Source organism: Ranitomeya variabilis, chromosome 2 (genome assembly GCF_051348905.1).
Source record: "Ranitomeya variabilis isolate aRanVar5 chromosome 2, aRanVar5.hap1, whole genome shotgun sequence".
In the NCBI taxonomy this organism is placed as follows: domain Eukaryota; kingdom Metazoa; phylum Chordata; class Amphibia; order Anura; family Dendrobatidae; genus Ranitomeya; species Ranitomeya variabilis.
The window spans coordinates 611,417,016-611,489,104 of record NC_135233.1 but is presented as its reverse complement, the minus strand read 5'-3'; the positions used below and the strand labels follow the sequence as shown (position 1 = coordinate 611,489,104).

The 72,089-nt window shown below is 45.5% G+C and overlaps 4 long non-coding RNA genes across 4 annotated transcripts; 2 read left to right on the top strand and 2 right to left on the bottom strand.

The window, feature by feature from the left end:
- Nucleotides 1–33,787: 33,787 nt before the first annotated feature.
- On the bottom strand, nucleotides 33,788–35,435 carry LOC143809771 (uncharacterized). The gene is made up of 3 exons (XR_013222447.1): nucleotides 35,134–35,435; nucleotides 34,861–34,976; nucleotides 33,788–34,260 (listed from the first exon to the last, which is right to left on the bottom strand). It is a non-coding gene; the product is annotated as an uncharacterized LOC143809771 (long non-coding RNA).
- Nucleotides 35,436–38,886: 3,451 nt separating this feature from the next.
- Nucleotides 38,887–39,902, bottom strand: LOC143809770 (uncharacterized). Its single transcript, XR_013222446.1, has 3 exons — nucleotides 39,826–39,902; nucleotides 39,553–39,668; nucleotides 38,887–38,923 (listed from the first exon to the last, which is right to left on the bottom strand). It is a non-coding gene; the product is annotated as an uncharacterized LOC143809770 (long non-coding RNA).
- Nucleotides 39,903–41,494: 1,592 nt separating this feature from the next.
- LOC143809769 (uncharacterized) lies at nucleotides 41,495–43,142 on the top strand. Its single transcript, XR_013222445.1, has 3 exons — nucleotides 41,495–41,796; nucleotides 41,954–42,069; nucleotides 42,670–43,142. It is a non-coding gene; the product is annotated as an uncharacterized LOC143809769 (long non-coding RNA).
- A 3,159-nt stretch (nucleotides 43,143–46,301) lies between these two features.
- Nucleotides 46,302–47,833, top strand: LOC143809768 (uncharacterized). Its single transcript, XR_013222444.1, has 3 exons — nucleotides 46,302–46,487; nucleotides 46,645–46,760; nucleotides 47,361–47,833. It is a non-coding gene; the product is annotated as an uncharacterized LOC143809768 (long non-coding RNA).
- The last annotated feature ends 24,256 nt before the right edge of the window (nucleotides 47,834–72,089 follow it).

The window sequence follows — 72,089 nt, the reverse complement described above, 5'->3', positions numbered from 1 at the left end:
TTATTCAGTCTCGGGACAGATTTAATGTCCACTTTCAGCCTGCAGTAAAACAGATCATGATCTATAATATAAACTTTAACGAAGGAAAGATATTTTGGTTGGAATTAGATAAACTGGATTTCTTCTTTGTACACTGGTTAATAAATTGGAGCCTCTTCTGCTATTCACATCTGAATAGAAGAAGAAAAAAGCTGAAGCAAAATACTGCTAAGAACACCTTAGGCTACGTTCACATTTGCGGTGTGCGCCGCAGCGTCGCCGCCGCAACGCACAGCGCAAATGTGAACACATGCACAACGCTGCTTTTTGCGCCGCATGCGTCCTTTTTTCCATTGAATTTGGACGCAGCAAAAATGCAACTTGCTGCGTCCTCCGCGCCCCGACGCGGGCGCCGCAGGGACGCATGCGGCGCAAAAAGCAAGTGCACCGCATGTCCATGCGCCCCCATGTTAAATATAGGGGCGCATGATGCATGCGGCGCCGCTGCGGCGCCCGACGCTGCGGCGCTAGCCGCAAATGTGAACGTAGCCTTAGATGCTCTGTGCTGCTGGGACCCTCTTTCTTTCACTTCTCTGCAATCCCTCTTCTTATTATATGCAGATCTGTGTTCACTATCATCATCCAATGTGAGGACAGACCCCATATCATTTCCTCTTCTGAAACACTCTGTGCTGCTGGGAAACTCCTACTACTGCATGTAGTTTTTGGTATGTGATCTATCACTTGCCTCCTTTCTCCTCTTCTCATTGTATGCAGCTCTGTCCTCACTAGTATTATCTATTACTATTCGCAAGATTGTCTCTTCTCCTTTAATAGTCTTTGATGCTGGAACTCCGGAGGTCTTACAGCAAAATTAAGCATTCAAAGCCTCAAGGGTAGAGGATAGACCTATCCATTTGTAAATTGAAAAGGATTTGTTGCAGGTCAGATGCAATTGATACTAGTACATGTATTATATGCAGGGGTAGACATACCTCATGCACAGGGGCCCAGAAGGTAAGACGGGCCAACTATCCACTTCATACCAGATCCCCACTATTAGGGACTAAGCTATTGCATTTCATAGCTCCCATTCACAATGGATTCTTAGTAGTGTTGAGCGATACCTTCCGATATGCAAAGGTATCGGTATCGGATTGGATCGGCCCATATCCAAAAAATATCGGATATCGCCGATACCGATACCCGATACCGATACCCGATACCAATGCATATCAATGGGACACAAAATATCGGAATGGTTCCCAGGGTCTGAAGGAGAGGAAACTCTCCTTCAGGCCCTGGGATCCATATTCATGTATAAAATAAAGAATAAAAATAAAAAATATTGATATACTCACCCCTCCGACGGCCCTGGTTCTCACCGGTCCAAGCGTCTGCCTCCGTTCCTAAGAATGCAGAGTGAAGGACCTTCGATGACGTCGCGGCTTGTGATTGGTCGCGTGACCGCTCATGTGACCGCTCACGCGACCAATCACAAGCCGCGACGTCATCGAAGGTCCTTCACTCCCTGCATTCTTAGGAACGGAGGCACCGCTAAGAGCCAGGGTCCGCCGGAGGGGTGAGTATATCAATATTTTTTATTTTTATTATTTATTTTTTACATGAATATGGATCCCAGGGCCTGAAGGAGAGTCTCCTCTTCTCCAGACCCTGGGAACCATACGCACCGCACGCTTCCGATTTCTGATATCGCAAAAATATCGGAACTCGGTATCAGAATTCCGATACAGCAAATATCGGCCGATACCCGATATTTGCAGTATCGGAATGCTCAACACTAATTCTTAGTCACACATGAGAGGGATGGCTTACTACTGAGATATTGCAGAGCATAGGGCTGTTCTTGCACCATGGCCTCTGTGCTAAATTGAATGCCATTCTTAAACAATACCCTGTGGGTGCATTCAAAGTCCTCAGCATGCCTCTCTTGATTAATTGGGTGAAATAATGTATCTAGCATTCTGTCACAAAGGAGGTTCGGAGGCAGTTCCGTAGATGCTTTGTGATCTGCAAGTAGTGTTCAACAATTAAATCTTTAAAAAAGGATTTAGACCTCCAAATCACCACCAACATGTTACCCAGTATAATGACCTATGAACAGTTATGGGATTGAAGCTGCTCCTCTGAAGAGTCACTCGGGCTGGTCATCCACCTGCCTTGATTGAGTTCTCACAGAATGGTGGACGATGGTTGAGACAGATAATCTACGTCCGGTAGCATCCAATGAGTGCATATTTAAGTATAGTGTACAATTATGATTCACCAGAGCAGTGTGCATACACCTTTGCACTGCGCATGCACCTGTACTGCACAAGTGTTGGATATTGCTAAGGTAGCCTGTGATGACAGACTTGGCCTATAGGACATTAATCATGGCCAGTGTGACTCTTCAGAGTTTCATCTTCACCTCCATGACTCCTTTCAAGTCCTTAGATTTATAACATTTCTCATAAAAGTTGTAATTCACTTAACACCTCAGATATGCATTTCATTTGTGACACTAGTCACTACTCATAGACAAGCCGTGAGGCAGGGAAGTCAAATGTTCCGGGATCACTCAGATACCAAGAGAGCACATAGTAAACTAAAGGGGAAAGACAAAGGGGAAGTCAGGTCACGGTTCGAGGTCAGAGTACCAGGAATGTTGTGAATTTGGATTCTGGGCTCCCCCGGTGGCTACTGGTGGAATTGAACTTGTGACATCATCTTCCCTGTTCACCTGTTCTGATTAGATCTGGGTGTCGCTATATAACCTGGCTTCTCTGTTAGATGCTTGCCGGTCAACAATGTTATCAGAAGCCTCTCTGTGCTTGTTCCTGCTCCCAGACATCTACTAGATAAGTTGGACATTCGTCCATGTTTTGTTTTTGTATTTTGGTTCCAGTTCACAGCTGCAGTTTCGTTACTGTGTCTGGAAAGCTCTTGTTGATCAGGAATTGCCACTCTGGTATTATGAGTTAATGCCAGAGTCCTAAAGTAATTTCTGGATGTGTTTTGTTAGGGTTTTCTACTGACCATGAAAGTATGCTTTCTGTCTTCTGCTATCTAGAAAGCGGACCTCAAATTTGCTAAAACTATTTTCCTGCTGCGTTTGTTGTTTCATCTCATATCACCGCCAATATATGTGGGGGGCCTCTGTCTCCTTTTTGGGCATTTCTCTAGAGGTGAGTCAGGTCTTATATTTCCCTCTGCTAGCATTATTTAGTTCTCCGGCCGGCGCTGGGCATATAGGGATAAAAAGTAGGACATGCTACCTGGCTACTTCTAGATGATGCGGTAGGTTTAGTTCATGGTCAGTATAGTTACATCTTCCAAGAGCTTGTTCCTATTGAGGCTTATGCTAGTTCTCTGGCCATGGAGATCATGACAGTTTGACCGGCCCCCTAAAGGGTTAAAATCCTTGGCTGAGAAAGGAGAGAAATAAGAAGTCTGCTGAAAATTTGTTTTTTTTTTTTTTTTTTTCTCTAGTAGTTAGTGTGCTCTTAATTGGATCACTTGCCAGTCTGTCTATGCTGCAGTCTTTCTTTTTTTTCTCTCTCCTTCTAATCTTTGAATGGCTCTATGTTCACCTGTCTATAATGGATCTACAGAGTGTAACTGCAGGTTTGAATAATCTCGCCACGAAAGTGCAAAGTTTGCAGGATTTTGTTGTTCATGCTCCGGTATCAGAGCCGAGAATTCCTTTGCCGGAATTCTTCTCAGGGAATAGATCTAGCTTTCAGAATTTTAGAAATAATTGTAAGTTATTTTTGTCCCTGAAATCTCGTTCTGCTGGAGACCCTGCACAGCAGGTTGGGATTGTGATTTCCTTGCTCCGCGGCGACCCTCAAGATTGGGCTTTTGCATTGGCACCAGGGGATCCTGCGTTGCGCAATGTGGATGCGTTTTTTCTGGCCTTGGGCTTGCTGTATGAGGAACCTCATTTGGAACTTCAGGCAGAAAAAACTTTGATGTCCCTATCGCAGGGGCAAGATGAAGCTGAAATTTACTGCCAAAAATTCCATAAATGGTCTGTGCTTACTCAGTGGAATGAGTGTGCCTTGGCGGCTACTTTCAGAGAGGGTCTTTCTGATGCCATTAAGGATGTTATGGTGGGGTTCCCTGTGCCTGCAAGTCTGAATGAGTCCATGACAATGGCCATTCAGATCGATAGGCGTCTGCGGGAGCGCAAACCAGTGCACCATCTGGCGGTGTCCACTGAGAAGACGCCAGAAAACATGCAGTGTGATAGAATTCTGTCCAGAAGCGAGCGGCAGAATTTTAGACGGAAAAATGGGTTGTGTTTCTATTGTGGGGATTCTACTCATGTTATATCAGCATGCTTTAAGCGTACTAAAAAGCTTGATAAATCCGTTCCCATTGGCACTTTACAGTCTAAATTTATTTTGTCTGTGACCCTGATTTGCTCTTTGTCATCTATTACTACGGACGCCTATATCGACTCTGGCGCCGCTTTGAGTCTTATGGATTGGTCCTTTGCCAATCGTTGTGGGTATGATTTAGAGACCTTGGAGACTCTTATTCCTCTGAAGGGGATTGACTCCACCCCATTGGCTAATAATAAACCACAATACTGGACACAAGTGACTATGTGTATTAATCCGGATCACCAGGAGACTATTCGTTTTCTGGTGCTGTATAATCTACATGATGATTTGGTGCTGGGATTGCCATGGCTGCAGTCTCACAACCCAGTCCTTGACTGGAGAGCTATGTCTGTGTTGAGCTGGGGATGTAAGGGGACTCATGGGGACGTACCTTTGGTGTCCATTTCATCATCTATTCCCTCTGAAATCCCTGAGTTCCTGTCTGATTATCGTGACGTCTTTGAAGAACCCAAGCTGGGTTCACTACCTCCGCACCGTGAGTGCGATTGTGCTATAGATTTAATTCCGGGTAGTAAATACCCAAAGGGTCGTTTATTTAATCTGTCTGTGCCTGAACATACTGCTATGCGAGAATATATAAAGGAGTCCTTGGAAAAGGGACATATTCGTCCATCGTCATCTCCCTTAGGAGCCGGTTTTTTCTTTGTGTCAAAAAAAGACGGCTCTTTGAGACCATGTATTGATTATCGGCTTTTGAATAAAATCACGGTTAAATATCAATACCCATTGCCGTTGCTGACTGATTTGTTTGCTCGCATAAAGGGGGCCAAGTGGTTCTCTAAGATTGATCTCCGTGGGGCGTATAATTTGGTGCGGATCAGGCAGGGGGATGAGTGGAAAACCGCATTTAATACGCCCGAGGGCCACTTTGAGTATTTGGTGATGCCTTTTGGTCTTTCTAATGCCCCTTCAGTCTTCCAGTCCTTTATGCATGATATTTTCCGCGATTTTTTGGATAAATTTATGATAGTGTATCTGGATGATATTCTGATTTTTTCGGATGATTGGGACTCTCATGTCTGGCAAGTTAAGAGGGTTTTTCAGGTTTTGCGGTCTAATTCTCTGTGTGTCAAGGGTTCTAAGTGCGTTTTTGGGGTTCAGAGAATTTCCTTTTTGGGATATATTTTTTCTCCCTCTTCCATTGAGATGGATCCTGTCAAGGTTCAAGCTATTTGTGATTGGACGCAGCCCTCTTCTCTTAAAAGTCTTCAGAAATTTTTGGGCTTTGCCAACTTTTATCGTCGATTTATTTCTGGTTTTTCGGATGTCGTTAAGCCATTGACCGATTTGACTAGACAGGGTGCTGATGTTGCTAATTGGTCCCCTGATGCTGTGGAGGCCTTTCAGGAGCTTAAGCGCCGTTTTTCTTCTGCCCCTGTGTTGCGTCAGCCTGATGTGACTCTTCCTTTTCAGGTTGAGGTCGACGCTTCTGAGATCGGGGCTGGGGCAGTGTTGTCGCAGAAAAGTTCTGACTGCGCCGTGATGAGGCCTTGTGCCTTCTTTTCCCGTAAATTTTCGCCCGCTGAGCGGAATTATGATGTTGGGAATCGGGAGCTTTTGGCCATGAAGTGGGCGTTTGAGGAGTGGCGCCATTGGCTCGAGGGGGCCAGACATCAGGTAGTGGTATTGACTGACCACAAAAATTTGATCTATCTTGAGACCGCCAGGCGCCTGAATCCTAGACAGGCGCGCTGGTCATTATTTTTCTCTCGGTTTAATTTTGTGGTATCGTACCTACCGGGTTCTAAGAATGTTAAGGCGGATGCCCTTTCTAGGAGTTTTGAGCCTGATTCACCCGGCAACTCTGACCCCACAGGTATTCTTAAGGAGGGAGTTATCTTGTCAGCCGTTTCTCCAGACCTGCGGCGGGCCTTGCAGGAGTTTCAGGCGGATAGACCGGATCGTTGTCCGCCTGATAGGTTGTTTGTTCCTGATGATTGGACTAGTAGAGTCATCTCTGAGGTACATTCTTCTGCATTGGCAGGTCATCCTGGAATTTTTGGTACCAGGGATTTGGTGGCAAGATCCTTCTGGTGGCCTTCCCTGTCACGAGATGTGCGAGGCTTTGTGCAGTCTTGTGACGTTTGTGCTCGGGCCAAGCCTTGTTGTTCTCGGGCTAGTGGATTATTGTTGCCCTTGCCTATTCCTAAGAGGCCTTGGACACACATCTCGATGGATTTTATTTCAGATCTGCCTGTTTCTCAGAAGATGTCTGTCATCTGGGTGGTGTGTGACCGTTTTTCTAAGATGGTCCATTTGGTTCCCCTGCCCAAATTGCCTTCTTCTTCCGAGTTGGTGCCCCTGTTTTTTCAAAATGTTGTTCGTTTGCATGGTATTCCTGAGAATATCGTTTCTGACAGAGGAACCCAATTTGTGTCTAGATTTTGGCGGGCATTCTGTGCTAGGATGGGCATAGATTTGTCTTTTTCGTCTGCTTTTCACCCTCAGACTAATGGCCAGACCGAGCGGACTAATCAGACCCTGGAGACATATCTGAGGTGTTTTGTGTCTGCTGACCAGGATGATTGGGTTGCTTTTTTGCCATTGGCGGAGTTCGCCCTCAATAATCGGGCCAGCTCTGCCACTTTGGTGTCCCCGTTTTTCTGTAATTCGGGGTTCCACCCTCGATTTTCCTCCGGTCAGATGGAATCCTCGGATTGTCCTGGAGTGGATGCGGTGGTGGAGAGATTGCATCATATCTGGGGGCAGGTGATGGACAATTTAAAGTTGTCCCAGGAGAAGACTCAGCTTTTTGCCAACCGTCACCGTCGTGTTGGTCCTCGGCTTTGTGTTGGAGATTTGGTGTGGTTGTCTTCTCGTTTTGTCCCTATGAGGGTCTCATCTCCTAAGTTTAAGCCTCGGTTCATCGGTCCGTATAAAATATTGGAGATTCTTAACCCTGTTTCCTTCCGTTTGGACCTCCCTGCATCCTTTTCTATTCATAACGTTTTTCATCGGTCGTTATTGCGCAGGTATGAGGCACCGGTTGTGCCTTCCGTTGAGCCTCCTGCTCCGGTGTTGGTTGAGGGTGAGTTGGAGTACGTTGTGGAAAAAATCCTAGACTCCCGTGTTTCCAGACGGAGACTCCAGTATCTGGTCAAGTGGAAGGGATACGGCCAGGAGGATAATTCTTGGGTCACTGCATCTGATGTTCATGCCTCTGATCTGGTTCGTGCCTTTCATAGGGCCCATCCTGATCGCCCTGGTGGTTCTGGTGAGGGTTCGGTGCCCCCTCCTTGAGGGGGGGGTACTGTTGTGAATTTGGATTCTGGGCTCCCCCGGTGGCTACTGGTGGAATTGAACTTGTGACATCATCTTCCCTGTTCACCTGTTCTGATTAGATCTGGGTGTCGCTATATAACCTGGCTTCTCTGTTAGATGCTTGCCGGTCAACAATGTTATCAGAAGCCTCTCTGTGCTTGTTCCTGCTCCCAGACATCTACTAGATAAGTTGGACATTCGTCCATGTTTTGTTTTTGTATTTTGGTTCCAGTTCACAGCTGCAGTTTCGTTACTGTGTCTGGAAAGCTCTTGTTGATCAGGAATTGCCACTCTGGTATTATGAGTTAATGCCAGAGTCCTAAAGTAATTTCTGGATGTGTTTTGTTAGGGTTTTCTACTGACCATGAAAGTATGCTTTCTGTCTTCTGCTATCTAGAAAGCGGACCTCAAATTTGCTAAAACTATTTTCCTGCTGCGTTTGTTGTTTCATCTCATATCACCGCCAATATATGTGGGGGGCCTCTGTCTCCTTTTTGGGCATTTCTCTAGAGGTGAGTCAGGTCTTATATTTCCCTCTGCTAGCATTATTTAGTTCTCCGGCCGGCGCTGGGCATATAGGGATAAAAAGTAGGACATGCTACCTGGCTACTTCTAGATGATGCGGTAGGTTTAGTTCATGGTCAGTATAGTTACATCTTCCAAGAGCTTGTTCCTATTGAGGCTTATGCTAGTTCTCTGGCCATGGAGATCATGACACAGGAAGATAGCAGATCAGAGCAAAAGGGCTAGGCAAATGAATGTCAGGACAAGGTTCAAGGTCAGGCAGCAATAGATCAATAAACAAAGCACAGAAATACTAGGCAAACCACAGAGCAAATTCTACTTCTGGCAGAGATCTGGGACTGACAGCTCAGCTAAATAGTTTATTAATCACCTAGAACAGGGAACACCTGAAGGAAGCTCAGCACCTCCCAGTCTCAGATTGAACGGCTGAGCTGCCAATCAAAATCCCAACAACTCAGCAAGCCCCTGCACTAGATTGGACCACTGAACTGTTAGTCACTGAGCGGAAGAATTGTGACACCCTTGTACCGTACCTCAGATATCATATTTTTGGATAAAGAAAATCTCTCTGCGAGAATGCACACTTTTTATCAATTTGCATTTCAGAGCAGGAATCACGTTTTCAATAGGCTCACAGCCATTGTCTCCATCTTTTCACACTTAACATGCCAGGTTCTAAATAGAATTTCTCTATGCAAATCCGTTAAAACAATATAAAATGCCCTCAGTTCTACAAGACAAGAAAAAAAAAGAATCCCATTATCTTCATTCATCTGCATATAGCTTCTGCTAAATTTCTATTTTTCCTATTTTGTCGACTTGGCATCGTTCAACAATTTTTTTTCAACGGAATTCACCCTACTTAAAGGCGCTAATAAATTATGCCCCATTAGATCAAACAGAACTACAGTCAATGGCCCTGCCTCACTTTAGGGAACTGGTTGCGGTCTATTTTATTCTAATACTGTAATGCTGTTTTGATCTCACTTCACAGAGGCCCCACAAATCATGCACAAGCCGCGTTCTCACTAACTTGTCTGTACTATGTTCATTTTCTGGGGTGGCAGTAAATAGTGGAATGAATTAAACTGCAGGCCGCTTGCTGGGGTTCTGCTGGAAATCTTTACGATTTTCTCGGCAGCTGAATGACATCTCGGGCTGGAAGCAGTCGGTTCCCCCCTTTTTTTTTTTCGCCAAGTAAATTTAGCCTTGGGAAGGATGAACATCATCTAACTCTTGAGCTGTGGTGTTTGCTGCCAGTCAGTAAATCAGTCAGATTTTAATTATCGGACACATGACAAGGAGCAGTGACAGGCTGCAGTCTGCTGGAGAGCCCTTCTTTCAAAGTAGCTTAAAAAAAAAGCAGACTAGCATTTGAGAAAGAGACAGCAAGAACACAATACAGTCACAGTTGAACTGACCGGATTTAATGGTATGATCGAATTTCCAGTGTAATACATGTTAACCCCTTTGTTGCATAGCAATGTCCTTATTCTGTGCACAGATTAAAATAGCCAATTATAGAGACAATAAACCTATAATCTATATAATTGAATCCTATCTAAAGTTGCATGTTTCTGCCATTTTTAGTAGGCAAGTAACTAAATTATAGTTAATTAATTTAATTTTTATTTATTTTACTCACTTATATAGCACTTAGTTCCGCAGCGCTTTACAGACATTATAATCACTGTCCCGATTGGGGCTCACAATATAAATTTCCTACCAGTCTTTGGAGTGTGGTAGGAAACCGGGGAACCCAGAGGAAACCCACGCAAACACGGGGAGAACATACCAACTCCTTGCAGATGTTGTCCTTGGTTGGATTTTAACTCAGGATCCCAATGCTGCAAAACTGCAGTGCTTATCCACTGAGCCACCGTACATATGTCTCTGTATGCCTGCACAGCGGCATATGTCTGAGGTATATGTCGGGCAATAACATAGATAAAGAATAAAATAAATATCTATCTGAATGAATGCTATGTAAAAACATTTAGAATATGCACTGAAGAAGCTGCCAATGCATATGCCTAACGTAGCCATAGTAGCCTATTTACCAGAAAAGGCCGTAAAGAGTACAATGTACCTAAGAACTAACAGACAGTTGCTGACTATCTGCCTGCCGCCAATCTCTGCTGACACAGACCGCTTCTATTGATGTCACATTGACAGAGCTGCAGCTTCTCTTCCACTCTGCTCTGTTGATGGGGTGTGACTGCTGATTGACAACCAGCTTCCCACTGACTAACTGCAGGAAGGCAGCTGTCAATCAGGAAGACTTCAGAAGTCACACCCCATCGGCAGAGCAGAGCGGAAGAGAAGCTGCTCCTCTGTTGACATTGAGCAGCTGAATGGTTAGCAGGAGTGGTCGGTGACTGCTCTGAGCCAGTGCCGTGTACAACAGGCAGGTAGTTAGCAACTGCCTGCCTGTGTTCTTTTTTTACTATGGTCCTAAAAACTAAGTCATGAACAAGCTCTGCAAAAATGTCCAAAGTACTGCAACACATTGTTGCCAAAAGATGTGACTGTGACGAGAGTGTTTGTTGAACTGCATGAAAAATGATAAAGATTTAAGGGTATGAACATGCTGCTCTAGTTCCCCCTCTGAAGAAGACACATTTTATTGTTGTAATTTCATTAGAATTGTGCCCTGTGTCTTTTGTAAGTACTATGTAATGTGTTATGTGGTGTAGGATTAGTCAGAGTTAACAGTTGGGACTAGCCTACAGTGGGAAGGGCTAGTGTTAGAGAAAGGGACTTCTTCCTGCTAGTTAGTTAGATAGGGTTTAAAGTGAGAAGTAGTAGTGCTGCAACAAAAGGGTGACCCTGAGTGAGAGGAGACCGAAGAAGGAGGGATAGCGAAATCCTAAGGAAAAGTGACCAATGAGACAGTGTGGGCTAGGAGAGAATGCCTAGGCACAAGACCTAGAGCTTGTAATAAGAAGGTAATAGGTCTTAGCAGGACTGAGAGATGGGAACTAGTGAAGGATCCCAAGTGGATCCCAGGGTGCCTGTAGTGGAAGAAATAGGATTCAGAACCACAGAGCAAGTAAATGAGACTTGTTAATCAGGACTGTAGTGTTAGAGCTGGGTTGTGGCGACATAGGGAGAAACTGTGTGCCCTGAAAGGCCTGAAGTATACTACAGTAGTAGGATACTGTGTGGAAAAATGCTTCCTTCTGTGAAAGAAATGTCCTTAAGACTTTGTACCCACTATCCCTTGTATACAACCTTTACCAAGTTACTGTTCAGTAAAGAGTTTACTTTAGAATAGTGGTCTCCATCACTGAACTGTGAAACATCAAGTCTTGGCCAGCCCACAACATTGGCTACATGCAGACTCCACATGTCCACATACCCAGCAAGGACGTCCACTTTCTTATAACATGCCAAGGTGCTGAAGACAAGTGCCTCGCCCATGGCTATCACCCTGTACCACGTTACACAGAGACTCTGCTTTGGTTAGGGAAGCATGCTGAAGAGATCGCCACCGGGCTACAAGTGTTAGTAAAGTGCTGTCACCATTGCGCATATCAATTGTATACCTCTTTCCAAGCACAACTATTGACTTTTGTGAGATTGTTGGAACCATCAAGCTTGTTGCCTCTCCATGAGTAAATATAACATTTATGGAGTTCGGCCTTTCCTTCACCATTCCTGAATGAGGAACCACTCTTTTATCCAGGGACACCTCATCCTAGGCTATATTTAATATGACATATAACCACTATCAACATCCTGACATACAGACCATTGCCTGCACAATGGGGCATTTTGTGAGAAGACAAGACCATCTACAGCCTAAAATCTTTATCTTGGAGCAAGCATAACTTAAAATGTTTTGGCTGTGAGTGTGACCAGAGAGACCAACTGAGACAACCTGCTAAGCTCTGTTATCGTAACTGTAAGTTACACTGTGGACCTTCTTAGGAGACTGTCCCTTTTCACATTAGTAACTACAAAGCCCTGTGCCTTATTGTGGTGTGTAACCACCAAGCTTTGGACTATCATTTTGACAAATAATTGACCAACTCCATGCCACAATTCTGTGTGTTCACAAAGCAAGTATCCGCACTAACAGACTGTATATGCAACGCTAGTTTGCACTTATTAAATACGGGAATGGTAGGGGCTTTTACAAAGCCCAGTGCTTTATATAGAGCTATACAAATATAGATTTTGATTTCAGCAGTTTTTTTTTTGTAAGCCGTTCTTCAATTAGCTTGATACAAGTTTGGTACAGTCTGCCAGTGAAATATACCAGCATGGGGTGATGATTTTTAGGATGGTGAAGGTCAGTAATATATGAGTGGCGTCATTGTTGCAATTAAGGATTTTCTTTTCCTTTTAAGTTCCAACTGATGATACTTGTCTTCCCAAGGGAATAATTTAGGTTTAATTATAAGAACCAGCAATGAAGCCTGAATAAAAGGCATTAAGCCTTGTTTAATAAAAGGTGCAGAATTGCAGTTGAGGAGCCTTTTTTGGTGACAATTTCCAATTATTTTTGTATAAATTTACCTGGTTCTTTAGGGAAGGATAGATTTTCATGTCCATTTTCGTGTAAGTTGTTGAGGGGGGAGGGACAATCGTGCTCGGTAAAGATTAGTTCAAAGCACTGTATGCGTATTATATGGAAACATAACTATACCTAACATAAAGGTAGATTGAAATCAATGAATATTAATTCTTTTTCATTGTCCATTCTATTAGATACCAGAGTGGACCTCTCTTTTGTAACCTTCATCAATTAAGTAGATTGGAAAGTGACGACAAAGAGCATTTCTCTCCTTGGAGGGCGGTATGTCTGTGTATTACATGTATATAATATTCAACATCACATAATACTTCACTTCCTCTACAGGTTTCTCTGCAAGTTACAGGTGAACAATCGGGGATCTAGGAATGGAGCAATATGTAAATAGCTTAGTGATGAAGAACCGTTCTTCCAAAAAAATAGTTGTCCATAGCGAATAGACTACTCAAGACATTGGACGTCATATGCACTAAAATGTTCACATTTTTCGCACCCCTTAAAGAGTTTGTCTAGTCTTAGAAGAAAAGTCTGCAGTCAATATGTGACTGCCATTTTGTGACTGTATGCGATGTGCACAATGTCACCATTCCCCTGTTTTCGCACTTCTATCAATTCTTTTCTATTGAGAAAAGCCAGGTAAGACTAGTCGGCACATGATTCAAAGTATGTAAATTGCATACATGCTGTCATGTACCTGCTCACCCACATGGAGAATGCAGAAGAATTGTGATGGTTTCAAAGACATAAGTTCATGTCAGGAGACCTGTGGACGTTCCGTGAAGCTGGGATGTGTGAATGTGCCGTAACCCAAATAACAATTCTGCTTGTTAAATATTTGAGTCTGGGTACAATCAGTTGTCATTCCTGTCCATAAGACCTATAGCCAACTCTGGGCATTTTCAAGTCTTCCAATGTCAACCGAAAGCAGAATGAAGTGGAGTCTTTAGGGTTAATGAAATCTTCTTTTTCGTTCTTCGCACTTGTGTAAACTTCCTCTTCTCTCTATGCATACATACATTTGAATATTCTTAGTACCTAAATGCAATCTGTATTGAAATGACGGAATTCATTTAGTGCACCATGCCGAAGCAGTACACAATTTTCTTTAATCAAAAGTATCTTACTGCATGAACTTTGCACAAATCTATTCCTCTTCCAATCTTCCCTCATCTGTAGACATTAAAAGTCTTTTTAGGTCTTTTTTTCAGCAAAAAAGAAACACCTGGACAAATGACTATCAGCATGAAGGGTACTGGATGATTACCAAGGAGGTCTGAACTCCGTCCCTGTTTCTGACATCTACTATATAGTTGAACAGCGGACATGTGCTTAACAATGGTCTATATTTCTTGCATATTTCTTTGACATTTTTGTATCGCTTGAGCATTTAATGTCAGGAGAACGTCAGTGGCTTTTATCAGTTTAATCCACCCAAATCTCCTTTTATTTATTCTAGGTTCTTCACAACATTCGTATATTTCTCTGACCATTTTTGGCAATTTTAAGATGTTGTAAAGATGTATTGCAAAAGATCTTCAGCAATGACCTCTTTCTCGTAGAATGTTCCATATTGGGGAAGATTGAAGGGTTGTAGAGGTGGTTTAATTGGATGAGAAATCTTTTGTGTTGTTGGTAGAGGTAGAGTGAAACTCTGGTAATATCTGCAGTAAATGATCCCACGTTATATTATATGATTGCATTTTTTCTTGCATCATAGTCAGTGGTGGAGGAACGGTGGGGTAACTGGATTCCACAAAATTCGATGAGCTTGATGTCAACTTCTCCCATAACATGGTTCAGAATAGCTTCAGTTTGTTTAGTTCAGGTCCGTGTAGAAAGTGACAAATTCCAAAATGCTTGACAGTCCAGCACCTGTTATGAGTATTCAGTTTATAGGTTGCAACAAGTCAACAGTGCACATGCCATGTGTACAACCTGTGTAGTTGCACAGGGGCTCTGTCGGTAGGACCCACTGTTACCCTAAAAGAAGCTCCAAAAAGCAAAAAGTATCCCAGCTCACTGAGTATAGATTGGCTTAATCCAAGGCATGGACCATGCTCCTGTGTAGCATTCCAATGTGAATCCAAGCATGTATCTTTAGTCCAGCCACATGAACAAAGCATACAATGTTCTTTATTGAATGTTGAGAAAAAACATGTAGCGGAGTAACATCATAAAATAAGGTACAGCTCCTACGCGTTTTGAGCCAAGCCATGATGAAGAGCGACTTAACCACTAGAAACGCTTAGGCTCTGTACCTAATTTTATTATGTTACTCTGTTACAACAAGTTTCTACTTAAGATTCAATTAAGAAGATTTTATGCTTTATCCATATGGCTGGACTAAAGATGCATTTTTGGATCCTAAAATAAATTCTCTACTGTCTGCAAGGATTGTACACACTACATTGGAGCACTGCATTTGGACAATACACTGGGAAAAGATGCCAGTGTTTATGTTAAATATATACCTAGGTCTCCATTTACCCCAAGATGGATCCAAAAGAGGCTCATTTTAGCCTCTATTGGGCCAGTACACATTATACTTTCTTTATATAGAAAAGCAGAGAGCGACAGTAGAAAAATGTATTAAGATTTTTTTTTACATTTGGGCAAATGGGCCATTTATGCTCTTCTATGACCATACAGTGTATTTTTTCCTGAAGCGACAGTGGTCGCATTCCCACTGCACTACTGACCTTAGTTTAAAATGGCGGTCTTGAGCCTCTAGTGTTTGTTTGATAAAGGTCATGTCGATCAAAGCGTCCATTTCACCTTCATTCATATTTTGGAGTGTCAGACTTTCTTTATATTTCATTACAATGGCGTCGGACTCTATCCGAGCACCTGGAAGCCTAGGCGTGACGTATTTCTTTTCTATACCATCCAGTGACAGATGCCAGGTCCTTTGTGTAAATGGCGGGAAACTGTTCTGAAATATACCTTCGATAAAAAACTTGACTTAGACTTACTGAATTCCATAGCTCACTATTGTGGCGATACAAATGTGGGTACTCTATGACGAGCTATCAGGGAATAAAGGTGTATTTATGTACTGCTCTTGCACAGGGGCCCTCCACTGTCTGTGCTCTCAGCATGGCAGGTGTGAGAATGAACATGTTGAAGATGTAGATATAATCTACACTTATGTAAGATTAGTAATGAAATCCAAGATCTCTTCCTATCTAAGCAATATGAATGGTAATTAAATGAGTTGTCCATTAGTCAGATAATCAAGTTCAGATAACTGGAGTTTCAATACCTGGCATTGACCAGCTGATTGTAGATCCTGTAGTGGCCAGATGTTTGCCAGGTTATAGTGGCCATTTTTGAGTACTAAAGCTCAGCTGTTATTGATGTACATGCTATCTAAGGTGCAGTATATGGGAATTGCCACTACACAGTATACAGAGCTGTGCTGTCCTGGCTTTGTATACTGTACACGTCTAGACATTGCGAGAGATGGAAACAGGTGGTCATCCCTGGTATTGGACCTTAGTCAATCTGATACTGATGATTTAAGTCTAAGAAAAGGCCAATACTGAAGTACTGGACCACATCTTTAACACAGAATCGAAATATTAACATGCCCTTCAAAATCATACATGCACATGCTCATAGCTTTTATTGCCATATCTATGTAGAGTGCCAATCAGTAGTCAAGAAATTAATGATGGATGCACATGAACCCAGCATCCTTTCAGGCAAAAAATTGAAAAAAAACAAACACATCTAAGAGTCGCTGCCAAACTTTGATGAAAGCATCCAAAGATTCCTATTTGCAGCATTATACAAGAAATAACACTGTAGGTTCCCTTTAAATATGCCGGATCTCAGTCCTTTGAGGGCGAGGCTTCCGACATTGGTAGAATAATTTCCTGATTGCGAATGCAGCGTGTCGCCTCTAATACATGCAGATTATATCACTTACACGTGTTTACACTCCGTCCTGATTTTTAGCAGAATGCGACGATGAAACATTACACTGTCCTTATGCCGTAAGAGTTAATGAACTGAGCTCTTCGGTAAACATCGGCAAAGTAAATGAAGAGACAGGTTTACTAAATGTAAAGGGACAAGGGAGGGAAAAAACGCTAATTTTATACAATTGACTTCCTAACCTTTTTGGATCAGTGAAATCAGAAGCTAATTAATAATCTGCAATTAGCATTTCTTGAGGCGTGTGAACAGGCGTAGATTATTGTCTGCTCTCCCTCAAGATTTGCCTTCCTCCTCCTATTTTTTTTTTAACTTCTCCAGTTAACGGTATAATACACATTTAGAATCTCGGCCCATCAGTGTGACAGGGTCATATCTCTCCTTTATGGTCCTTTAAAATTAATACCAGACAGTTTTTATTTTGACATTCCCTCGCCTCGGCTGCAGGATGTGCCTGTTTAATTGTAGGGGTGGCCTCTGGTGGCCAAGTGTTCCTAATATTTAGCAAGGTCTGGAAATATGGATGTTAAGAGAAAAACTGGCAGATGGCTGACAATGCAGTTTTACTCATAACACACCAGTAAAACTTAAACCGAAAAGATTTAGTGTGAGGACGTTGCAGTCAGCAAGCTGCAGTCGTATGCAGGTTCCATTTCTTCAAACTTCTAAACTGATGGTTTTGCAAAGTATGCATAAGCAGCCCTTATTGATTATGATGTTAAAAATTTAAATTTAAAGTGTCAGTATCATTTCGCTTCAGACAGTATCAGAGGGGAAAAAAAACCCATTCATTTTCATTATAGACGGCTAAAAGGGCCATTCAGCGAAGCACACCATACCCCTGTATTTGGAACGTGCACTCGAGGTTTCCATTTTGTTGCGCAAGTGGTTAAAATCTCCACGTCATAGCGACTTTGTTGCAGTTAATGTAAGGCTTTCATCTGTGCGCAATAGTTAAGTAAGTACCCAATTATAAGATCATAATGCAAGTGGATTTTAAACCATAATATTCCTGAATGTAATACTTGGGCAAATTCATAGATGTATTATTACTCCTTATATTGTTATTGTCGATTGTTTCTAGTTAAATATCCAATGGAAAATTGAAATTCGCCTTGGATCGGTTCAGCACTGAATGCCTGGTAATTCTGAAGGCAGGTAGTAGGTTACAAAAGAGAAAAACTATGTTATCCCTTCTAGTGCTGTACTGAACATGTATCACGGCATTTTTACAGCTACGCATGCTCTATTCATCCAGCCTAAAAGGTGGCCAAACAGTTTATATAGTATGTTGGGCCAATTTGGGATCTCCAAGTCCCACCCTGCAGTTTCTCCTCAGAAAACCCCCTAATTGTGTGAGATAGACTACATAGTAGGCTAAAACCTGCAATCTTTTGGGTCCAAAACATCCCGTAATTTGCAGGGATTATTTCCCAAAAATCTGGAAAATACAGATCCGTTGGCAACTATAAGAAAGATGATGCCAAAATGATTTTTTATGACCCCCTCATACGCATGATTGCTCAACTTGGCAGAAAGGAGGAAGGGAATAAGCCAGATGTGGGTTTTCCACAACAGAGAGGGGCCAGAAGACCACAGAGTCTGATTTCACGTACTCCTGCACTGATTAGAAGCATGTCTTCTTCATATTAAGTGGTGTACGTTTCTATTAACAGTGCAGGGGTTATACTGTTCAGCTTAGAGTCTCTGACGCCTCCCTGCTTATATGATCTCAGCTTCAATATTGGCCACTCCTCTCTGCTATATATACTCGCATCTGGCATTCTGGATTTTCAGTTTTAAGTCTTGTACAGCCTGGTGTGGAATGGATGGATTATTGTTCTATGACTGTTGCTTGTATTTTTTGGCTGTTTGCAAATCCTCTTCCTCTCCTATTTGGTTTCCTACCTTTTCACCTTTTCTACCCAGTGTTTCCCTCTTTTGTCTGTGAATGCATATTTGTATGATTGATACTTTTTCCTTTATCCCTGTACATCCTTCCTTGTTTGTCTGGTTTGTGTCTATTCATACACTATTACTACCCTGGTTGGGTGAGGGGGACAGATATAGGGCAGACTCATGAGTTCTGCAAGGTACGTGGCCTCAGCATCTTCATCATCAGAAGTGATGCGGGGAGCAGGAATAGCTAGGGTGCCCCTAGCGTTGGAGACAGGGAATGAGTTCCTGGCCCCGGGTAATCTCACAACAGTCATGACAATGAATTCACCTGACAACCCTGTCTGTCATGATTCCCCAATGGCATGGGAACATCAGAAACACAAAAATAACAGACTAGCTCTCGGGTGATGGAAACTCAAGCTGACCGTGACCTAAATCTACCACACAACTAACAGTAGCCAGGAAGCATTCCTACGGCTGCCTAGATGCCAAGCGCCAGCCGGAGAACTAACTACGCCCGGAAGAGGAAGGAACAGACCTGGCTTATGCCAATTACTTTAACAGTGGCCGGTCATACTGTCATGATTCCGCGCATGTTATATCAGCATGCTCTAAACGTACTAGGAAGTGTTGTGAATTTGGATTCTGGGCTCCCCCGGTGGCTACTGGTGGAATTGAACTGGTGTCTTCATCTTCTCTGTTCACCTGTTCCCATCAAGATGTGGGAGTCGCTATATAACCTTGCTGCTCTGTTAGTTGCTTGCCGGTCAACAATGTTATCAGAAGCCTCTCTGTGCTTGTTCCTGCTCCTAGACAACTACTAGATAAGTTGGACTTTTGTCCATGTTTGTTTTTGCATTTTGGTTCCAGTTCACAGCTGTAGTTTCGTTACTGTGTCTGGAAAGCTCTTGTGAACAGGAATTGCCACTCTGGTGTTATGAGTTAATGACAGAGTTTTAAAGTAATTTCTGGATGGTGTTTTTGATTAGGGTTTTCAGCTGACCATGAAAGTGTCCTTTCTGTCTTCTGCTATGTAGTAAGTGGACCTCAAATTTGCTAAACCTATTTTCATCCTACGTTTGTTATTTCATCTTAATTCACCGCCAATACATGTGGGGGGCCTCTGTCTCCTTTTGGGGTATTTCTCTAGAGGTGAGCTAGGACTAATATTTTCCTCTGCTAGCATTATTTAGTCCTCCGGCTGGTGATGGGCATCTAGAATCATCGTAGGCATGCTACCCGGCCACTGCTAGTTGTGTGTTAGGTTTAGTTCATGGTCAGCTCAGTTCCCATCTTCCAAGAGCTAGTTCCTATATATGCTTATGCTATGATCTCTTGCCATTGAGATCATGACAGTTTGACCGGCCCACTAAAGGGTTAAAATCCTTGGCTGAGAAAGGAGAGAAATAAGTAGTCTGCTGATATTTTTTTTTTTTTTTTTTTTTTTTTCTCTCCTTTGAATGGCTCTGTGTCCACCTGTTTGTAATGGATCTTCAGAGTGTAACTGCAGGTTTGAATAATCTCGCCACGAAGGTACAAAATTTGCAAGATTTTGTTTGTCATGCACCTGTATCTGAGCCGAGAATTCCTTTGCCGGAATTTTTCTCGGGGAATAGATCTGGGTTTCAGAATTTTCGAAATAATTGCAAATTATTTTTGTCCCTGAAATCTCGCTCTGCCGGAGACCCTGCACAGCAGGTCAGGATTGTGATTTCCTTGCTCCGGGGCGACCCTCAAGACTGGGCTTTTTCATTGACACCAGGGGATCCTGCGTTGCTCAATGTGGATGCGTTTTTTCTGGCCTTGGGGTTGCTTTATGACGAACCTCATTTGGAGCTTCAGGCAGAAAAAACTTTGATGTCCCTATCTCAGGGGCAAGATGAAGCGGAAATTTACTGCCAAAGATTCCGTAAATGGTCTGTGCTTACTCAGTGGAATGAGTGCGCCCTGGCGGCGACTTTCAGAGAGGGTCTCTCTGATGCCATTAAGGATGTTCTGGTGGGGTTCCCTGTGCCTGCGGGTCTGAATGAGTCCATGACAATGGCTATTCAGATCGATAGGCGTTTGCGGGAGCGCAAACCAGTGCACCATCTGGCGGTGTCCACTGAGAAATCGCCAGAGAGTATGCAGTGTGATAGAATTCTGTCCCGAAGCGAGCGGCAGAATTTTAGACGGAAAAATGGGTTGTGTTTCTATTGTGGTGATTCTACTCATGTTATATCAGCATGCTCTAAGCGCACTAAAAAACTTGGTAAATCTGTTTCCATTTGCACCTTACCGTCTAAGTTTATTCTATCTGTGACCCTGATTTGCTCTTTGTCATCTATTACCACGGACGCCTATGTCGACTCTGGCGCCGCTTTGAGTCTTATGGATTGGTCCTTTGCCAATCGCTGTGGGTATGATTTAGAGCCTTTGGAGACTCCTATTCCTCTGAAGGGGATTGACTCCACCCCATTGGCTAATAATAAACCACAATACTGGACACAAGTAACTATGCGTATTAATCCGGGTCACCAGGAGATTATTCGCTTTCTGGTGCTGTATAATCTACATGATGATTTGGTGCTAGGATTGCCTTGGCTGCAATCTCACAACCCAGTCCTCGACTGGAGAGCTATGTCTGTGTTGAGCTGGGGATGTAAGGGGGCTCATGGGGATGTACCTGTGGTTTCCATTTCATCATCTATTCCCTCTGAAATTCCTGAGTTCCTGTCTGACTATCGTGACGTCTTTGAAGAATCCAAGCTTGGTTCGTTACCTCCGCACCGAGAGTGCGATTGTGCCATAGATTTAATCCCGGGTAGTAAATACCCAAAGGGTCGTTTATTTAATCTGTCTGTGCCTGAACATGCTGCTATGCGAGAATATATAAAGGAGTCCTTGGAAAAGGGACATATTCGTCCATCGTCATCTCCCTTAGGAGCCGGTTTTTTCTTTGTGTCAAAAAAAGACGGCTCTTTGAGACCATGTATTGATTATCGGCTTTTGAATAAAATCACTGTTAAATATCAATACCCATTGCCGTTGCTGACTGATTTGTTTGCTCGCATAAAGGGGGCCAAGTGGTTCTCTAAGATTGACCTTCGTGGGGCGTATAATTTGGTGCGAATCAGGCAGGGGGATGAGTGGAAAACCGCATTTAATACGCCCGAGGGCCACTTTGAGTATTTAGTGATGCCTTTTGGTCTTTCTAATGCTCCGTCAGTTTTCCAGTCCTTTATGCATGATATTTTTCGCGATTATTTGGATAAATTTATGATTGTGTATCTGGATGATATTCTGATTTTTTCGGATGACTGGGACTCTCATATCCAGCAAGTCAGGAGGGTTTTTCAGGTTTTGCGGTCTAATTCTTTGTGTGTGAAGGGTTCTAAGTGTGTTTTTGGGGTACAGAGGATTTCCTTTTTGGGATATATTTTTTCCCCCTCTTCCATTGAAATGGATCCTGTCAAGGTTCAAGCTATTTGTGATTGGACGCAGCCCTCTTCTCTTAAGAGTCTTCAGAAATTTTTGGGCTTTGCTAACTTTTATCGTCGATTTATTGCTGGTTTTTCGGATATTGCTAAACCATTGACCGATTTGACTAGGAAGGGTGCTGATGTTGCTGATTGGTCCCCTGATGCTGTGGAGGCCTTTCGGGAGCTTAAGCGCCGTTTTTCCTCTGCCCCTGTGTTGCGTCAGCCTGATGTTGCTCTACCTTTTCAGGTTGAGGTCGACGCTTCTGAGATCGGAGCTGGGGCAGTGTTGTCGCAGAAAAGTTCTGACTGCTCCGTGATGAGGCCTTGTGCCTTCTTTTCCCGTAAATTTTCGCCCGCTGAGCGGAATTATGATGTTGGGAATCGGGAGCTTTTGGCCATGAAGTGGCCTTCCCTGTCACGAGATGTGCGAGGCTTTGTGCAGTCTTGTGACGTTTGTGCTCGGGCCAAGCCTTGTTGTTCTCGGGCTAGTGGATTGTTGTTGCCCTTGCCTATTCCTAAGAGGCCTTGGACGCACATCTCGATGGATTTTATTTCAGATCTGCCTGTTTCTCAGAAGATGTCTGTCATCTGGGTGGTGTGTGACCGTTTCTCTAAGATGGTCCATTTGGTTCCTCTGCCCAAGTTGCCTTCTTCTTCCGAGTTGGTTCCTCTGTTTTTTCAAAATGTTGTTCGTTTGCATGGTATTCCTGAGAATATCGTTTCTGACAGAGGGACCCAATTCGTGTCTAGATTTTGGCGGGCATTCTGTGCTAGGATGGGCATAGATTTATCTTTTTCGTCCGCTTTCCATCCTCAGACGAATGGCCAGACCGAGCGGATTAATCAGACCCTGGAGACATATCTGAGGTGTTTTGTGTCTGCTGACCAGGATGATTGGGTTGCTTTTTTGCCATTGGCGGAGTTCGCTCTCAATAATCGGGCCAGCTCTGCCACTTTGGTGTCCCCGTTTTTCTGTAATTCGGGGTTTCATCCTCGATTTTCCTCTGGTCAGGTGGAATCTTCGGATTGTCCTGGAGTGGATGCTGTGGTGGAGAGATTGCATCAGATCTGGGGGCAGGTGGTGGACAATTTGAGGTTGTCCCAGGAGAAGACTCAGCTTTTTGCCAACCGCCACCGTCGTGTTGGTCCTCGGCTTTGTGTTGGGGATTTGGTGTGGTTGTCTTCTCGTTTTGTCCCTATGAGGGTCTCTTCTCCTAAGTTTAAGCCTCGGTTCATTGGCCCGTATAAGATATTGGAGATTCTTAACCCTGTTTCCTTCCGTTTGGACCTCCCTGCATCCTTTTCTATTCATAACGTTTTTCATCGGTCATTGTTGCGCAGGTATGAGGTACCGGTTGTGCCTTCCGTTGAGCCTCCTGCTCCGGTGTTGGTTGAGGGTGAGTTGGAGTACGTTGTGGAGAAAATCTTAGACTCTCGTGTTTCCAGACGGAGACTCCAGTATCTGGTCAAGTGGAAGGGATACGGCCAGGAGGATAATTCTTGGGTGAATGCATCTGATGTTCATGCCTCTGATCTGGTTCGTGCCTTTCATAGGGCCCATCCTGATCGCCCTGGTGGTTCTGGTGAGGGTTCGGTGCCCCCTCCTTGAGGGGGGGGTACTGTTGTGAATTTGGATTCTGGGCTCCCCCGGTGGCTACTGGTGGAATTGAACTGGTGTCTTCATCTTCTCTGTTCACCTGTTCCCATCAAGATGTGGGAGTCGCTATATAACCTTGCTGCTCTGTTAGTTGCTTGCCGGTCAACAATGTTATCAGAAGCCTCTCTGTGCTTGTTCCTGCTCCTAGACAACTACTAGATAAGTTGGACTTTTGTCCATGTTTGTTTTTGCATTTTGGTTCCAGTTCACAGCTGTAGTTTCGTTACTGTGTCTGGAAAGCTCTTGTGAACAGGAATTGCCACTCTGGTGTTATGAGTTAATGACAGAGTTTTAAAGTAATTTCTGGATGGTGTTTTTGATTAGGGTTTTCAGCTGACCATGAAAGTGTCCTTTCTGTCTTCTGCTATGTAGTAAGTGGACCTCAAATTTGCTAAACCTATTTTCATCCTACGTTTGTTATTTCATCTTAATTCACCGCCAATACATGTGGGGGGCCTCTGTCTCCTTTTGGGGTATTTCTCTAGAGGTGAGCTAGGACTAATATTTTCCTCTGCTAGCATTATTTAGTCCTCCGGCTGGTGATGGGCATCTAGAATCATCGTAGGCATGCTACCCGGCCACTGCTAGTTGTGTGTTAGGTTTAGTTCATGGTCAGCTCAGTTCCCATCTTCCAAGAGCTAGTTCCTATATATGCTTATGCTATGATCTCTTGCCATTGAGATCATGACAAGGAAGGTTGACAAATCTGTTTCTATTGGCACTTTACAGTCTAAATTTCTTCTGTCTGTAACTCTGATTTGTTCATTATCAGTTATTACCGTGGATGCCTATGTGGACTCTGGCGCCGCTCTGAGTCTCATGGATTGGTCCTTCGCCAGGCGCTGTGGGTTTGATTTGGAGCCTCTGGAAGTTCCTATACCTCTGAAGGGTATTGATTCTACACCTCTGGCTTGTAATAGACCACAGTTCTGGACGCAAGTGACTATGCGTATGACTCCAGACCATCAGGAGATGATTCGCTTCCTCGTGTTGTATAATTTACATGATGTTTTAGTGCTTGGATTACCATGGTTACAATCTCATAACCCAGTACTGGACTGGAAAACTATGTCTGTGTTAAGCTGGGGATGTCGGGGGGCTCATGGGGACATACCTTTGGTTCCTATCTCGTCATCTATTCCCTCTGAGATTCCTGCATTTTTGTCGGATTTTGGGGATATTTTTGAAGAGCCTAAAATTGGTTCTCTCCCTCCCCACAGAGAGTGTGATTGCGCCATAGATCTGATTCCAGGCAGTAAATTTCCAAAGGGTCGTTTGTTTAACCTATCTGTACCTGAGCATGCTGCCAAGCGCCAACGGCAAAAAGGCAACCCAATCATCCTGATCCGCAGACACAAAACAATAAGGACAAGAGTCCACTTAGCTGATCAGCAGACTAGTAGCAGGAACATGCAACTGAAAGACTCAGGTTACAATGATGACCGGCAAGGAAGTGACTGGAGAGCAAGGCTAAATAGGGAACTCCCAAAACTGATGGAAGCAGGTGAGCTGAGGCAGAAAAGCACACACAAGTCTCCAGTACCACCAGCCACCACCAGGGGAGCCAAAAAGCGGATCACAACAGTAATCCCTGGTACCAAAAATTCCAGGATGACCCGCCAGCGTAGAAGAATGAACCTCCGAGATGACTCTACTGGTCCAATCATCAGGAACAAACAGTCTACCAGGTGGACAGCGATCAGGTCTATCCGCCTGAAACTCTTGCAAAGCACGTCGCAGATCTGGGGAAATAGCGGATAATATCACCCCATCCTTAAGGATACCTGTAGGTTCCGAATCACCAGGGGAATCAGGCTCAAAACTCATAGAAAGGGCATCCGCCTTCACATTCTTAGAACCTGGTAGATATGAGACCACAAAATTAAACCGAGAGAAAAACAACGACCAGCGCGCCTGTCTAGGATTCAGGCACCTGGCAGACTCAAGATAAATCAGATTCTTGTGATCAGTCAAAACCACCACCTGATGTCTAGCACCCTCAAGCCAATGACGCCACTCCTCAAATGCCCACTTCATGGCCAAAAGCTCCCGATTACCGACATCATAATTTCTTTCGGCGGCAGAAAATTTTCGAGAAAAGAACGCACAAGGTCTCATCACTGAGCAATCGGAACTTTTCTGCGACAAAACCGCCCCCGCTCCGATCTCGGAAGCATCGACCTCAACCTGAAAGGGGAGAGAGACATCGGGCTGGCGCAACACAGGGGCAGACGAAAAGCGGCGCTTAAGTTCCCGAAAGGCCTCCACAGCGGCAGAGGACCAATTGGCAACATCAGCACCCTTCTTAGTCAAATAATCCGTAAGAGGCTTAGCAACACCAGAAAAACCAGTTATAAATCGACGATAAAAATTAGCAAAGCCCAAGAACTTTTGAAGACCTTTTAGAGAAGTAGGCTGCGTCCAGTCACAAATAGCCCGAACCTTGACAGGGTCCATCTCAACAGAAGAAGGGGAAAAAATGTACCCCAAAAAGGAAATCTTTTGAACCCCAAAAACACACTTAGAACCCTTTACACACAGAGAATTCTCCCGCAAGACCTGAAAAACCCTTTAAAAAAACCCATCCTGAAATTACTTTAAGACTCCTGTGTCAACTCATGACACAGGAGTGGCAATTTCAGTCCACAAGAGCTTCCAGTAACAGGAAATGACAAAACTGTAAACTGGACAAGAAAAAACAAAACAATAAGGACAAGAGTCCACTTAGCTGATCAGCAGACTAGTAGCAGGAACATGCAACTGAAAGACTCAGGTTACAATGATGACCGGCAAGGAAGTGACTGGAGAGCAAGGCTAAATAGGGAACTCCCAAAACTGATGGAAGCAGGTGAGCTGAGGCAGAAAAGCACACACAAGTCTCCAGTACCACCAGCCACCACCAGGGGAGCCAAAAAGCGGATCACAACACCTGTCATAGAATCATAGAATGTTAGAGCTGGAAGGGACCTCAAGGTTCATCGTGTCCAACCCTCTGCTCAATGCAGCACAGGATTCACTAAATCATCTTACACAGATGTCTGTCCAGCCTCTGTTTGAAGACATCCATTGAAGGAACTTACCATCTCTCATGGCAGCCTGTTCCACTCATTGATCACACTCACTGTAAAAAAAAATTTTCTAATATCTAATCTGTATCTTCTCCCTTTCGGTTTCATTCCATTGCTTCTTGTGTTTCCATGTGCAAATGAGAATAAGGATGATCCCTCGACTTTGTGACATCCCTTCAGATATTTGTAGCCTAGTGGTTGGACCACACCGATCAATATGTTATTACTTATCCTGTGAATAGGTGATAACTAGAGATGAGCGAACTTGTTCACAAAACGTTCACCAATCTCAAACTCGGCATGAACGTAGCTCATTCAGATTAGTGTTCAGATTCCAGAGCATTTTTCTAAAAATCAGCAAAAGTAGGCTAAAGTTTGGTAAATGATCGAGTTCACTAAAGGCTCTTTGAGACGTCAGTATTTCCTGTAGCAGCATGGGCCGCAAAGTGTCCCACACACGTGCATACTGATGACATACGAATGACATCCCGGTGACATCAGTGTGACACGTATCGATGCCTGGGAATCAATGGTACTGTTCGCGCTGTTCCCCAGTGCAAAATGCTGAAGTAAAGAAAGCTCATATTATGGTACCCTGCTCGTGCTGCAATAGCAGGAGACAATGTTGAGAGTTGTAACACCAAATATATAAATATTTCGCGCTGGTATATCCTGTAATCATGCACTCAGATGAGTGTATAGTCAATTAGCTCAATAGTGCACTATATTAAAATCCTAGACCTCCTGTGTGGAAGAACAGTTAAAACGCTGCAACCTGCAGCTTGATCACGCAGCCTAGAAGAAAGTCAGTACCTTAGAAGTAGAGCTGCATCGTTTGTCCATCACTGTGATTCTTCGGAGTTCCTGGATAGTGTAGATGAAATCTTTGCCAGAATATCTGTATCGGAGAGCTGCCCCGGCCGGTAGCAGCTACTCCGTGCACCGAGTTTTAGCCAGGGGCGGGAACACTCCGTCTGAGGCCGGCAGCACCGCACAGTGCGAGTAGTGTGAGCGGCGCGTCTAAGACCTGTGTGACGCAGTGAAACAGGTGACCGCCCCACGTGACTGCAACGTTCGGTACGGATCGCGGTAAGGACCAACACAGCCTACGCGTTTCGAAAACAACTGTTTTCTTCCTCAGGGCTGGTCCTTGCCCGACTTAGGGGTCCTTATATAGCATCCGCGATCCTCACTATTGGTAAAAACCAAACAGCTCCACTCCGCAATTAAGTCCTCTGGGGATTAGTGTGTCTAATAAGAAAATCCATTTCAAATGTTGAGAGTTGTATTCAACTGTGAACAACGAGAGCAAGCAGCGGCTTATGGGAGTATTTTTCAGCCGTTGACTGAGCTATAAATAAATAATAATAATAAAAAAACATGTAATTTTGATAACCAACCAGGCAAAACTGACAGCTGTAAGCTGCACCCCTCAATTCTCAGCTTCAGCAAGGCTGTTCATCAAGAATAGAGGGGTCCCCATGCCAGATTTTTACATTATTTAAGTGAATAATTAAAAAAAACGATGTGGGGTTTCCCCCCATTTTTGACAACCATCCAAGCCAATGCAGATAGCTGGGCGCTGGTATTCCCAGGCTGGAAAGGGGCCATGGATTTTGCCCCCCAGCCTAGGAATAGTAGCCCACAACCACCCCAGAAAAGGTGCATATATTAGATGTGCCAATTCTGGTACTTTGCTCTTCTCACTTGCACTGTGGCGGTGGCAAGTCAGGTTCATATTTTAGGGGTGAGATCAAGGCTACGGGTTAATAATGGAGAGATGTCTATAATACTCTATTACTAATCCTATAGTTATATTGTAAATAAAGACACAGACAGAATAAAATTAATTAAAAGAATTACACAGACTCCTTTAATGAATCTAAATTAACCACGTCATTGCCCAGTCCACAGAAGCCATGGTCCTGTAACAGAATTAAAGTAATAAATCACAATGTTCCTTACCTGTCAGCCGAAAAGATAATAATCCATTTGTCCTGCAATGGTTCTAGCTCTGCTACATCTAGATGGCAGGCTGTATAGTTGCATGATGCAACTATACAGCCTGCCATCCAACAGAGACACTGAGCAGCGTGTGCTACCGGTGCTCAGTATCTCGCGGTATACTCCAATGACCTGACTGATGTCACGAGTGTGAGAAAGTTCTCAAGCTAGTGGTGCCATCAGAAAGGTCCTGGGAGTTCACAGCCAATGAACTCACTTCAACTCACTGATGTCAGCACAAGAACCATGGGAAAAGTTGTAACGGCGTTCACACTGACATCATTGAGTTGAGTTGAATTCAATGGCTGTGAATTCCCAGGAACTTTTTGATCATGAGAACTTTCTCATGCTCATGGTGATGTCACTCCGGTCATAGGAGTACACCGAAGACACTGAGCAGCAGTAGCATATGCTTCTCAGTGTCTCTGCTGGATGGCAGGCTGTATAGTTGCATCATGCAGCAATGCAGCCTGAGCTAGACCATTTGTGGGAAAAATGGTTTATTAGCTTCTCTGCGGACAGGTGAGGAATATTGTTGTATATTATTTTAATTATGTAACATGAGACCATGGCTTCTGGGGACTGGGCAGTGACGTAAGTATGGTTTAATTTAGATTCGTTAAAGGAGTCTGTGTCATTCTTTCAATTAAAGGACATTATTCTGGGTGTGTGTTTTTTTATACACTAGGACTATGGGGTTAGTAATTGGGGCATCTTATAAACGCCTCTCTATTACTAACCTCTGGGCTTGATGTCACCTGACAATACAAAGGTGATATCAACCCCCTCAATTATCACCCCACTTGCCACCACACCAAGTCAACTGGGAAGATCAAGGCTAAGTGCCAGATTTGGTGCATCATATGGACACCTCATTTCTGGGGCGGATGAGAACTGATGTTTTTAGTCTGGGAGGGGCCCCTTCCTAGACTATTAATATCAGCCCGCAGCTGTCTGCCTAGCTCTTACTGGTTAATAAATATAGGGGGACCTTACATCATTTTTCTGGGGGGAGTCCACCATTTTAATAACCAGGAAAGGCAAAGTATACAACTGCGAGCTGATATTAATCACCTGTGAATCTTTATGAATATTGTCTCATACCCAGAATATTAACATCAGCCCCCAGTTGTCGGCTTTCCCTCTGCTGATTATGAAAATTACTGGGGACCCCAAAGCATTTTTTTTCAATTACTTTTTTAATTGTCAACAAGAACAGTAAGGTCACCTGAGTTCATAGCAGCTGTTTCTCTTGCTTTGCAAGTGCCAGTGCTGGACTGATGAACAGCACCAAGTTCGGCATTCGGCACTAACTAAGGTTACCTTGGGTGTGTATTTTACTCTAATAGTAAATACATCTGGCTTCCATCTTCACCATTCTACTGAGACTGCCCTGACCAAAATTACTAACGACTTACTTACAGTCAAACCTAACAGACCATTCTCTATACTCCTCCTTCTAGACTTGTCGTCTGCCTTTGACACGGTTGACCACTGCCTCCTACTACAGATCCTCTTTTCCTTTGGTGTCAAAGACCTTGCCCTATCTTGGATCTCCTCATACCTTACCAACCGCACATTTAGCGTTTCCCACTCCCATACCACCTCTTCATCTCGCCCCCTCTCTGTTGGTGTCCCTCAAGGCTCTGTCTTAGGGCGCTTACTCTTCTCAATCTATACACTTGACCTGGGACAACTCATAAGGCCCTAAGGCTTCCAGTACCATCTATATGCTGATTTAGGGTTAAAGGTAGAAATCGGTCACAGGAGCGCCGAAAGGAGACACTGACACTGGATACAGTTTAGCCACAAACTGTATCCAGTGTCAGTGTCTCCTTTCAGCACTCCTGTGACCGATTTCTACCTTTAATCCTGTGTCTATCCTCCTTTGGAGGTTTTCAGCTGGAGCTGCGGCGGTTCCTGGCACTTCCCTTATCCCTGGGGCTGCCTCCTCAGTGCTCCTAAATGACCGCCTTACATTGACTCTGATCTATATGCGGATGACACTCAGATCTATCTCTCTGGCTCAGATGTCACCTCTCTGCTCTCCAGAATCTCAGAGTGTCTATCAGCCATATCCTCCTTCTTGTCCTCTCGCCTCCTCAAGCTCCATGTGGACAAATCTGAACTAATTATCTTTCCTCCATCTCGCACATCTTCCCTACCTGATCTATCTGTCAAAATAAATGAAATCACACTTTCCCCTGTCCCCAAAACCCGCTGCCTCGGAGTAACCCTGGATTCTGCCCTGTCCTTCAAACCGCACATCCAAGCTCTCGCCACCTCCTGTCGCCTCCAGCTCAAAAACATTTCCAGAATCCATCCTTTCCTCAACCCTCACTCTACCAAAATGCTTGTGCATGCCCTAATCATCTCCCGCCTCGACTACTGAAACATCATCCTCTGTGGCCTACCTTCTAACACTCTCGTATCCCTCCAGTCCGTCCTTAACTCTGCTGCCCGACTAATTAATCTCTCTCCTCGCTACACTCCTGCTCTTTGCAAATCCCTTCACTGGCTCCCAATTTACCATCGTATCCGGTTTAAACTACTAGCACTGACCTATGAAGCCATCCTTAATCGTTCTCTAGGAAAGAGACAATATTCATAAAGTTTCCCAGACTATTTTAGCTCACAGCTGTAAACTTAGACTTTCCTGGTTATTAAAATGGGGTACACCTTCAAAAAATGACTTGGTGGTTTCCTTGTGTTTTTGATAACCAGCCAGGCAAACCTGACAGCTGCGGGCTGCAACCCCCCGCTGTCAGCTTCATTAAGGCTGGTTATCAAGAATAGAGGGTCCCCATGCCATATATTGAAATTATTTAAAAAAAATGCAAAAAAAACGGTGTGGGGTAATCATTTTTGACAACCACCCAAGCTAAAGCAGACAGCCTCCAACCTAAAAATAGCAGCTTGAAGCTTCCCCAGAAAAGGCACATCTATTATCTGCTCTAGCTGTTGTCAGCAGCAGGCATACACTAATAGAAGCAGTAGTCACATCACCTGACGACTAGTGTTGAGCGATACCGTCCGATACTTGAAAGTATCGGTATCGGAAAGTATCGGCCGATACCGGCAAAGTATCAGATCCAATCCGATACCGATACCCGATACCAATACAAGTCAATGGGACTCAAGTATCAGACGGTATTCCTGATGGTTCCCAGGGTCTGAAGGAGAGGAAACTCTCCTTCAGGCCCTGGGATCCATATAAATGTGTAAAAGAAAGAATTAAAATAAAAAATATCGCTATACTCACCTCTCCGACGCAGCCTGGACCTCAGCGAGGGAACCGGCAGCGTTGTTTGTTTAAAATTCGCGCTTTTACTTGGTTACGTGAAGTCCCGGCTTGTGATTGGTCAGGGCGGCCATGTTGCCGGGACGCGGACCAATCACAGCAAGCCGTGACGAAATTACGTCACGGCTTGCTGTGATTGGTCCGCGTCCCGGCAACATGGCCGCCATTAACCAATCACAAGCCGTGACGTCACGGGAGGCTGGACACGCGCGCTTTTTAAAATGGGCGCGTGTCCAGCCTCCCGTGACGTCCCGGCTTGTGATTGGTTGCGCCGCGGTCAACCAATCACAAGCCGGGAGGCTTGTATAATACATCAGCTGAGAGGTGATACATGGGAATGTGAGACACATCCTGCAAATTCGACCAAACTTATTATGCAATAATTGATGTTTTGACAACATTGGCAGTTTCCCCTTGTTTGGTTTAGTTCATCCTCACTCATTTTGACAAATAAAGAGAAAAAAGATGGGCCTAACAAAAAACGGGAGTCACCACCATACAAATAACAAGAAAACAGCTTTATTCCACACATATGCAAAAGACAGAACATTTTAAAAACATTAAAAACTGAGGGATGTGACATATCCCTGTACAAACCAAAGGCCCATAATACGGCCACAGCACCGCACCACTCCCAAAGGGGTATTATTTGCACATGCCCAAAATAATACAATATCTGTCCCACAGGCTCGTGTAAAGGCTAAGAATTGAATTAACCAGCTCCCTGAATGCTGACTGTCACTAAGATGTGAAAATGCAATGCCTACCTAATAGTAGTATGCAATCTGGAAAAGGAAGAAAATGCACACAATTTTACACATGAAAAAATCATCAGACTAAGACAGCATGCTGTAAATCACCATGGATGAAATACCCACCAATAGAGGGAGAATCATGACCTGGAGCGCAAAAACACATGCAATAACGCAGAAATACCACAGATTACTAGCATGGGCATGTGTACCCTAAAGGAGGTGCGGGCAGCAGACACCCAACGCGTGTCGCCACACAGCGGTGGCTTCGTCAGGGGTGATGTCTGCATGCCCTGCCTTCTGTTTAAGTACCAGTCATAAAATGACTTACCAATATGCAGCTGTGTAAGCGGCCAGATTGGCCGCATGGAGCAGCGGTAATGGCGTTTGTCTATCAGCCGGGCCCGGCATAAAGTTACTGCGCATGCGCCGGCGTTCCAGAGCGGAAGTGTGAGCTCCGCTCTTGGTTGCCATGGCGGCGCATACACAGTAGTGAGGAGCGCTTGCGCAAAGAAAGAAATAGAAGACAAATACTAAAATAGCAGCATGAATCCGCTATAAGTATTAGCGTAATGTTTGGCAGCTGGAAAATATTGTCACTATTTAGGCAGACTAACAGTTGCCATACAAGCACCTACAATGCACATGCTAAATAATAAAAGGAAAAAGGGACAATGTATATACCCCACCAACAAACCAAGGAATTGCCCCAGGATGAAAAATAAAAAATAAAAAATAAAAATAAAAACCTTTTTACCCCTTATAGGGGCAAAGAGTGGAGGAAAAAGGAGGAGGGGGAGGGGGGGGGGGGGAAATAAGAGAGATTTTAGGGGCACCATACTGTACATTAAGTGGGCAGGAAGCACAGATAAAAAGAGCTCAAACCAGGCTATCAAATACCCATCAATAGCCACCGCTCTTCATAAGGCTAAACTTAGAAAGAAGAATAAATAAATACCCCACCAACAAACCACGATATTACCAAAAAAAATTAATAAAAAGTGAATAAACAAATAAATAAACATGCACATATAAACATGCTGTTAAGAAGGGCAAACACAGCTAATAGCTCGTTTCATTGTTTGTAGAAGCCGGTGAATAGCAGATCTTCATTAATACCAAACGGGACGACACAGTTCAGGTCGAAAATCCACTTGGATTCTCGTTTTAGAAGTTCAAGAGTAATGTTTCCACCCCTCATATTCATATTTATTAGTTCGAGTCCTAGAATCTTCGTGCCAGCCCACTGCGAATTATGTTGTGCCAGATAATGCGCCGCCACTGATGTAAGGGTTTTCCCCTTAGTCTTGTCCTTTTGTGCTGTAGAAATGCTGGAGAAATGTTGCTGTGTGCGTCTCCTAAGTTCCTGTGTGGTTTGACCCACGTAGACCTTAGGGCAGGGGCACACCAACGCATAAACCAAATTCCGTGTCCTGCAATTAAAGTAGGTCTTAGTGGGCGTCTGTAAAGACAAAAAAGGCACCATCACTTTTTCATCACGACTGGTGAAGGGGCAAATACTGCAATTACCGCACGGATAAGTACCTCTAAGTCTAACCCCTCTACCAAGCCTAGTGACCGGCCGCTGAAAATGACTATGGCTCAGTTGGTCCCTGAGACTTCTGGCCCTCCTGGCCACCAGATTGGGTTGGGGGGCAATATGCGGGAGGAGTTTCGACTCACTTTGCAGAATCCCCCAGTACTTGGACAGGATCCCCCGTAGATCTTGCCACTGGTTATTAAAGACTGTAATTATACCTAGTGGCTTGTCACTGGTCCTATGCCTGCCCTGTAACAGGTCATCCCTCTCGCTGTTATTGGCAGTCATATAGGCCTGGGAGATGATCCGCCTGGGGTAACCTCTCTCCCGGAAACGCGCAGTGAGCTCACGGGAATGTCTAATAAATTCCCCGTGCTCACTGCAATTCCTCCTGATCCTTAGGAATTGACCCTTGGGAATGCCATTTTTCAAATGCAAGGGGTGAAAACTGTCAAAGTGGAGGAGACTATTCGTAGCCGTTGGCTTACGATAAAGAGTTGTCTGGATATTTTGTCCCCTCACCTGTAATTTGAGATCCAAAAAGTCAATCTCCGTCTGAGAGTAGTGTGATGAAAGACGAATATTCCAAGGGTTATCATTTAGAACGCTCACAAATTCTTTACATAACTCAAGAGTGCCTGTCCAAATAAACACAATGTCGTCAATATAGCGTGACCACTTCATGACATACTCAGAAAAAAGTTCCAAACCATAAACCCTTGTGGCCTCCCACCAACCCAAGGCCAAATTGGCGTAAGAGGGGGCACACCGAGCACCCATGGCAGTCCCCCTTACCTGTCTATAATAGACACGATCGAACACGAAATAGTTTTGGTCCAACACAAAATGCAAAAGGTCCAAGATGAACGAATCATGTCCTCTGTCTCCCGTAGTCTTCATGTCCAAAAAATACGATACAGCACCTATACCCCAATCATGTCCAATGCACGTGTACAGAGACTCAACGTCAAGCGTGACAAGCCAAGCCCCTGACGGAATCTCGAGATCCTGGAGTTGTGAAATAAGAGATGTGGAGTCCTTAACGTATGACTTGAGAGACAGAACTATAGGTTGAAGGAAAAAATCAATATAAGTGCATGGTTTTTCAAGCAACCCACCAATCCCAGAGACTATGGGCCTACCGGGGGGAGCCTGTAGGGACTTATGCACCTTAGGGAGCATGTAGAAGGTGGGAGTCCTGGGACACTGGTTGTCCAAAAAATCCCTTTCACGTTTATTGATAATACTGCGTGCAAATGCAGCCTCCAATAGGCGCTTCAGCTTGGACTGAAAGACACAAGTAGGATCCGAGGGAAGCACTTGGTAACAATCTGTATTGCCCAATTGACGTCTAGCTTCTTGAATATAGAGATCAACCGGCCAAATGACCAGGTTGCCCCCCTTATCCGCTTCGCGGATAACAAAATCCCGGTTGGAACCCAATTTAGCCAAAATGGCCTGGTCCTGTTGACTAATGTTCCTCCCCCTCAAATTATCCAATTTAAGATCGTGTACCTCTTTACACACGGCGTTAAAGAAGCTCTGTACTGCCGGGAACAGGGTGAACGGGGGGGTGGCTTGTGAGGGAAGCCTTCCAGTAAACTTTCTTCTGGGCTGGCACTCCTCTCCCTCATCCAGAAGTTCTAAAAGATCCCTCAAGACGAGTCGGTCAGCGATGGGCAATTCATCTAGAGCAGAGGGACGATGGTACAAAAGTTTAAAAGTGAGCTGCCTGCAGAATAAATACACATCTTTGATAAAAATAAATTTATCAAGCCCACTCGTAGGGCAAAAGGAAAGCCCTTTTTCTAGCAGATTCTGTTCACGTTCAGAAAGGACATAATCAGATAGATTGATAATGCGCAACTTACCAGAGGTGCATGGCAGATCTAATATTGGCGTCTCCTGGTCTGTCGCGTCTCCCTCCTGTGTCTGGGTGACCATACTTTGCGATTCCGGACACGTCTCTGTTGGAATGTGTCTCCTCCTCCGGCCCCTCCTCCTGCGCCTTCGACGTCGCTCGGCTCGGATGATAAAAAACCGTCGCTGGAGGGTATATCCGACCCGCTAGCCATAGTGCCTTCCACCTGCTCAGGCCCACTGCCAAACCTCTTGTTTCCTTTATGTGACCATTTATAAGCACGGCCATTCCTGAAATCCATCTGGTCCCTTTTGAACTTCTGTCTCTTCTTAGCGGTAATTTCTTTTTCAAAGCTGTCTAGGGTGCTTTTAAGCTGACCCTGGAATGGCTCCACCATTGACTTATGGTCAAAACCATCTAATTTGCCCTCTAATGTCTGTATTTTATCTCTCAACGACCTCAGGGCCCCTTGATCATGTACAATCAGCATGTCCAAAATTATAAGGGAACACTTGGACAACCCTGACTCCCAGGTCTTCTGAAAACCAGCGTCCACCTCCCAGGCGGGAAATATTTGTACCCTGAGACCCCTAGGGATGATCCCAACACGCTTATACTCCTCCAAGGTTTTCAAATTCCACCATGTTTTAGCATATGCTTTATGTGAATTAACTAATTCCCTGGTTACCTGTTGAAAATCATCTGAGCCAGGGCCACCAACAGAAGAACCAGAGATATCCTCTGAGAATAAATTTTTAGCCTGGCTGCTCCAGGCTGCCTCTCTTGCCGCCAAATCCATATTCAACTATAAAGAAGAATAATTACGCAAATATCCAATACCAATGGTCAATATGACTCAACCGTGTGCCAACACCCAGAAATTGCGGGCAAAAGCAACCGCATGAAGAAACTATGGACCAAAAAGGAGCAAACGGGGGCACCACGGTCGGTGGGACTCAAACCTAGGCCCAGAAAACACTATATGACAAATAAAGAGAAAAAAGATGGGCCTAACAAAAAACGGGAGTCACCACCATACAAATAACAAGAAAACAGCTTTATTCCACACATATGCAAAAGACAGAACATTTTAAAAACATTAAAAACTGAGGGATGTGACATATCCCTGTACAAACCAAAGGCCCATAATACGGCCACAGCACCGCACCACTCCCAAAGGGGTATTATTTGCACATGCCCAAAATAATACAATATCTGTCCCACAGGCTCGTGTAAAGGCTAAGAATTGAATTAACCAGCTCCCTGAATGCTGACTGTCACTAAGATGTGAAAATGCAATGCCTACCTAATAGTAGTATGCAATCTGGAAAAGGAAGAAAATGCACACAATTTTACACATGAAAAAATCATCAGACTAAGACAGCATGCTGTAAATCACCATGGATGAAATACCCACCAATAGAGGGAGAATCATGACCTGGAGCGCAAAAACACATGCAATAACGCAGAAATACCACAGATTACTAGCATGGGCATGTGTACCCTAAAGGAGGTGCGGGCAGCAGACACCCAACGCGTGTCGCCACACAGCGGTGGCTTCGTCAGGGGTGATGTCTGCATGCCCTGCCTTCTGTTTAAGTACCAGTCATAAAATGACTTACCAATATGCAGCTGTGTAAGCGGCCAGATTGGCCGCATGGAGCAGCGGTAATGGCGTTTGTCTATCAGCCGGGCCCGGCATAAAGTTACTGCGCATGCGCCGGCGTTCCAGAGCGGAAGTGTGAGCTCCGCTCTTGGTTGCCATGGCGGCGCATACACAGTAGTGAGGAGCGCTTGCGCAAAGAAAGAAATAGAAGACAAATACTAAAATAGCAGCATGAATCCGCTATAAGTATTAGCGTAATGTTTGGCAGCTGGAAAATATTGTCACTATTTAGGCAGACTAACAGTTGCCATACAAGCACCTACAATGCACATGCTAAATAATAAAAGGAAAAAGGGACAATGTATATACCCCACCAACAAACCAAGGAATTGCCCCAGGATGAAAAATAAAAAATAAAAAATAAAAATAAAAACCTTTTTACCCCTTATAGGGGCAAAGAGTGGAGGAAAAAGGAGGAGGGGGAGGGGGGGGGGGGGAAATAAGAGAGATTTTAGGGGCACCATACTGTACATTAAGTGGGCAGGAAGCACAGATAAAAAGAGCTCAAACCAGGCTATCAAATACCCATCAATAGCCACCGCTCTTCATAAGGCTAAACTTAGAAAGAAGAATAAATAAATACCCCACCAACAAACCACGATATTACCAAAAAAAATTAATAAAAAGTGAATAAACAAATAAATAAACATGCACATATAAACATGCTGTTAAGAAGGGCAAACACAGCTAATAGCTCGTTTCATTGTTTGTAGAAGCCGGTGAATAGCAGATCTTCATTAATACCAAACGGGACGACACAGTTCAGGTCGAAAATCCACTTGGATTCTCGTTTTAGAAGTTCAAGAGTAATGTTTCCACCCCTCATATTCATATTTATTAGTTCGAGTCCTAGAATCTTCGTGCCAGCCCACTGCGAATTATGTTGTGCCAGATAATGCGCCGCCACTGATGTAAGGGTTTTCCCCTTAGTCTTGTCCTTTTGTGCTGTAGAAATGCTGGAGAAATGTTGCTGTGTGCATCTCCTAAGTTCCTGTGTGGTTTGACCCACGTAGACCTTAGGGCAGGGGCACACCAACGCATAAACCAAATTCCGTGTCCTGCAATTAAAGTAGGTCTTAGTGGGCGTCTGTAAAGACAAAAAAGGCACCATCACTTTTTCATCACGACTGGTGAAGGGGCAAATACTGCAATTACCGCACGGATAAGTACCTCTAAGTCTAACCCCTCTACCAAGCCTAGTGACCGGCCGCTGAAAATGACTATGGCTCAGTTGGTCCCTGAGACTTCTGGCCCTCCTGGCCACCAGATTGGGTTGGGGGGCAATATGCGGGAGGAGTTTCGACTCACTTTGCAGAATCCCCCAGTACTTGGACAGGATCCCCCGTAGATCTTGCCACTGGTTATTAAAGACTGTAATTATACCTAGTGGCTTGTCACTGGTCCTATGCCTGCCCTGTAACAGGTCATCCCTCTCGCTGTTATTGGCAGTCATATAGGCCTGGGAGATGATCCGCCTGGGGTAACCTCTCTCCCGGAAACGCGCAGTGAGCTCACGGGAATGTCTAATAAATTCCCCGTGCTCACTGCAATTCCTCCTGATCCTTAGGAATTGACCCTTGGGAATGCCATTTTTCAAATGCAAGGGGTGAAAACTGTCAAAGTGGAGGAGACTATTCGTAGCCGTTGGCTTACGATAAAGAGTTGTCTGGATATTTTGTCCCCTCACCTGTAATTTGAGATCCAAAAAGTCAATCTCCGTCTGAGAGTAGTGTGATGAAAGACGAATATTCCAAGGGTTATCATTTAGAACGCTCACAAATTCTTTACATAACTCAAGAGTGCCTGTCCAAATAAACACAATGTCGTCAATATAGCGTGACCACTTCATGACATACTCAGAAAAAAGTTCCAAACCATAAACCCTTGTGGCCTCCCACCAACCCAAGGCCAAATTGGCGTAAGAGGGGGCACACCGAGCACCCATGGCAGTCCCCCTTACCTGTCTATAATAGACACGATCGAACACGAAATAGTTTTGGTCCAACACAAAATGCAAAAGGTCCAAGATGAACGAATCATGTCCTCTGTCTCCCGTAGTCTTCATGTCCAAAAAATACGATTCAGCACCTATACCCCAATCATGTCCAATGCACGTGTACAGAGACTCAACGTCAAGCGTGACAAGCCAAGCCCCTGACGGAATCTCGAGATCCTGGAGTAGTGAAATAAGAGATGTGGAGTCCTTAACGTATGACTTGAGAGACAGAACTATAGGTTGAAGGAAAAAATCAATATAAGTGCATGGTTTTTCAAGCAACCCACCAATCCCAGAGTCTATGGGCCTACCGGGGGGAGCCTGTAGGGACTTATGCACCTTAGGGAGCATGTAGAAGGTGGGAGTCCTGGGACACTGGTTGTCCAAAAAATCCCTTTCACGTTTATTGATAATACTGCGTGCAAATGCAGCCTCCAATAGGCGCAAATTAGATGGTTTTGACCATAAGTCAATGGTGGAGCCATTCCAGGGTCAGCTTAAAAGCACCCTAGACAGCTTTGAAAAAGAAATTACCGCTAAGAAGAGACAGAAGTTCAAAAGGGACCAGATGGATTTCAGGAATGGCCGTGCTTATAAATGGTCACATAAAGGAAACAAGAGGTTTGGCAGTGGGCCTGAGCAGGTGGAAGGCACTATGGCTAGCGGGTCGGATATACCCTCCAGCGACGGTTTTTTATCATCCGAGCCGAGCGACGTCGAAGGCGCAGGAGGAGGGGCCGGAGGAGGAGACACATTCCAACAGAGACGTGTCCGGAATCGCAAAGTATGGTCACCCAGACACAGGAGGGAGACGCGACAGACCAGGAGACGCCAATATTAGATCTGCCATGCACCTCTGGTAAGTTGCGCATTATCAATCTATCTGATTATGTCCTTTCTGAACGTGAACAGAATCTGCTAGAAAAAGGGCTTTCCTTTTGCCCTACGAGTGGGCTTGATAAATTTATTTTTATCAAAGATGTGTATTTATTCTGCAGGCAGCTCACTTTTAAACTTTTGTACCATCGTCCCTCTGCTCTAGATGAATTGCCCATCGCTGACCGACTCGTCTTGAGGGATCTTTTAGAACTTCTGGATGAGGGAGAGGAGTGCCAGCCCAGAAGAAAGTTTACTGGAAGGCTTCCCTCACAAGCCACCCCCCCGTTCACCCTGTTCCCGGCAGTACAGAGCTTCTTTAACGCCGTGTGTAAAGAGGTACACGATCTTAAATTGGATAATTTGAGGGGGAGGAACATTAGTCAACAGGACCAGGCCATTTTGGCTAAATTGGGTTCCAACCGGGATTTTGTTATCCGCGAAGCGGATAAGGGGGGCAACCTGGTCATTTGGCCGGTTGATCTCTATATTCAAGAAGCTAGACGTCAATTGGGCAATACAGATTGTTACCAAGTGCTTCCCTCGGATCCTACTTGTGTCTTTCAGTCCAAGCTGAAGCGCCTATTGGAGGCTGCATTTGCACGCAGTATTATCAATAAACGTGAAAGGGATTTTTTGGACAACCAGTGTCCCAGGACTCCCACCTTCTACATGCTCCCTAAGGTGCATAAGTCCCTACAGGCTCCCCCCGGTAGGCCCATAGTCTCTGGGATTGGTGGGTTGCTTGAAAAACCATGCACTTATATTGATTTTTTCCTTCAACCTATAGTTCTGTCTCTCAAGTCATACGTTAAGGACTCCACATCTCTTATTTCACAACTCCAGGATCTCGAGATTCCGTCAGGGGCTTGGCTTGTCACGCTTGACGTTGAGTCTCTGTACACGTGCATTGGACATGATTGGGGTATAGGTGCTGTATCGTATTTTTTGGACATGAAGACTACGGGAGACAGAGGACATGATTCGTTCATCTTGGACCTTTTGCATTTTGTGTTGGACCAAAACTATTTCGTGTTCGATCGTGTCTATTATAGACAGGTAAGGGGGACTGCCATGGGTGCTCGGTGTGCCCCCTCTTACGCCAATTTGGCCTTGGGTTGGTGGGAGGCCACAAGGGTTTATGGTTTGGAACTTTTTTCTGAGTATGTCATGAAGTGGTCACGCTATATTGACGACATTGTGTTTATTTGGACAGGCACTCTTGAGTTATGTAAAGAATTTGTGAGCGTTCTAAATGATAACCCTTGGAATATTCGTCTTTCATCACACTACTCTCAGACGGAGATTGACTTTTTGGATCTCAAATTACAGGTGAGGGGACAAAATATCCAGACAACTCTTTATCGTAAGCCAACGGCTACGAATAGTCTCCTCCACTTTGACAGTTTTCACCCCTTGCATTTGAAAAATGGCATTCCCAAGGGTCAATTCCTAAGGATCAGGAGGAATTGCAGTGAGCACGGGGAATTTATTAGACATTCCCGTGAGCTCACTGCGCGTTTCCGGGAGAGAGGTTACCCCAGGCGGATCATCTCCCAGGCCTATATGACTGCCAATAACAGCGAGAGGGATGACCTGTTACAGGGCAGGCATAGGACCAGTGACAAGCCACTAGGTATAATTACAGTCTTTAATAACCAGTGGCAAGATCTACGGGGGATCCTGTCCAAGTACTGGGGGATTCTGCAAAGTGAGTCGAAACTCCTCCCGCATATTGCCCCCCAACCCAATCTGGTGGCCAGGAGGGCCAGAAGTCTCAGGGACCAACTGAGCCATAGTCATTTTCAGCGGCCGGTCACTAGGCTTGGTAGAGGGGTTAGACTTAGAGGTACTTATCCGTGCGGTAATTGCAGTATTTGCCCCTTCACCAGTCGTGATGAAAAAGTGATGGTGCCTTTTTTGTCTTTACAGACGCCCACTAAGACCTACTTTAATTGCAGGACACGGAATTTGGTTTATGCGTTGGTGTGCCCCTGCCCTAAGGTCTACGTGGGTCAAACCACACAGGAACTTAGGAGACGCACACAGCAACATTTCTCCAGCATTTCTACAGCACAAAAGGACAAGACTAAGGGGAAAACCCTTACATCAGTGGCGGCGCATTATCTGGCACAACATAATTCGCAGTGGGCTGGCACGAAGATTCTAGGACTCGAACTAATAAATATGAATATGAGGGGTGGAAACATTACTCTTGAACTTCTAAAACGAGAATCCAAGTGGATTTTCGACCTGAACTGTGTCGTCCCGTTTGGTATTAATGAAGATCTGCTATTCACCGGCTTCTACAAACAATGAAACGAGCTATTAGCTGTGTTTGCCCTTCTTAACAGCATGTTTATATGTGCATGTTTATTTATTTGTTTATTCACTTTTTATTAATTTTTTTTGGTAATATCGTGGTTTGTTGGTGGGGTATTTATTTATTCTTCTTTCTAAGTTTAGCCTTATGAAGAGCGGTGGCTATTGATGGGTATTTGATAGCCTGGTTTGAGCTCTTTTTATCTGTGCTTCCTGCCCACTTAATGTACAGTATGGTGCCCCTAAAATCTCTCTTATTTCCCCCCCCCCCCTCCCCCTCCTCCTTTTTCCTCCACTCTTTGCCCCTATAAGGGGTAAAAAGGTTTTTATTTTTATTTTTTATTTTTTATTTTTCATCCTGGGGCAATTCCTTGGTTTGTTGGTGGGGTATATACATTGTCCCTTTTTCCTTTTATTATTTAGCATGTGCATTGTAGGTGCTTGTATGGCAACTGTTAGTCTGCCTAAATAGTGACAATATTTTCCAGCTGCCAAACATTACGCTAATACTTATAGCGGATTCATGCTGCTATTTTAGTATTTGTCTTCTATTTCTTTCTTTGCGCAAGCGCTCCTCACTACTGTGTATGCGCCGCCATGGCAACCAAGAGCGGAGCTCACACTTCCGCTCTGGAACGCCGGCGCATGCGCAGTAACTTTATGCCGGGCCCGGCTGATAGACAAACGCCATTACCGCTGCTCCATGCGGCCAATCTGGCCGCTTACACAGCTGCATATTGGTAAGTCATTTTATGACTGGTACTTAAACAGAAGGCAGGGCATGCAGACATCACCCCTGACGAAGCCACCGCTGTGTGGCGACACGCGTTGGGTGTCTGCTGCCCGCACCTCCTTTAGGGTACACATGCCCATGCTAGTAATCTGTGGTATTTCTGCGTTATTGCATGTGTTTTTGCGCTCCAGGTCATGATTCTCCCTCTATTGGTGGGTATTTCATCCATGGTGATTTACAGCATGCTGTCTTAGTCTGATGATTTTTTCATGTGTAAAATTGTGTGCATTTTCTTCCTTTTCCAGATTGCATACTACTATTAGGTAGGCATTGCATTTTCACATCTTAGTGACAGTCAGCATTCAGGGAGCTGGTTAATTCAATTCTTAGCCTTTACACGAGCCTGTGGGACAGATATTGTATTATTTTGGGCATGTGCAAATAATACCCCTTTGGGAGTGGTGCGGTGCTGTGGCCGTATTATGGGCCTTTGGTTTGTACAGGGATATGTCACATCCCTCAGTTTTTAATGTTTTTAAAATGTTCTGTCTTTTGCATATGTGTGGAATAAAGCTGTTTTCTTGTTATTTGTATGGTGGTGACTCCCGTTTTTTGTTAGGCCCATCTTTTTTCTCTTTATTTGTCATATAGTGTTTTCTGGGCCTAGGTTTGAGTCCCACCGACCGTGGTGCCCCCGTTTGCTCCTTTTTGGTCCATAGTTTCTTCATGCGGTTGCTTTTGCCCGCAATTTCTGGGTGTTGGCACACGGTTGAGTCATATTGACCATTGGTATTGGATATTTGCGTAATTATTCTTCTTTATAGTTGAATATGGATTTGGCGGCAAGAGAGGCAGCCTGGAGCAGCCAGGCTAAAAATTTATTCTCAGAGGATATCTCTGGTTCTTCTGTTGGTGGCCCTGGCTCAGATGATTTTCAACAGGTAACCAGGGAATTAGTTAATTCACATAAAGCATATGCTAAAACATGGTGGAATTTGAAAACCTTGGAGGAGTATAAGCGTGTTGGGATCATCCCTAGGGGTCTCAGGGTACAAATATTTCCCGCCTGGGAGGTGGACGCTGGTTTTCAGAAGACCTGGGAGTCAGGGTTGTCCAAGTGTTCCCTTATAATTTTGGACATGCTGATTGTACATGATCAAGGGGCCCTGAGGTCGTTGAGAGATAAAATACAGACATTAGAGGGCAAATTAGATGGTTTTGACCATAAGTCAATGGTGGAGCCATTCCAGGGTCAGCTTAAAAGCACCCTAGACAGCTTTGAAAAAGAAATTACCGCTAAGAAGAGACAGAAGTTCAAAAGGGACCAGATGGATTTCAGGAATGGCCGTGCTTATAAATGGTCACATAAAGGAAACAAGAGGTTTGGCAGTGGGCCTGAGCAGGTGGAAGGCACTATGGCTAGCGGGTCGGATATACCCTCCAGCAACGGTTTTTTATCATCCGAGCCGAGCGACGTCGAAGGCGCAGGAGGAGGGGCCGGAGGAGGAGACACATTCCAACAGAGACGTGTCCGGAATCGCAAAGTATGGTCACCCAGACACAGGAGGGAGACGCGACAGACCAGGAGACGCCAATATTAGATCTGCCATGCACCTCTGGTAAGTTGCGCATTATCAATCTATCTGATTATGTCCTTTCTGAACGTGAACAGAATCTGCTAGAAAAAGGGCTTTCCTTTTGCCCTACGAGTGGGCTTGATAAATTTATTTTTATCAAAGATGTGTATTTATTCTGCAGGCAGCTCACTTTTAAACTTTTGTACCATCGTCCCTCTGCTCTAGATGAATTGCCCATCGCTGACCGACTCGTCTTGAGGGATCTTTTAGAACTTCTGGATGAGGGAGAGGAGTGCCAGCCCAGAAGAAAGTTTACTGGAAGGCTTCCCTCACAAGCCACCCCCCCGTTCACCCTGTTCCCGGCAGTACAGAGCTTCTTTAACGCCGTGTGTAAAGAGGTACACGATCTTAAATTGGATAATTTGAGGGGGAGGAACATTAGTCAACAGGACCAGGCCATTTTGGCTAAATTGGGTTCCAACCGGGATTTTGTTATCCGCGAAGCGGATAAGGGGGGCAACCTGGTCATTTGGCCGGTTGATCTCTATATTCAAGAAGCTAGACGTCAATTGGGCAATACAGATTGTTACCAAGTGCTTCCCTCGGATCCTACTTGTGTCTTTCAGTCCAAGCTGAAGCGCCTATTGGAGGCTGCATTTGCACGCAGTATTATCAATAAACGTGAAAGGGATTTTTTGGACAACCAGTGTCCCAGGACTCCCACCTTCTACATGCTCCCTAAGGTGCATAAGTCCCTACAGGCTCCCCCCGGTAGGCCCATAGTCTCTGGGATTGGTGGGTTGCTTGAAAAACCATGCACTTATATTGATTTTTTCCTTCAACCTATAGTTCTGTCTCTCAAGTCATACGTTAAGGACTCCACATCTCTTATTTCACTACTCCAGGATCTCGAGATTCCGTCAGGGGCTTGGCTTGTCACGCTTGACGTTGAGTCTCTGTACACGTGCATTGGACATGATTGGGGTATAGGTGCTGTATCGTATTTTTTGGACATGAAGACTACGGGAGACAGAGGACATGATTCGTTCATCTTGGACCTTTTGCATTTTGTGTTGGACCAAAACTATTTCGTGTTCGATCGTGTCTATTATAGACAGGTAAGGGGGACTGCCATGGGTGCTCGGTGTGCCCCCTCTTACGCCAATTTGGCCTTGGGTTGGTGGGAGGCCACAAGGGTTTATGGTTTGGAACTTTTTTCTGAGTATGTCATGAAGTGGTCACGCTATATTGACGACATTGTGTTTATTTGGACAGGCACTCTTGAGTTATGTAAAGAATTTGTGAGCGTTCTAAATGATAACCCTTGGAATATTCGTCTTTCATCACACTACTCTCAGACGGAGATTGACTTTTTGGATCTCAAATTACAGGTGAGGGGACAAAATATCCAGACAACTCTTTATCGTAAGCCAACGGCTACGAATAGTCTCCTCCACTTTGACAGTTTTCACCCCTTGCATTTGAAAAATGGCATTCCCAAGGGTCAATTCCTAAGGATCAGGAGGAATTGCAGTGAGCACGGGGAATTTATTAGACATTCCCGTGAGCTCACTGCGCGTTTCCGGGAGAGAGGTTACCCCAGGCGGATCATCTCCCAGGCCTATATGACTGCCAATAACAGCGAGAGGGATGACCTGTTACAGGGCAGGCATAGGACCAGTGACAAGCCACTAGGTATAATTACAGTCTTTAATAACCAGTGGCAAGATCTACGGGGGATCCTGTCCAAGTACTGGGGGATTCTGCAAAGTGAGTCGAAACTCCTCCCGCATATTGCCCCCCAACCCAATCTGGTGGCCAGGAGGGCCAGAAGTCTCAGGGACCAACTGAGCCATAGTCATTTTCAGCGGCCGGTCACTAGGCTTGGTAGAGGGGTTAGACTTAGAGGTACTTATCCGTGCGGTAATTGCAGTATTTGCCCCTTCACCAGTCGTGATGAAAAAGTGATGGTGCCTTTTTTGTCTTTACAGACGCCCACTAAGACCTACTTTAATTGCAGGACACGGAATTTGGTTTATGCGTTGGTGTGCCCCTGCCCTAAGGTCTACGTGGGTCAAACCACACAGGAACTTAGGAGACGCACACAGCAACATTTCTCCAGCATTTCTACAGCACAAAAGGACAAGACTAAGGGGAAAACCCTTACATCAGTGGCGGCGCATTATCTGGCACAACATAATTCGCAGTGGGCTGGCACGAAGATTCTAGGACTCGAACTAATAAATATGAATATGAGGGGTGGAAACATTACTCTTGAACTTCTAAAACGAGAATCCAAGTGGATTTTCGACCTGAACTGTGTCGTCCCGTTTGGTATTAATGAAGATCTGCTATTCACCGGCTTCTACAAACAATGAAACGAGCTATTAGCTGTGTTTGCCCTTCTTAACAGCATGTTTATATGTGCATGTTTATTTATTTGTTTATTCACTTTTTATTAATTTTTTTTGGTAATATCGTGGTTTGTTGGTGGGGTATTTATTTATTCTTCTTTCTAAGTTTAGCCTTATGAAGAGCGGTGGCTATTGATGGGTATTTGATAGCCTGGTTTGAGCTCTTTTTATCTGTGCTTCCTGCCCACTTAATGTACAGTATGGTGCCCCTAAAATCTCTCTTATTTCCCCCCCCCCCCTCCCCCTCCTCCTTTTTCCTCCACTCTTTGCCCCTATAAGGGGTAAAAAGGTTTTTATTTTTATTTTTTATTTTTTATTTTTCATCCTGGGGCAATTCCTTGGTTTGTTGGTGGGGTATATACATTGTCCCTTTTTCCTTTTATTATTTAGCATGTGCATTGTAGGTGCTTGTATGGCAACTGTTAGTCTGCCTAAATAGTGACAATATTTTCCAGCTGCCAAACATTACGCTAATACTTATAGCGGATTCATGCTGCTATTTTAGTATTTGTCTTCTATTTCTTTCTTTGCGCAAGCGCTCCTCACTACTGTGTATGCGCCGCCATGGCAACCAAGAGCGGAGCTCACACTTCCGCTCTGGAACGCCGGCGCATGCGCAGTAACTTTATGCCGGGCCCGGCTGATAGACAAACGCCATTACCGCTGCTCCATGCGGCCAATCTGGCCGCTTACACAGCTGCATATTGGTAAGTCATTTTATGACTGGTACTTAAACAGAAGGCAGGGCATGCAGACATCACCCCTGACGAAGCCACCGCTGTGTGGCGACACGCGTTGGGTGTCTGCTGCCCGCACCTCCTTTAGGGTACACATGCCCATGCTAGTAATCTGTGGTATTTCTGCGTTATTGCATGTGTTTTTGCGCTCCAGGTCATGATTCTCCCTCTATTGGTGGGTATTTCATCCATGGTGATTTACAGCATGCTGTCTTAGTCTGATGATTTTTTCATGTGTAAAATTGTGTGCATTTTCTTCCTTTTCCAGATTGCATACTACTATTAGGTAGGCATTGCATTTTCACATCTTAGTGACAGTCAGCATTCAGGGAGCTGGTTAATTCAATTCTTAGCCTTTACACGAGCCTGTGGGACAGATATTGTATTATTTTGGGCATGTGCAAATAATACCCCTTTGGGAGTGGTGCGGTGCTGTGGCCGTATTATGGGCCTTTGGTTTGTACAGGGATATGTCACATCCCTCAGTTTTTAATGTTTTTAAAATGTTCTGTCTTTTGCATATGTGTGGAATAAAGCTGTTTTCTTGTTATTTGTATGGTGGTGACTCCCGTTTTTTGTTAGGCCCATCTTTTTTCTCTTTATTTGTCATATAGTGTTTTCTGGGCCTAGGTTTGAGTCCCACCGACCGTGGTGCCCCCGTTTGCTCCTTTTTTCCTCACTCATTTTGTGCGCCGCGGTCAACCAATCACAAGCCGGGAGGCTGGACACGCGCGCATTTTAAAATTTTAAAATGCGCGCGTGTCCAGCCTCCCGGCTTGTGATTGGTTGATCGCGGCGCAACCAATCACAAGCCGGGACGTCACGGGAGGCTGGACACGCGCCCATTTTAAAATGCGCGCGTGTCCAGCCGCCCGTGACGTCACGGCTTGTGATTGGTTGCGTCTCCCATGTGACTGCGACGCAACCAATCACAACGCCGGAATGTAATTTTAAAATCCTGAAGGACCTGAAATTACGTCACGGCTTGCTGTGATTGGTTGCGTCTCGGTCACATGGGCGGCACGCAACCAATCACAAGCCGGGACTCACGTAAAGGAAAGAAAAGCGCGAATTTTAAACAAAGAACGCTGCCGCTTCCCTCAGTAAGGTGCAGGCTGCGTCGGAGAGGTGAGTATAGCAATATTTTTTATTTTAATTCTCTCTTTTACACATTTTTACATTAATGTTGTTTCGATACCGATACCCGATATCACAAAAATATCGGATCTCGGTATCGGAATTCCGATACAGCAAGTATCGGCCGATACCCGATACTTGCAGTATCGGAATGCTCAACACTACTGACGACCAAGTAAAGTAAAGTTGGAAGTAAACTTATTACCTCCGGTCACAGCTGCAAGTTCATGCTGGCAATGACAGCCACAAAGGGTTTCCAGCAGACCCGGGTTGTCATGCCAACTCATTGGTGCCCTGCGGTCATGTGACAGGGGCGCTGATGGGTGTGGCTTGTGACGTGCTTCCGGCTATAAGATTTATATCTTATGACTGGAGAAATAAAGAAAGTTCCTGATGAACTGAATTATCCATGCTAAATTTTATAAACTCTTCACTATCTCATAGATACTTGTGTAATCATTATATATTTGGTTGAGTTTTTGCATTATTTTGTTTGCTTCTCCACTGCTCCATGAACGGGGCTGTCCAGTACAAGATACTCCATCTATTCACTATCATTTAGAAATTTCCTAGACACTCGAGTGTCAAGTTGATGAAAATGATGTGGACAGCAGTCACTGCATAAGGTTAGCGGACCCCTCAGGCTCATGTATAGGTCATAGTGTGGGAACTCATCACACAACTAACTAGCATTCAAACCACTAATAATAACTGAATACATGCTCATGTCATTGAATTACTCTGGATTTGTAATATCTCAGGTCATGACCCTCCCTTGACTGCTCTACAAGGCATTTATTACACCTACAGGAGCTAATATTATGCAAACCAAACAGGTCAGGGCTGGATACTGAAGCTACTGGAAGATGGTCTGAGCACTATAGCAACCCCTTTCCCTCCCATGGCTTTAAACGGAGTCTATTATCAAAAATTGTCCTAATAGTTAAATAAACTTTTTTGCGTTAAACATAATTAAGATTTTTTGGTGTATTTTTTTTCAATTATTTTCCATGCCACTATCTACGTATATAAAATAATCCAGAATTCTTGCAGTTTTCACTCTGAGCCTTATAATAGAATGAAATTTCCTATACTGTAGAACTAACTTCTCTGCAGTCATCTCATTATCATCACAGGCAGGACAACATTGATAGGACAGGATCCTCCTTCCCTCCCTGTGTGATCTTTGCACAGGTCACAGAGCATGCCCACAACATTCCCAAATGAAAGTCAATGAGTTAGTGTCAGTCTGCAGGTTTCCATGGTCCATCTGGCTGCTGTAAATCATATCCCTAATTACTGTGAACAGGTCATGTAAAATAGTCACCCAAAGTAATGTACATAACTATGATTTTATAAAGACAAAATATACAGTAAATAGATATAAATATAGCATTAACATTTCTAGTCTTGACAGGTCTTATGATTATTTAGATGTCAGAGAATTAGTTGTTGGCCATACAGATTAAATGTCTTTCTGCTTCCATGTCTGCGGTAAACACCTGTTATGATTGTGTAGCAACTCACTCAGGGAAATAGGTAAAGCTAAAAAAATGCAACTGATCCTTCCGGTTCCTGTACAGACTAGATATCCTGAATCCGCAGCCCCTGGTGGTTCCTAAGCTAAGATAGCCCTAACCACAATCTAGAATGATGGCATTGGCAACTCAAATCTATGCTGCCTGAAAGGCCATTGAGTGCTTCATGTTCCTACTAAAGAACTGGAGGGCAGAGCAGAGTATAAATTACATACAAAAGGGAAAGTGTGGTGAAATAGAAGGAGATCCCAGAATGAGTCATATAAACCACAAAATACAAAATAAAGTTCGTACTGTTAGATAATATACCGCCTACTTCCTAAAAAGAAACAAAGAATAAAAACAGCAAAGAGATACCAAACCCTAGCTGGAATTTCACTAACTGGTTTTAAACTACAACAGAATGGCTATACATCTAAAAGAGACTATCAACAGCAGGAAATGCCAGCAGGGGGAAAGAATATAAAAAAGAACCCAAAAGTTGATAGGGCAGACGTAACACCCCAGGTAACTGGTTGTTACAGTGATGTTGCCTTCCTTTCGGGGAGGGTAATATCATGCTTGGAGGCAATGAGGATTCTCTTTATCAGGTATTTGCACCCACATTCAACACATTCCAAATCCAGGCCAGAAAGAGGAGCTCAGGACCTGGATCCAAGGGAGCTTCCCCAGCTTTAAGTGTTCTGGTCTGAAGGAGGAGTTAGGCAGTCTGTTGGAGGGAGAGGAGTGAGCAGGAAGTCTGGAACAGAGAGCAGACAGCGGAGCTGGCAGCCAGGATTGAGCTGCAGCTCCAGGAGAGAGGATGAACCCGAGGGGTTGAAAGTGGTGGAGCTACTGAGGAAAGGAGCACAGTGGAGAAGAAAGGAGGCTCAGAGGGGAACTGTGACTGGGCACCCTCAGAGCCAAAGCGCAGGAACCAGGCACTGGGAGCCCGAGGCTGTGTTGTACTCCAGGACACATAGCAGAACCAGAGGGCATAGGACTGTATGTTATTTGCCCACACCAAGTCTGAGGTGAAGCATTAACCTGAGAGCCCGGGTATTGATAGAGACCCTATAAAACAGCTCACACTGCCCACCATGCAGGCACCTCTCCAAAGACAGGCGAGAAAGAGGTACCTTGCCAGCAAGCTACAAGCAGAAGGGACCTCGCACACTAGCATGTGTAGGAAGGCTTACGGACCTCACCTGGGAGAGGGATCCACTATTCCCTACAGGCCGGCCGGACCATTCCACCACCTGTTCCTGGTACCCTGGACTGTGGACTGCTACTGCCAGTAAACCAGGTAAAAACTTTACAACTCTGTGTCCTCCACTTATTCGCCAGCATACACCATCCTTGTCCACTCACCTTGGAAGCCCTGGGGACCCCACTTCACCTGTGGGAAGCATCACCATCTAGCTGCAGTAACATCACCCCAGAGGACCCCTTTAACCCCTTCATGACCCAGCCTATTTTGACCTTAATGACCTGGCCATCTTTTGCAATTCTGACCAGTGTCCTTTTATGAGGTAATAACTCAAGAATGCTTCAACGGATCCTAGCGATTCTGAGAACATTTTTTCGTGACATATTGGGCTTCATGTTAGTAGTAAATTTAGGTCGATAATTTTTGCGTTTACTTGTGAAAAAAACAGAAATTTGGCGAAAATTTTGCAATTTTCAAATTTTGAATTTTTATTCTGTTAAACCAGAGAGTTATGTGACGCAAAATAGTTAATAAATAAACATTTCCCACATGTCTACTTTACATCAGCACAATTTTGGAAACAATTTTTTTTTTTGCTAGGAAGTTATAAGGGTTAAAATTAGACCAGCGATTTCTCAATTTTACAACAAAATTTACAAAACCATTTTTTTAGGGACCACCTCACATTTGAAGTCAGTTTGAGGGGTCTATATGGCTGAAAATACCCAAAAGTGACACCATTCTAAAAACTGCACCCCTCAAGGTGCTCAAAACCACATTCAAAAAGTTTATTAACCCTTTAGGTGTTTCACAACAGCAGAAGCAACATGGAAGGAAAAAATGAACATTTAACTTTTTAGTCACAAAAAGGATCTTTTAGCAACAATTTTTTTTATTTTCCCAAGGGTAAAAGGAGAAACTGGACCCCGAAAGTTGTTGTCCAATTTGTCCTGAGTATGCCTATATGTGGGGGGGGAACCACTGTTTGGGTGCACGACAGGGCTCGGAAGGGAAGGAGCGCCATTTGACTTTTTGAATGAAAAATTGGCTCCAATCTTTAGCGGATACCATGTCGCGTTTGGAAAGCCCGTGTGCCTAAAGATTGGAGCTCCCCCACAAGTGACCCCATTTTGGAAACTAGACACACTAAGGAACTTATCTAGCTGCATAGTGAGCACTTTGAACCCCCAGGTGCTTCACAAATTGATCTGTAAAAGTAAAAAAGTACTTTTTTTTCACAAAAAATTTTTTTTTGCCTCAATTTTTTAGTTTTCACATGGGCAACAGGATAAAATGGATCCTATAATTTGTTGGGCAATTTCTCCTGAGTACAACGATACCTCTCATGTGGGGGTAAACAACTGTTTCGGCACACGGCAAGGCTCGGAAGGGAAGGAGCGCCATTTGACTTTTTGAATGAAAAATTAGCTCCAATAGTTAACGGACACCATGTTGCGTTTGGAGAGCCCCTGTGTGCCTAAACATTGGAGCTCCCCACAAGTGACCCCATTTTGGAAACTAGACCTCCCAATGAACTAAACTAGATGTGTGGTGAGCACTTTGAACCCCCAAGTGCTTCACAGAAGTTTATAAAGCAGAGCCGTGAAAATAAAAAATAATTTTTATTTCCTCAAAAATTATTTTTTAGCCCGCAATTTTTTATTTTCACAAGGGTAGCAGGAGAAATTGGACCCCAAATGTTGTTGTCCAGTTTGTCCTGAGTAAGCTAATACCCTATATCTGGGGGGAACCACTGTTTGGGCACACGTCGGGGCTCAGAAGGGAAGTAGTGACGTTTTGAAATGCAGACTTTGATGGAATGGTCTGCGTGCATCATGTTGCGTTTGCAGAGCCGCTGATGTGCCTAAACAGTAGAAACCCACCACAAGTGACCCCATTTTGGAAACTAGACCCCCCAAGGAACTTATCTAGATGTCTGGTGAGCACTTTGAACCCCCAAGTGCTTCACAGAAGTTTATAACGTAGAGCCGTGAAAATAAAAAAATCCTTTTTTTTCCTCAAAAATGATTTTTTAGTCCGCAATTTTTTATTTTCACAAGGGTAACAGGAGAAATTGGACCCCAATAGTTGTTGTCCTGTTTGTCCTGAGTACACTGATACCCCATATGTGGGGGTAAACCACTGTTTGGGCACACGTCGTGGCTCAGAAGGGAAGTAGTGACGTTTTGAAATGCAGACTGTTAGGAGTCGAGTTTCCTCTGCTGCACAGGGGGAATCTCGATCCGTCTCTGCTGCGGTCTCCCATTCTCCTTCGGCCGCAGTGGAGCCTGCTCGGCGGAGACATCGGTCCCAGCGTCTCACTGAGTCTGATTCAGTGCAAAGGGTTTTTGCTGCCTCTCCAGGCTCTGCTATTGTACCCTGCACTGATCTATGGCAAACAAACAGGCTTTTCTGGGACTAAGTCCTGCTTTGCACACACTGAGCATGCCCAGGGTAAGATCTCTCAGTGGAGATCAAGGGTCACATGTTCAGGTACTGCAGCCAAGTCTATTGGTCTTTCTAGGAATGTCCTGTAGGTATGCAGACTCAGTAGCAATCTCTCATTGGTCCTCTTCTTTAAGGTCCTGTACGTGCTGCAGCTATTTAAGGCTCGCATGGCCGCACGGCCATGCGCTAGTATCTTCTAGAAGTTACATGCTTTGCGCCACTGTGGTCATATGCGTGAATGTGTTCAGGGACCCAGCTGAAATGAGCCCCTAGAATGCTGGCACCTCCGGCGAGGAGATTGTGTATGAGAGTATTCAGGGACCTGGCTGAAATAAGCCCCTAGAATGCTGGCACCTCTGGCGAGGAGTGTTGTGTGCATGCATAACCACTGACTGCTCTCTTCTGGGTAGTCAGCCTGTGTCTCTGTGAGAGTTAACAGGGCACAGAGCTTTGCTTTCTCGGCCGCTCTGTGAAGCTAACAGAGCTGGTTAATACTGCCATATAGTGCCGCCATTTATTTAGCGGCAGGATATTTCCTGCACGGTGGATCCCGGGTTGCGAACGCACCAATCACATCAATAAATATATTCGGTGCGTTCCGCAAACCCTAACAGTATACTAGCGCCAGGATCTGGCTAAGTAATGGCGGACGAACAGCGATTGCAGGGGTACATCCAGCTGATGGAGGGCCGGTTGGCGTCTCTCGAGCGTGCAACCTCGCCGGTGGATGTTACCGCAATTGCTGTTAAGGCTGCTAGCGTGGCTGCAGCAGCTTTACCCACTGCCACCTCTGTTCCGACTTTATCCCACCTTCCGTTGCCTGAAAAATTCTCTGGGGACAGTAAGTCCTGTAGGGGATTCGTGAGCCAGTGCGGTATACATCTCGAGCTCCTGGCTGCACGTTTTCCCACAGAGCGGGCAAAGGTGGGATTTGTAATTTCTCTCCTGTCGGACAGAGCTTTGGAGTGGGCTACGCCGCTGTGGGAGCGCAACGATCATGTGGTGCAGAGTGTTCCTCGGTTTCTGGGCACTCTGAAGCAGGTCTTCGTAGGACCTCAAGTCACCCATGATACGGCGCTCCAACTGCTGGCATTGACTCAGGGTTCGACCATGGTCAGCCAATTTGCCATTCTCTTCTGGACTTTAGCGTCTGAGTTGGAGTGGTCAGATAAAACCCTCATCCCAGTATTTTGGAGGGGGCTGGCTGACCATGTGAAGGACGCTTTGGCCACTAGGGAGATTCCCGCTACACTAGAGGAGCTCATATCTATATCAACTCGCATAGACCTTCGTTTTCATGAGCGAGGGTTGGAGCGAGCCCAGTGTAAGCAGAGGTTTTGGCTGGCTCCCACCTTCGCCAGACCTTTGGAGTCTCCGGTCCAGGCGCCCGAGTCACATGAGGCCATAGAGGGGTCCCGAGTGGGGTCTAAGTCCCAGGCCGCTCGTGCCCTTAAGGTCTGTCATGTTTGCCGGCAGTCCGGACATCTTGCCTCCAAGTGTCCGCAGCAGTCGAGGAAACGTCAGTGTCTAGTGGCAGTTGGAAGAGGTACATTAGACACAGCGACGTTTACCTCAAAATTGTCCTTCCAGGGGACAATTACCATAGGCCCATCCACTCTTATGGTAGAGTTTTGCGTGGACTCTGGGGCAGAGGGTAATTTTATGTCATCCGCTTTCGCTCAGCGACACGCAATACCCCTGGTGATGCTCGCCAAGCCAATAACCATTCGAGTGGTAAATGGGTCGACACTACCTTCACAGATTACACACCAAACCATCCCTTTCACGCTTTCTGTATCTCCATCACATCAGATTATTTCTCTTTTGGTCCTTCCTGAGGGAGTTGATGAGGTCCTGTTGGGGATACCCTGGCTTCGTTTTCATTCTCCTCATGTAGAGTGGTCCTCTGGGAAAATTTTGGGATGGAGTAAATCCTGTGAGGGTAGATGTCAGAGGGAGTGCGTTCAGGTTGCTACAACTGAGGTACCCGCAGATCTTTCCTCTCTCCCCAAGCACTATTGGCCTTATGCGGACGTGTTCTCCAAAAGGGCTGCGGAGACCCTTCCGCCTCACCGCCCCTATGACTGTCCTATCGATCTCTTGCCTGGTGCTGAGCCTCCCCGGGGTCGACTCTATCCGTTATCTCTCCCAGAGATGGAGGCAATGTCTCAGTATATCCAAGAGAATCTGGCAAGAGGTTTTATTAGGAAGTCAGTGTCACCTGCAGGGGCTGGGTTCTTCTTCGTGTAGAAGAAGAGTGGAGAATTACGTCCATGCATTGACTACAGGGGTCTTAACGCCATCACCGTTAAAAACAAGTACCCACTACCCCTGATATCTGAGCTCTTTGATAGGCTACGGGGAGCAAGGGTATTTACTAAATTTGCGGGGTGCTTATAACCTGATTCGCATCCGTGAGGGGGACGAGTGGAAGACGGCTTTTAACACCAGGGATGGGCACTATGAATATCTGGTGATGCCCTTCGGGCTCTGTAATGCCCCAGCCGTTTTCCAAGACTTTGTGAACAACATCTTCCGGGAGATGCTCTCCACCTCAGTCGTAGTCTGTCTGGATGATATTCTCATCTACTCTCCAGATATTGACTCCCACCGGAGAGATGTTCGCAAAGTCTTCGACCTCTTACGGGCAAACTCCCTCTATGCCAAGTTGGAGAAGTGTGTGTTTGAGCAGGAGTCCTTGCCATTCCTTGGTTATATCATCTCTGCCCAGGGTTTGGCTATGGATCCTGCCAAACTACAGGCTGTGATGGACTGGCAGGAACCCCATTCTCTTAAAGCGGTGCAGCGCTTTATGGGGTTCATCAATTACTATCGCCAGTTCATTCCACACTTTTCAACTTTGGTAGCTCCCTTGGTTGCCCTCACCAAGAAGGGAGCAAATCCCAAGTTGTGATCGCAGGATGTCTCCAAGGCATTCCTTTCGATTAAGTCACACTTCGCTAGCGCTACTATTTTACATCGCCCCGATGTAGATAAGCCATTTATAATGGAGGTGGATGCCTCATCCGTTGGTGCTGGAGCAGTCCTTTTCCAAAAGGATGCTCAAGGTCAGAAGCATCCTTGCTTCTTCTTCTCCAAGACCTTCACACCAAAGGAGAGGAATTATTCCATCGGGGACAGGGAGTTGCTAGCAATGAAGTTAGCTTTTTCTGAGTGGAGACACCTCTTGGAGGGAGCTCGCTTTCCCTTCCAAGTATTCACCAACCAAAAAAACTTGGTGTACATACAGACGGCCCAGCGGCTGAATTCTCGCCAGGCCAGATGGTCCCTGTTCTTCTCCCGGTTCCATTTTACTCTCCATTTTCTCTCTGGGGAGAAGAACATTCGTGCCGACGCTCTCTCCCGCTCCGTAGTGTCATCTGAGGAGGAGGATGAGGAGCCTCGGCTTATTGTCCCCTCTGAGAGCCTGAGAACTGTGGCCCCAGTTTCACTAGAGTCCGTGCCCCCGGGCATGACTTTCATACCAGCGAATTTGCGACCGGAGGTTCTCTCTTGGGCTCACTCGTCCAGAGTGGGTGGACATTTTGGAACCAAGAGGACATCTGATCTTTTGGCGAGGACGTACTGGTGGCCGCATATGGCCCGTGACGTCGGGGACTATATTCGGGCATGTGTCTCCTGCGCCCAGAATCGGTCTTCACGGCAACGGCCTGCTGGGTTACTTTACCCCATGCCGGTGGCAGACAGGCCCTGGGAGATGGTCGGGATGGAATTTGTGGTTGGTTTGCCCAAGTCTCGCGGCTGTACCATCATTTGGGTCATCACCGATCATTTCTCGAAAATGGTGCATTTGGTGCCGCTACCACGGTTACCTTCTGCACGGGCCTTGGCGGCGTTGATTATTAAGCATATTTTCCGCTTACATGGAATGCCTGATAAAGTTGTCAGCAACCGGGGTCCCCAGTTTGCGTCTCGGTTTTGGAGAGAGCTCTGCCGTTTACTCAGCATAGAGCTGAATCTCTACTCTGCATATCATTCTGAGACGAATGGGTTGGTAGAGAGAACCAATCAGACTCTGGTGACATACTTACGACATTTTGTCTCTGCTAGGCAGGATGACTGGGCATCTTTGCTACCTTGGGCGGAATTTGCCCTGAACAACGCCATAGCCGATTCCACTGGTCAGACTCCTTTTCTCCTTAATTACGGCCAGCATCCGCGTGTCCCTGTGCCCATGCCCGATCATCCACCGATTCTAGGGTGGCAGACTGGGCGGTGGAGGCACGTGACATCTGGGACCGCACACAGGATGCCATCCGGGCCTCCAAGGAGAGAATGAGGGTCTCGGCTGATACACACCGGCGCCCTGCTCCGACCTTTGCTCCTGGCGACTTAGTGTGGCTCTCCGCCCGTAATATCAGGCTGCGAGTTGAGTCCACTAAGTTTGCTCCTCGCTACATTGGCCCGTTCAAGGTTCTCGAACAGGTGAACCCTGTGGTCTACCGTTTGGCTATTCCTCCACGCCTTGGTATCACCGATACCTTTCACATTTCCCTCTTAAAGCCCGTTCATTTGTCCCGATTTTCTGAGTCATCTGCCGGGACATTGGGTTCATCCACGGATGAGTTTGAGGTGAATGCTATCGTGGGGTGCAAGGTGGTACGTGGCAAGAAATTTTATCTGGTGGATTGGAAGGGTCACGGTCCAGAGGATAGAACCTGGGAGCCTGTGGAGCACATTCGGGCTCCGCTGCTCATTGCAGCTTTTGAGCGTAGCGAGGCTCAAGGAGGGGGGGCCATGTTAGGAGTCGAGTTTCCTCTGCTGCACAGGGGGAATCTCGATCCGTCTCTGCTGTGGTCTCCCATTCTCCTTCGGCCGCAGTGGAGCCTGCTTAGCGGAGACGTCGGTCCCAGCGTCTCACTGAGTCTGATTCAGTGCAAAGGGTTTTTGCTGCCTCTCCAGGCTCTGCTATTGTACCCTGCACTGATCTACGGCAAACAGGCTTTTCTGGGACTAAGTCCTGCTTTCAACACACTGAGCATGCCCAGGGTAAGATCTCTCAGTGGAGATCAAGGGTCACATGTTCAGGTACTGCAGCCAAGTCTATTGGTCTTTCTAGGAATGTCCTGTAGGTACGCAGACTCAGTAGCAATCTCTCATTGGTCCTCTTCTTTAAGGTCCTGTACGTGCTGCAGCTATTTAAGGCTCGCATGGCCACATGGCCATGCGCTAGTATCTTCTAGAAGTTACATGCTTTGCGCCACTGTGGTCATATGCGTGAATGTGTTCAGGGACCCGGCCGAAATAAGCCCCTAGAATGCTGGCACCTCCGGCGAGGAGATTGTGTATGAGAGTATTCAGGGACCCGGCTGAAATAAGCCCCTAGAATGCTGGCACCTCCGGCGAGGAGTGTTGTGTGTATGCATGACCACTGACTGCTCACTTCTGGGTAGTCAGCCTGTGTCTCTGTGAGAGTTAACAGGGCACAGAGCTTTGCTTTCTCGGCCGCTCTGTGAAGCTAACAGAGCTGGTTAATACCGCCATATAGTGCCGCCATTTATTTAGCGGCAGGATATTTCCTGCACGGTGGATCCCGGGTTGCGAACGCACCAATCACATCAATAAATAGATTCGGTGCGTTCCGCAAACCCTAACACAGACTTTGATGTAATGGTCTGCGTGCGTCACGTTGCGTTTGCAGAGCCCCTGATGTGCCTAAACAGTAGAAACCCACCACAAGTGACCCCATTTTGGAAACTAGACCCCCCAAGGAACTTATCTAGACATGTGGTGAGCACTTTGAACCCCCAAGTGCTTCACAGAAGTTTATAACGTAGAGTCGTAAAAATAAAAAATATTTTTTTTCCTCAAAAATGATTTTTTAGTCTGCAATTTTTTATTTTCACAATGGTAACAGGAGAAATTAGACCCCAATTGTTGTTGTCCAGTTTGTCCTGAGTATGCTGATACCCCATATGTGGGGGTAAACCACTGTTTAGGTGTATGTCGGGGCTCGGAAGGGAGGGAGCACCATTTGACTTTTTGAACGCAAGATTGGCTGGAATCAATGGTGGCGTCATGTCGAGTTTGGGACCCCCTGATGTGCCTAAACAGTGGAAACCCCTCAATTCTAACTCAAACACTAACCCCAACACACCCCTAATCCCAACCCTAACCCTAACCACAAGCCTAACCCTAACCCCAACACACCGCTAACCCTAATCTTATCCCTAATTCCAACCCCAACCCTAACCCCAACCATAACTCTAATTCTAACCCTAACCCTAAGGCTAAGTGCCCACGTTGCAGATTCGTGTGCGGATTTTTACGCACCGTTTTTGAAAAATCAGCAGGTAAAGCCCTCTGCGCTTTACCTGGGGATTTACCGCGGATTTCCTGCGTTTTATGTACGGTTTTACACCTGCGGATTCCTATTGAGGAGCAGGTGTAAAACGCTGCGGAATCCGCACAAAGAATTGACATGCTGTGGAAAATACAACTCAGCATTTCCGCATGGTATTTTCCGCACCATGAGCACAGCAGATTTGCTTTTCCATAGATTTACATGGTTCTGTACACCGCACCGAAAACTACTGCGAATCCGCAGCCAAATCCGCACCGTGTGCACATACCCTAATTCCAACCCTAATTCTAACCCTAACTAATTCTAACCCTAATTCTAACCCTAACTCTAATTCTAACCCTAACCCTAGTTCTAACCCTAACTGTCATGGATCCCAATGGCTGGGGATCGCACTGGACAAGCAAAATAACATAAATAACGGACGAGCTCTAGGGTGATGGAACCTGGGCTGACCGCTGCCCTACTCCTGACAAACACAACTAGAAATAGCCAGGGAGCGTGCCTACGTTGATTCTAGACGCCACGCGCCAGCCTAAGAGCTAACTAGCACTGCAGAGGAAATAAAGACCTAGCTTGCCTCCAGAGGAATGAACCCCAAAAGGTATAGTTGCCCCCCACATGTATTGACGGTGAAATGAGAGGAAGGCACGCACATAGAGATGAAAATAGATTTAGCAAAATGAGGCCCACTATAACTAGAAAGCAGAATGATACAAAAGGGGTCTGAGTGGTCAGCAAAAAACCCTAATCAAAAACCATCCTGAGATTACAAGAACCCATGTGCCAACTCATGGCACATGGGGAGAACCTCAGCCCACTAGAGCTACCCGCTAGCATAGAATCATAATTAGCAAGCTGGACAAAAAACCAAACAACTGAAAAACAAAACTTAGCTTATCCTGAGAGATCTGGGAGCAGGTAGTCAGGAACCAAACTGAGCACATCTGAGTACATTGATAGCCGGCAAGGGAATGACAGGAAAGCCAGGTTAAATAGGAAACACCCAGCCTCTGATGGACAGGTGGAAACCAGAGACCGCAACCCACCAAAGTCACCCAGTACCAGCCATAACCACCAGAGGGAGCCCAAAAACAGAATCCACAACAGTACCCCCCCCTTGAGGAGGGGTCACCGAACCCTCACGAGAACCCCCAGGGCGATCAGGATGAGCTCTATGGAAGGCGCGGACCAAATCAGTCGCATGAACATCAGAGGCGACCACCCAGGAATTATCCTCCTGACCATAACCCTTCCACTTAACCAAATACTGGAGTTTACGTCTGGAAACACGAGAATCCAAGATCTTCTCAACAACATACTCCAATTCTCCCTCCACCAGCACCGGAGCAGGAGGCTCAACCGAAGGAACAACGGGCACCTCATACCTCCGCAATAACGACCGATGGAACACATTATGAATAGCAAACGATGCTGGGAGATCCAAACGAAAAGACACAGGGTTAAGAATCTCCAAGATCTTATAAGGACCGATGAACCGAGGCTTGAACTTAGGAGAAGAGACTTTCATAGGGACAAAACGAGAAGACAACCACACCAAGTCCCCAACAAGAAGTCGGGTACCCACGCGGTGACGGCGATTAGCAAACTGCTGAGTCTTCTCCTGAGACAACTTCAAATTGTCCACCACCTGATTCCAAATCTGATGTAGCCTGTCCACCACCACGTCCACTCCAGGACAATCCGAAGGCTCCACCTGACCAGAGGAAAAACGAGGATGAAACCCCGAATTACAAAAGAAAGGAGAGACCAAAGTAGCAGAACTAGCCCGATTATTAAGGGCAAATTCGGCCAGTGGCAAAAAGGCAACCCAGTCATCTTGATCAGCAGAAACAAAACACCTTAAATAAGTTTCCAAGGTCTGATTAGTTCGCTCCGTCTGGCCATTCGTCTGAGGATGGAATGCAGACGAGAAAGACAAATCAATGCCCATCTTAGCACAAAACGTCCGCCAAAATCTAGACACAAACTGGGATCCCCTGTCAGAAACGATATTCTCCGGAATCCCATGCAAACGAACCACGTTCTGAAAAAATAAAGGGACCAACTCAGAGGAGGAAGGCAACTTAGGCAAGGGTACCAAATGAACCATCTTAGAAAAGCGGTCACACACAACCCAGATAACGGACATTTTCTGTGAGACAGGGAGATCTGAAATAAAATCCATGGAAATGTGCGTCCAAGGCCTCTTCGGGATAGGCAAGGACAACAACAACCCACTGGCCCGAGAACAGCAAGGCTTAGCCCGAGCACACACTTCACAAGACTGCACAAAGGTGCGCACATCCCTTGACAAGGAAGGCCACCAAAAAGACCTGGCCACCAAGTCTCTAGTACCAAATATTCCAGGATGACCAGCCAACACAGAAGAATGGACCTCGGAGATGACTCTACTGGTCCAATCATCCGGAACAAACAGTCTTTCTGGTGGACAACGATCAGGTTTATCCGCCTGAAACTCCTGCAATGCACGTCGCAAGTCTGGGGAGACGGCGGACAATATTACCCCATCCCTAAGGATACCAGTAGGCCCAGAGTCTCCAGGAGAGTCAGGCACAAAACTCCTGGAAAGAGCATCTGCCTTCACATTCTTTGAACCTGGCAGGTATGAAACCACAAAATTGAAACGAGAAAAAAACAACGACCAACGAGCCTGTCTAGGATTCAGACGCCTGGCAGACTCAAGGTAAATCAGATTTTTGCGATCAGTCAAGACCACCACACAATGTCTAGCACCCTCAAGCCAATGACGCCACTCCTCAAATGCCCACTTCATGGCCAAAAGCTCCCGATTACCCACATCATAATTGCGCTCGGCGGGCGAGAATTTTCTAGAAAAGAACGCACATGGCTTCATCACCGAGCCATTGGAACTTCTCTGTGACAAAACCGCCCCCGCTCCAATCTCGGAAGCATCAACCTCAACCTGAAAAGGAAGTGAAACATCTGGTTGACATAACACAGGAGCAGAAGAAAACCGGCGCTTAAGTTCCTGAAAGGCCTCCACAGCCGTAGGAGACCAATTAGCAACATCAGCACCCTTTTTAGTCAAATCAGTCAAAGGTTTAACAACACTGGAAAAATTAGTAATGAACCGACGATAAAAATTAGCAAAACCCAAGAACTTCTGAAGACTCTTAACAGATGTAGGTTGTGTCCAGTCACAAATCGCCTGAACCTTGACGGGATCCATCTCAATAGTAGAAGGAGAAAAAATGTACCCCAAAAAAGAAATTTTCTGGACTCCGAAGAGACATTTTGAGCCCTTCACAAACAGAGAATTGGCCCGCAGGACTTGAAACACCTTCCTGACCTGTAGGACATGAGACTCCCAGTCATCAGAAAACACCAAAATATCATCCAAATACACAATCATAAACTTATCCAGATATTCACGGAAAATATTGTGCATAAAGGACTGAAAGACTGAAGGAGCATTAGAAAGTCCAAAAGGCATTACCAAATACTCAAAATGGCCCTCAGGCGTATTAAATGCGGTTTTCCACTCATCACCCTGTTTTATCCGCACAAGATTATACGCACCGCGAAGATCTATCTTAGTGAACCACCTAGCCCCCTTAATGCGAGCAAACAAATCAGTCAATAATGGCAATGGATACTGATATTTGACTGTAATCTTATTCAGAAGGCGATAATCTATACAAGGCCTCAGGGAACCATCTTTTTTTGCCACGAAAAAAAAACCTGCTCCCAGAGGGGACGAAGATGGATGAATATGTCCCTTTTCCAAGGACTCCTTAATATAATTCCGCATAGCAGTATGCTCTGGCACTGACAGATTAAATAAACGACGCTTAGGGAACTTACTGCCAGGAATTAATTCTATAGCACAGTCACAATCCCTATGAGGAGGGAGCGAATTGAGCTTAGGCTCCTCAAAAACATCCCGATAGTCAGACAAAAACGCAGGGACCTCAGAAGGAGTAGATGAAGCTATTGAAATCAGAGGTGCATGTTATGGTTCTCAATGGCAAGAGAACATAGCCCAGCATACATAGGAACTAGCTCTTGGAAGGATGGAAACTTAAACTGACCATGAACTAAACCTGCCGCACAACTAACAGTAGCCGGGTAGCGTAGCCTGCGTTTTATCCCTAGACGCCCAGCGCCGGCCGGAGGACTAACTAATCCTGGCAGAGGAAAATATAGTCCTGGCTCACCTCTAGAGAAATTTCCCCGAAAGGCAGACAGAGGCCCCCACATATATTGGCGGTGATTTAAGATGAAAATGACAAACGTAGTATGAAAATAGGTTTAGCAAAATCGAGGTCCGCTTACTAGATAGCAGGAAGACAGAAAGGGTACTTTCATGGTCAGCTGAAAACCCTATCAATACACCATCCTGAAATTACTTTAAGACTCTAGTATTAACTCATAACATCAGAGTGGCAATTTCAGATCACAAGAGCTTTCCAGACACAGAAACGAAACTGCAGCTGTGAACTGGAACAAAATGCAAAAAACAAACAAGGACAAAAGTCCGACTTAGCTGGAAGTTGTCTGGTAGCAGGAACATGCACAGAAAGGCTTCTGATTACAATGTTGACCGGCATGGAAGTGACAGAGGAGCAAGGTTAAATAGCGACTCCCACATCCTGATGGGAACAGGTGAACAGAGGGGATGATGCACACAAGTTCAATTCCACCAGTGGCCACCGGGGGAGCCCAAAATCCAATTTCACAACAGTACCCCCCCCTCAAGGAGGGGGCACCGAACCCTCACCAGAACCACCAGGGCGATCAGGATGAGCCCTATGAAAGGCACGGACCAGATCGGAGGCATGAACATCAGAGGCAGTCACCCAAGAATTATCCTCCTGACCGTATCCCTTCCATTTGACCAGATACTGGAGTTTCCGTCTGGAAACACGGGAGTCCAAGATTTTTTCCACAACGTACTCCAACTCGCCCTCAACCAACACCGGAGCAGGAGGCTCAACGGAAGGCACAACCGGTACCTCATACCTGCGCAACAATGACCGATGAAAAACATTATGAATAGAAAAAGATGCAGGGAGGTCCAAACGGAAGGACACAGGGTTAAGAATCTCCAATATCTTGTACGGGCCGATGAACCGAGGCTTAAACTTAGGAGAAGAAACCCTCATAGGGACAAAACGAGAAGACAACCACACCAAGTCCCCGACACAAAGCCGAGGACCAACCCGACGCCGGCGGTTGGCAAAAAGCTGAGTCTTCTCCTGGGACAACTTCAAATTGTCCACCACCTGCCCCCAAATCTAATGCAACCTCTCCACCACAGCATCCACTCCAGGACAATCCGAAGATTCCACCTGACCGGAGGAAAATCGAGGATGAAACCCCGAATTACAGAAAAAAGGAGACACCAAGGAGGCAGAGCTGGCCCGATTATTGAGGGCAAACTCCGCTAAAGGCAAAAAAGCAACCCAATCATCCTGATCTGCAGACACAAAACACCTCAAATATGTCTCCAAAGTCTGATTCGTCCGCTCGGTCTGGCCATTAGTCTGAGGATGGAAAGCAGACGAGAAAGACAAATCTATGCCCATCCTAGCACAGAATGCCCGCCAAAATCTAGACACGAATTGGGTTCCTCTGTCAGAAACGATATTCTCCGGAATACCATGCAAACGAACCACATTTTGAAAAAACAGAGGAACCAACTCGGAAGAAGAAGGCAACTTAGGCAGGGGAACCAAATGGACCATCTTAGAGAAACGGTCACACACCACCCAGATGACAGACATCTTCTGAGAAACAGGAAGATCCGAAATAAAATCCATCGAGATGTGCGTCCAAGGCCTCTTCGGGATAGGCAAGTGTTGTGAAATTGGATTCTGGGCTCCCCCGGTGGCCACTTGTGGAATTGAACTTGTGTGCATCATCCCCTCTGTTCGCCTGCTCCTATCAGGATGTGGTAGTCGCTATATAACCTTGCTCCTCTGTCAGTTTCTTGCCGGTCAACAATGTAATCAGAAGCCTTCTGTGCTTGTTCCTGCTACTAGACAACTCCCAGCTAAGTTGGACTTTTGTCCTTGTGTGTTTTTGCATTTTGTTCCTGTTCACAGCTGCTGTTTCGTTACTGTGTCTGGAAAGCTCTAGTGATCGGAAATTGCCACTCTGGTGTTATGAGTTAATGCTAGAGTCTTAAAGGAATTTCTGGATGGTGTTTTGATAGGGTTTTCTGCTGACCATGAAAGTGTCCTTTCTGTCTTCCTGCTATCTAGAAAGCGGACCTCGATTTTGCTAAACCTATTTTCATACTACGTTTGTCATTTCATCTAAAATCACCGCCAATATATGTGGGGGCCTCTGTCTGCCTTTTGGGAAAATTTCTCTAGAGGTGAGCCAGGACTGTCTTTTCCTCTGCTAGGATTAGGTAGTTCTCCGGCTGGCGCTGGGCATCTAGGGTTAAAAAACGTAGGCATGCTACCCGGCTACTTCTAGTTGTGCGGCAGGTTTAGTTCATGGTCAGTATAGTTTCCATCTTCCAAGAGCTAGTTCTCATATATGCTGGGCTATGTTCTCTCGCCATTGAGAATCATGACAGTTTGACCGGCCTGAAAAAGGGTTAAGTTACTGGCTGAGAAAGGAGAGAAAAAAGAAGTCTGCTACAATTTTTTTTTTTTTTTTTTCCTCTAGTTCTGAGTGTGCTCTTAATTGAATCACTTGCTAGTCTGCCTATACTGCAGCCTTCCTCTCTTTCTCTCCTTCTAATCCTTGAATGGCTCTGTGTTCACCTGTTTCAAATGGATCTTCAGAGTGTAGCTACAGGTTTGAATAATCTCGCCACAAAGGTACAAAATTTGCAAGATTTTGTTGTTCATGCACCTGTGTCTGAGCCTAGAATTCCTTTGCCTGAATTCTTCTCGGGGAATAGATCTCACTTTCAAAATTTTAAAAATAATTGCAAATTGTTTTTGTCCCTGAAGTCTCGCTCTGCCGGAGACCCTGCACAGCAGGTCAGGATTGTAATTTCCTTGCTCCGGGGCGACCCTCAAGACTGGGCTTTTGCATTGGCACCAGGGGATCCTGCGTTGCTCAATGTGGATGCGTTTTTTCTGGCCTTGGGGTTGCTTTATGAGGAACCTCATTTAGAGCTTCAGGCGGAAAAGGCCTTGATGTCCTTGTCTCAGGGGCAAGATGAAGCTGAAATATACTGCCAAAAATTCCGCAAATGGTCTGTGCTTACTCAGTGGAATGAGTGCGCCCTGGCGGCGATTTTCAGAGAAGGTCTCTCTGATGCCATTAAGGATGTTATGGTGGGGTTCCCTGTGCCTGCGAGTCTGAATGAGTCCATGACGATGGCTATTCAGATCGATAGGCGTCTGCGGGAGCGCAAACCTGTGCACCATTTGGCGGTGTCTACTGAGAAAACGCCAGAAAATATGCAATGTGATAGAATTCTGTCCAGAAGCGAGCGGCAGAATTTTAGACGAAAAAATGGGTTGTGCTTCTATTGTGGTGATTCAACTCATGTTATATCAGCATGCTTTAAGCGTACTAAGAAGCTTGATAAGTCAGTTTCAATTGGCACTTTTCAGTCTAAGTTTATTCTATCTGTGACCCTGATTTGTTCTTTGTCATCTATTACCGCGGACGCCTATGTCGACTCTGGCGCTGCTTTGAGTCTTATGGATTGGTCCTTTGCCAAACGCTGTGGGTATGATTTGGAGCCACTGGAGGCTCCGATACCTCTGAAAGGGATTGACTCCACCCCATTGGCTAGTAATAAACCACAATACTGGACACAAGTGACTATGCGTGTTAATCCGGATCACCAGGAGGTTATTCGCTTTCTGGTGCTGTATAATCTACATGATGTTTTGGTGCTGGGATTGCCATGGCTGCAATCTCATAACCCAGTCCTCGACTGGAGAGCTATGTCTGTGTTAAGCTGGGGATGTAAAGGAACTCATGGGGACGTACCTTTGGTTTCCATTTCATCATCTATTCCCTCTGAGATTCCTGAATTCTTGTCTGACTTTCGTGACGTTTTTGAAGAACCCAAGGTTGGTTCACTACCTCCGCACCGGGAGTGCGATTGTGCCATAGACTTGATTCCGGGTAGTAAATACCCTAAGGGTCGTTTATTTAATCTGTCTGTGCCTGAACACGCTGCTATGCGAGAATATATAAAGGAGTCCTTGGAAAAGGGACATATTCGTCCTTCGTCATCTCCCTTAGGAGCCGGTTTTTTCTTTGTGTCTAAGAAAGACGGCTCTTTGAGGCCGTGTATTGATTATCGACTTTTGAATAAAATCACGGTTAAATATCAATATCCGTTACCACTGCTTACTGATTTGTTTGCTCGTATAAAGGGGGCCAAGTGGTTCTCTAAGATTGATCTCCGTGGGGCGTATAATTTGGTGCGAATCAAGCAGGGGGATGAGTGGAAAACCGCATTTAATACGCCCGAGGGCCATTTTGAGTATTTGGTGATGCCTTTTGGTCTTTCAAATGCCCCTTCAGTCTTCCAGTCCTTTATGCATGACATTTTCCGCGATTATTTGGATAAATTTATGATTGTGTATCTGGATGATATTCTGATTTTTTCGGATGACTGGGACTCTCATGTCCAGCAGGTCAGGAGGGTTTTTCAGGTTTTGCGGTCTAATTCCTTGTGTGTGAAGGGTTCTAAGTGTGTTTTTGGGGTTCAAAAGATTTCTTTCTTGGGATACATTTTTCCCCCTCTTCCATCGAGATGGATCCTGTCAAGGTTCAGGCTATTGGTGATTGGACGCAACCCTCTTCTCTTAAGAGTCTTCAGAAATTTTTGGGCTTTGCTAACTTTTATCGTCGATTTATTGCTGGTTTTTCTGATGTTGTAAAACCATTGACTGATTTGACTAAGAAGGGTGCTGATGTTGCTGATTGGTCCCCTGATGCTGTGGAGGCCTTTCGGGAGCTCAAGCGCCACTTTTCTTCCGCCCCAGTGTTGCGTCAGCCTGATGTTGCTCTTCCTTTTCAGGTTGAGGTCGACGCTTCTGAAATCGGAGCTGGGGCGGTGTTGTCGCAGAGAAGTTCCGACTGCTCCGTGATGAGACCTTGTGCTTTTTTTTCCCGTAAATTTTCGCCCGCCGAGCGGAATTATGATATTGGGAATCGGGAGCTTTTGGCCATGAAGTGGGCTTTTGAGGAGTGGCGTCACTGGCTTGAGGGGGCCAGACATCAGGTGGTGGTATTGACTGACCACAAAAATTTAATTTACCTTGAGTCTGCCAGGCGCCTGAATCCTAGACAGGCGCGCTGGTCGTTGTTTTTCTCTCGGTTTAATTTTGTGGTGTCGTACCTACCGGGTTCTAAGAATGTTAAGGCGGATGCCCTTTCTAGGAGTTTTGAGCCTGACTCCCCTGGTAATTCTGAGCCCACAGGTATCCTTAAAGATGGAGTGATATTGTCTGCCGTTTCTCCAGACCTGCGGCGGGCCTTGCAGGAGTTTCAGGCGGATAGACCTGATCGTTGCCCACCTGGTAGACTGTTTGTTCCTGATGATTGGACCAGTAGAGTCATCTCTGAGGTTCATTCTTCTGCGTTGGCAGGTCATCCTGGAATCTTTGGTACCAGGGATTTGGTGGCAAGGTCCTTCTGGTGGCCTTCCCTGTCACGAGATGTGCGAGGCTTTGTGCAGTCTTGTGACGTTTGTGCTCGGGCCAAGCCTTGTTGTTCTCGGGCTAGTGGATTGTTGTTGCCCTTGCCTATCCCGAAGAGGCCTTGGACGCACATCTCGATGGATTTTATTTCGGATCTGCCTGTTTCTCAGAAGATGTCTGTCATCTGGGTGGTGTGTGACCGTTTCTCTAAGATGGTCCATCTGGTTCCCTTGCCTAAGTTGCCTTCTTCTTCCGAGTTGGTTCCTCTGTTTTTTCAAAATGTTGTTCGTTTGCATGGTATTCCTGAGAATATCGTTTCTGACAGAGGGACCCAATTCGTGTCTAGATTTTGGCGGGCATTCTGTGCTAGGATGGGCATAGATTTGTCTTTTTCGTCTGCTTTCCATCCTCAGACTAATGGCCAGACCGAGCGGACTAATCAGACCTTGGAGACATATTTGAGGTGTTTTGTGTCTGCGGATCAGGATGATTGGGTTGCTTTTTTGCCTTTGGCGGAGTTCGCCCTCAATAATCGGGCCAGCTCTGCCACCTTGGTGTCCCCGTTTTTCTGTAATTTGGGGTTTCATCCTCGATTTTCCTCCGGTCAAGTGGAATCTTCGGATTGTCCTGGAGTGGATGCTGTGGTGGAGAGGTTGCATCAGATTTGGGGGCAGGTGGTGGACAATTTGAAGTTGTCCCAGGAGAAGACTCAGCTTTTTGCCAACCGCCGTCGTCGTGTTGGTCCTCGGCTTTGTGTTGGGGACTTGGTGTGGTTGTCTTCTCGTTTTGTCCCTATGAGGGTTTCTTCTCCTAAGTTTAAGCCTCGGTTCATCGGCCCGTACAAGATATTGGAGATTCTTAACCCTGTGTCCTTCCGTTTGGACCTCCCTGCATCCTTTTCGATTCATAATGTTTTTCATCGGTCATTGTTGCGCAGGTATGAGGTACCGGTTGTGCCTTCCGTTGAGCCTCCTGCTCCGGTGTTGGTTGAGGGTGAGTTGGAGTACGTTGTGGAAAAGATCTTAGACTCTCGTGTTTCCAGACGGAGACTCCAGTATCTGGTCAAATGGAAGGGATACGGTCAGGAGGATAATTCTTGGGTCACTGCCTCTGATGTTCATGCCTCCGATCTTGTCCGTGCCTTTCATAGGGCTCATCCTGATCGCCCTGGTGGTTCTGGTGAGGGTTCGGTGCCCCCTCCTTGAGGGGGGGGTACTGTTGTGAAATTGGATTCTGGGCTCCCCCGGTGGCCACTTGTGGAATTGAACTTGTGTGCATCATCCCCTCTGTTCGCCTGCTCCTATCAGGATGTGGGAGT